Here is a 50559-nt window from a genome sequence, read left to right on the forward strand (position 1 = left end):
AATTAATTATCTTCCACCATAATTAATTATTATTTATCTTTCTCCAAAATAATTATCCTTTTACAAATAATTATATTTTCCCAAAATATAATTATTTTACTTTTTCTCCCTTACCAAATATTCTTTCTCCAAAATAATTATCTTATCCTTAAATAATTATATTTCAACAAATATAATTATCTTTTCCATTAACATAATAATTGTATATATATTTCAACATATACATATAATTATTAAATCTCCAACAAACTTTTCACCCGATAATTTAATTAAATAACATCCATAATTATTTAATTAAATTCAACTTCAACAACACTAAAAATCCACAACTTTACTTAATCCTCTTAACCTACCATTTAAACAAAAACTTAACAAACACTACATGCTAAAACCTCTAATTAATTAAATATTCATCCAAGAAATATTTAATTAATTTCAATTCCCACCTAAATCAAATAATTCTCATTAAATGGATTCAAAATAACGCCCAATAAATTATCTTAATTTTTGGGGCGTTACATATATACTACTATTTTCATTCTTAGGTTAGCCACCTCATTGAAAATAGTGTGTGCATTGAGCATAGAATTTGTGTAAGTCTCAACCTTTATGTATTGATAGTGAAAAACCTTGTGCTTGTCGCTAAGACTTTTGGCTTGATAGCCATTGTAGAATTTGGGAGTAGTTCGATATTAATATTGTATTTAGGAGAGCCTAAATAGAGTGGATTTGAGGAGATTTTACTCTTAAAGGGAGCCTAAGTATATAGTATTGAGAGAATCTCATTCAAAGCTTGAAGAAACATATTATGGAATAGAGGAAGGTTTAAACTTAGGGAGAGCCTAAGTTGAAACATTGAAGAGAAAGTTACACGAGAGTCACTGAAGACGGAATCTATCAGATAGTACTTTCGTTGTAATTGCTAAACTCTTGATATAGTGAAATTTCATTCCATCAGTACACTATACCCCAGACGTCGGTGATTTTGTACCGAATTGGATTATTATTTTCGTGTTATTATTTTTCTGCTTGCTTTCGTAACTATCTACTTGTTGGATATAGTGTTGTGCGACATCGTGCTTGACATTGTGTCTTCTATCAGATCCACCTATTATTTTTTAAGAACTTTTAGAAACTACAAATTTAGTTATTCAAAGTTAAAAATTTTTAAAATTTACAAAATTAAGAAATGAAGTTCCCTTAAACACATAATTAAAATTTATATATGATAGAATAATTATTTTTCAAAATCAAGTTTGTCAATGACCTACTAGATATAAAGTTGAAAATTCAAAAACTCAAAGTTTAGAAATTTCTTAATTAAGTAGTTTAAACATTAAGATTAAATTTGTAGTTTAGCAATTTCTTAAATAGTTTTGAATTGAAATGACATTTTTCATGCTTTATCTAACTTCTTCTTTTACTTGGAATTTAGGTATATGTCCTTGGCATGTTAAGGACACCCACCCTAAAATTTTAGGGGTAAGGTTTTTACAACCCTAGAAAAGAACATCATCAGTACTAAAAAGGGAAAGAGGGTGACTCAATTATGTAATAAATAAAATTTACTCAAATGTCTCATTCTCTGCTCTCAAAAAGTCAACAAAAACAGGACAAAATTTTCTCAAATTGGAGGGTTTGGTTTAATTTGTTGATTTGTAAATTAAAATCTTGATATTTCCAACCTTTTGTCTAACATACAATTAATATTTCAACCTTTTTTTTTTTTTAATCTTATTTTGACTGTTGAAATAATTGAAAGTGTTATTAATATTATATTCCAATTTGTTGGATACACATTTTACCCAAAAAGGATTAAAAAAAAAAAAAAAAGCATTTTAGCAAGAAACTTGTTCGATGAAATAAATTTAAAATATTATGGAAATAACTAGAATTAGAATTTACAGCATCATTAAAACTAAACGACATATTCATTTATTAAGTAAGATAGAAATTTGAATTTGAATTTTGTCTTTCTTTTTTTTTTTTTTTTTTTTTTGAAATTGCAGGATTTGGATTTAATATGTAGAAGACCATGTAATTAGGTTGGCATATATAGTTATACAACCCAAATAAGAGCAAATGACAAATTCAATTAGGTAGAAAGTAAGTAAAGGCAGTAATAGTTTGTTTCATATTATATTATTAAGAAAAAGATATTCTATAAATTTTGCTTCAATTTTCTATTAACTGAAAGCATAGTTCCATTAACATCAACTTATAGATGTGAAATGATTATTGTTAAATTCAATTGTATATCCAATTAACTCTACTAAACTTTCATGACAAAACAACAACTTGCAATTACTTTTAATTGCCATATTTTAGTCTTTTACACTTTCATTAAATATCAATTTTAGCCTAGGATACATATATATGTGAATATGTTTTCCAACTTTATAATAAAAAAATGCTAATAGATAATAAAATATAATTTTTTTTTTAAAAAAAATCAACAATAAACTAGGAACAAATATTAAATTTAAGATTTAGTGAAAACATAAAAACTAAAATAAAATTGAACCAAATTGTTCAAATTTCGCCCAAAATTATGATATATCGATTTTTATATTTTGAAGTATGTTCAATCTTAGTCTCTATGTCTTCAACTATTCAATTTTAATCCAGACATACTTCTAATAAATCTTAAATTTAGTCTTTATGTCAGTTTATTGTTGATTTTATTAAAAGCTTCTTGGTACCTATTAACACTTCTACGCAAATTTTTGAAAACACTATTCACATATCACATTTATTTGCGTGAATTATTATTATTTAACAAACTTGGGTAAAACTAAACTTTGAGAAATTAAATTTTGTTTTATTGAAAATAGAGACTAAAATTTTGGATAGTTAAAATTATAGGGGGCATTTTCAGATATAGTAAAATAAATTAAAATATTTATAAAATATAGCAAATTTTTGAATTTTATCAATGATAGAAATTAATAGATTTCTATCGCCGTCTATCAACATCACTCGTATAAGCATTAGTATCTATAAATATTTATTATTGATAAAATCTAAAAATTTGTTGTAGTTTGTAAATAGTTTGTTAAAAATTTTCAAAGTGGGAAGAACGAACAAAACTGCTATTATTAAAAAAAAAAAAAAAAACCCTAAAACTCTATCCTACTTAGATTATTTGAATAAGTGTATTGATTTTGAGACGTGATAATCAAATTAAGGAGGTAGAAACCCAAAAATATGTAAAAGAATACATATCTCTACAAGTATTTAGTGTATAATAGAAACAATTTCTTTCAAATTATAACTACATTTCATACATCATAATACAAAATTAAGGGTGATTATTTCATTCCTTATCGTAATCATTCATGACAAGTAGGTTATAAATATTTTATAAATGTCACTTTTGTATGGCTTTCATTTTAATATCTTATATTTAAAAGAGGTTGTTTGCGCTCTACATATATTTTCCAAAATATATTAAAAAACTATCTATATATTTTTATTAGATTATGAATTTAGTTTTTATATTTTTAAAGTTTATATCTATTTAATTAGATTCACTAAAAAAATATGGCTTATGATGTCGATGGTAAAAAATGAACTTAGATGTTTGAGATTGATTTTTAAAATACAGATTTTTAATATCAGTTTTAAACCAACATCAAAGAGGAAGGATTTAAAACCGACATTAAAGATACCTTTTCTTTTTTTTGTAAAATTAATACTTCCTTTTTCTTCTTCAAAATTTCCTTTCTCAACCTACCCTCCCCGCTTTTCTCATTCACTCTCTCGTTGGTGTTCAACCAATCCTCCTCATCGTGCGTCATAGCCCTCTCTTCATCACAAAACCCACAAACTCAATCTGTTCTCGTCCGAAAAACACAAACCCTCCAGCAACCCACTCCATCTGGCGTCTCGCGTCCATGTCTAAATCAACATGCCTCCATTTGCATCTGGTAGAAGCTATGTCAACGTTGATGCCGTCGGAGCTGTTAAAACTAATGTTAAAAAGCTGCTTTTGGGTTTACATCTAAAGTCGTTGTTTGCATCCGACTTTATCCAATCTTTTATCCCTTTGAATTTGGGTCTTCCACGACCAGATCTAGTTTGTTCACCGTCAGATCTGGTTCTTCCTTCGCCAGATCGGTTCATTTCCACTGCTTAAATAAGTCATTCATCAGTAGATTATGTACATGTAATCGGTCGTTATAGATCTCAAGACGACATTTGTTTGGATTGGTTAAACTAATTCTTGGAGAACTATAATTTTTCACTATTTGTTGATCTGTTGGTGTTTTGATTTATTGTGACTGAAATGAAATGAAATGTGTTTGATTGTTCACTACGAAAAATTTTGCTAGGATTACTTCATATGAGATTGGTAAGTGTGTAATTTTGAAATTGTTCATATGGGGAGGGAGTAATTGGTTTTAGTTTTGGAAATGTGTTTATGATATTGGAGGTTGATAGTTTGACATACTTTTGAAATTATTTCTCCGGATGTGACTCGTAATAATGTCCACTACCCTCTTTACACATGTTGCTCATGTCTCTATGATCATACTAGCTAAAATAATGTTCAACTTCCCTTCCTCTTTTTGAGTTCCTCCATTGCACATAATTCTGAAATACAGAACAAGTTTGATATAAGAAATACATACAATATACATTCAAAAGCACCAAAATAGAACAAGGATAAAAAGAAAAGGCATAAAAAATACATTCAAAATTTTAATATACATACAACACAACAGAAAAACCATCAGAACAACCTTCAATATAACAACAGAACAGAACAACCATTTTCCAAAACAGAATTGACTATAACACAACAACATATGATTCAAATATTTTCAATGTTACTCAATAGCTTGCTAAAAATGACAGCAGTTAATAATAGATTGTTACATCAGAAATCTTAAAATTGTTACACTAAAAATCTTAAGCTAATAATAGATTATAAGGATGTTGGTTTATACTACAAACTAAATTTAGAGTTCCTAATCACATATTGTGGTGGGATGTGTGTTTGAAAAGGGGTGGACATTTCATTTCGAGGCGATCTAGACAAATGTAACATGAAATGATTGTAACTTGAAATATGAAATCTCACTAGATGAATAAATGCAAAAATGGAAGAACGACGGCGAGGCGGAAATGACCGTAACTTGAAATATGTAAAAATGGTTTGAAACTTACACTTTATGGAAGAACGGCGACGAGTGAGATGGTATAGTGGCGAAGGAGACGGCGGTAGCGAGGGCAAGACACAGCGGGGAACTCTTCTTCTCATTTTTCTCCTCTTCGAAATTTCATTTTTGTCTTTTAGAGAACTAAAATGAAATATATAAGGAAACTCCCGATGCCATTAGCGATGCATTGGGAATAGTTAAAAACAGTCCCAAAGAATCACTAATAGCGTCAGAAACAGGTAAACCATTCCCGATGGCATGCATAAAACGTCGAGGATCTTGTTCTGACACATAATTAATGTTCGAGTTAGTCCTGATGAATCGTTAACAGCATCAGGAGCCCGTAAACCATTCCCGACACCATGCATGGAGGATCGAGGATTTTGCTCTAACACATAATTAATGTTCGAGTTTATCCCGACGTCGATAACCATATTCCTATTTTTGACGCTGGTCGATAACCGTCAGGAATTGCTTCAGGTTTTCTGACGTGTCGTGTCCCGACATATGGAACATGACGTTAGAAAAAATAGTTTGTCCCAACGTTCCGTCTTCCGATGTCGTTTTGTGCGTCGGAACCCCCCCCCCCCCCCCCCCAAATTTCTTGTAGTGTTTGGTTGATGAATGTATGTGTGTGTATTGTTGGAATCTACAATGTCGGTTTATAATTGACATCAAAGCAAAAATTGACATTAAAAAGCTTTAATAACACATTCATAGATGTCGGTTAAGAACAGACACAATACCTCTATAATTTGGCGTCTTTAACGTGGGTTTTAAACTGACATCAAAGCATAACCGACATTAAAAGACTTTAATAACATCGGTTACCAATTGATATTGTACCTCTATAATATCGATTTCAAACCGACGTTAAAGCCCAATTTTATTCGAGTGATTGTATTCAACAAAGTCTTTAAATTTTGAAAAAAAAAAGCCTAATAACAAGTTTAGAAACTTCCAATTTTTGTGTTTAATTGACCAAAGGTTTCAATTTTATGTTAAGTGAATTAAAAAAGAAGTATAAAACACAATCGAGAATGTATTTGCTCATTTTAGGCCAGAAAGATTTTGATACAAAATTGGGAGTTAAACAACTTACTACTCTTTAAACCAAATATATACAAAAACGAGAAATATATACAAATTTTAAAAAATCAATTACTAAACTTGTGATTCGACCCATGCCTATAGACAATTTTCTTTTATCAATAATTAATAGTTAAAAGAAAACGTGTCGTATTTTCTTTGACAATTTGTGTCAAATGAAAAATTGATCCCTAGGTCTAGTACATTGCCATTATAGATGATGCAGTTATGTACATTGAACACTAGAAATGAATGTATTAGATGAAAATTTTTAATGTTGGATAAAGTAGATGGAAATTTTATTTCTAAAAATAGAGGCTAGAATTTTTGAGACTATTTAAGTCACTGGACCAGATATTATTATTATTTTTATTTAATTACTTAAGATAACTTTAAAAACTAACAAATAGGATGGAGATTTACCCTTTCCTTTTTATTCCAAGAATAAAAAAACTTATTGGTGACCATCAGATTTCCATGACTATAGAAAAACAAATAAATATTAGGTTGTAATTTAGTCATTTACTTGAAGTTTAGCAATTGTTTTAAATGTGATAACTAATTATCCAAATAGGTGAGCGTGGAAATTCCATCATATAAACCCTATACTCCTCAAGATTTTTATCATTTTATATTTTCCAGATAATTACGAGAGTGGGAGATGAAGGGTTCATTATCACTACCCAAATTTATTATTCCAATATAATTGAAATCTATCCTAAATAACCAAATAATACATGTCATATCCTAAAATCAAAAAAAGTAATTAACAAGGTGAGATATGATTTATACAAGCCTTCTTCATACTAATTGGGATTAATAATCTTATAACTTAGAATGAAAAGAGAGTGATCTATTTATGTGAAAGTGAGGTCAACTTAGTAGTAGTTGACACTAATAAAAAAGAGATACATGCACTCTTAAAATAAAACATAGTATTGTTTCCTAATAAACACTTATTTTCTAGGGAAATTTTACTCACATTACGTGAAGATGTCAGAATACGAAGGATTTACGACATATGATCTTCTTTCTACTAATATAGACACTGTTTATGATGATAGGACTAGGTGAAATAACTAGGATCTTTGGATTTGGATTATTGTTCGGAGTTGATCTTCCAAAAAAGTTGGAAAATGTGGTAGTCATTACGAGACAGGTTTAGGAGGGCATAAACAAATTGCTATTATAGATAGTGTTAGCAAATTTTGACGTTTCAATTGAAAAGCATCTTTTAAGATAGCAAAAGTTATGGGTACGTATGGATTCAAGTGGCAAAAATGTGGCAGAGATTCAATTTTCCCTTAATCGTCTTATTTTGTTGGTTGACACTCTCCTGAAAATTGAACACTAACGCTTCTTGATAGGTTAAAATTCTTTCCAAGACACAATGAGGTCAAAATACTCTTGAAGCAAGATCTAATCAGGATAGTTTTCATGGAATTACTTTTTTCTTACATTGAGCATGTTGTAGTAGAATCCGACAGGTCTAGAAGTCGTCAACCTTCTTACCAAGGCCCCTCTTTTCTTCATTGATTGGGTGAAGTTTTTTGTGACCAATTTGGGTAATGTCTCATTTTTCCATGTACAACATAGTCGCAATGTTCTGCCCCACACTTGGGGTCTAAGAAGAGAAGAATAAGTTTCTTCTCTTTTCCAAAGAACTTACCCTAAAGCATGAGTGGTTTGTTATACTTAATTCTTGTGTCTGTTGATGTAATTTTGTAGGTGTTTGTTGCAAATGATAATAAATGAGTTAGCACCCTTGGGATTTCGATCCACCTCATCCCCACCGTTCACATATACGAACCACATTTTATTTCATACTTTAAATGTATCCTAATTTAGAATTTAAAAATTAAATAAAAACACATGTCCATAAATACATGAATGATAATTGATATTCAAGCAATAGCTAGTTATAAATAAAATACATTATAATCAATTGTTTAAATCAATTTCAAATTTCAGTTTTTTTAAAACATAAAATATTTACGCTATATAGAGGAATTTTAAAAACGAAAAAAATCCACAAACCCACAATATAAAATACCTAAAATATCCCAATTAACACGCAAGTAATCATTTTCTAACGATCGTATACTAGTACATTTTAAACGAATGATCTATGATCGTATAGTTCATTTTAAACGATGGGAAAAGGTTTTCAAATTTAAACAATCAGATAATAAACTCTAAACAATGGTGAGAAAGCTTCGGACATAACAATCATATAATATAATCTAAATGATCATTGAATCCATACACACGATTGTTTACCATAACTATACGGTCATTTAAGATATATTACAAAGATATACGATCACGTAGTAAAATAATATACTTTACACCATTGTGTTGACCATGGTAAACAATTGTGTTAATCATAATAAACAATCGTGTTGATCATGGTAAACGATCGATAGTCCAATGTAAATGATCATTAAAAACTTCAAATTTAATGATCGAGTTGACTATGCTAACGTTGATCATGGTAAATGGATCGTGTTTATCATGATAAGCGATAATTAATGTTGGTTATGGTAAGTGATCGTATAGTATATGTAAATGATCGTTAAAATCTTCAAATCTAATTATCGTGTTGACCGGTAAACGATTATGTTGATTATTTAAAATAATATTTAAATGATTTTGATATTCTCGAATATGAGGAAGATGAAGAAGAATATTGAAACAATCGTGAAATAACTTCAAAACATCTTGCCAAAAAGGATGAAGATGAAAAAAAGATTTTTTTTTTCTAATTTTATTATTTCATGTCTTTTATTTGTTTTCCCCCCTTTTCAAATATTTTATTTTAAAACTAATTTATATCTATCTAAACTATTTCTGATAAATTTAAATTGAATGAATTTCTAAAAAAACGAATTTAATTAAATTTATAAAAAAATCAAAACAAAATCAAATTAGACGGTTTAATATTAAATTAAATAATTTTGAATTCTTAAATAACCTAAAAAAATATATAACAAATATTTTAAAAAGTATTTAAACTTTAAAAAAATTCAATTTAACGACAGATTTGATTTAAAATTTATTTCAATTAAACTTTGAATTTAAAAGTTTTATGAAATTGTGCTATTTTCCAAAATGTAGTTTTTTCTCTTTCTTCTTCCTTATTTTTATATCTTTAGTAATTCATTATAATTTTTATTTTAAAAGAAAAAACAATAATTTATTCAATCGTAACGATTACTTTAAAAAAGTTAAAAATTTCAAGTCGCATTTAAAGAAATTAAGGCAAATTCTTTTACGAAAACTATGACAATTTATTAAATTAAATTTATGAAATTCGTGTACTAGATTTAGAATATGAATTTAAAAGAAATTATTTTCATGTAACGATTACTTAAAAAAGATTTGACAAATTGTTTTACAAAAACTATGATGATTTCGTAAATTAAAAACATAAAATTTGTGTATTGGAGTCATAATACAAATTTAAAAAAATTAATAATTTATTCACATGTAACAATTACGTAAATAAAGTCGAAAATGGATGTCGTTAAATTGTTTTACGAAAATAAGATATTTTGAAAAATTAAATATACGAAATTTGTGCATTGGATTTAGAATACAATTTTTTTTTAAAATTAGTAATTTATTCGCACGTAATGATCATGAAAAAATGTTAAAAATGAACATCACATTTAAAGAAATTACTGAAATTATTTTACGAAAATAAGACAGTTTAGTAAATTAAATATATAAAACTTGTGTATTGAATTTAAAATACAAATTTTAAAAAAAATGTGTAAAAAATAAATTTCATAACAATACCTACATCTTATCATATCCACGTATAACCCTATCCACATAACTCTTTCCCCAAAATACATCTTATCATAATACTATCGTAATAATACCTACCTCTAACCCTTTCTCCAAATACATTCTATCATAACAATGATCTTTCATAATCCAATCATTCCTCCAAACGGCTCTAAAATTTTGTTTTAAATATATATATCTATATATATATAATTTTGATAAAGAAAGTTCCAAACTGAATCAATGGAGTAAAATGATGAGATGCCCATAAATAATAAAACTTCAACAATAATTTTAGATTTTGTAGAAAAATTGAATTATAATTAGGAAACAAGTCAAATATGCAAATTACCATTTTATTTAACCAAACGATTACTTGAAAAGAATAAGTAGGCACTGAGTTCTGAAAGTATAAGTGAAATATGAAGAAAACAGTAAACTAAAAAAAAAAAAAGAAGAAAAAGAAATAATTTTAAATAAAACGATAAGCATATTTGGACAACAGTGGGGTGGCATATTGTGATTGGCCTCAAGTTGATAAAAGTAAGGCCAGTTGTGTACCGGAAAAAAGTTTTATTGTCTTTTTTCCTCTTTTTAGGAAATGCGAAATAAATTTAATAAACACATAATTGTTGCATTTTTCTTTTTTTCCCATAACGCGTATCGATCTATCTTTCATGCAACTGTGTAAGGCTAAGTGCCAATCACAGAAACCCAAGTTATTATAAGTCAAAATAAATACGGAGAAAACGGGGAAATTATAATAATCAGAACCAAAATTCAATCAATGGAAGGAAAAAAAGAAAAAAAAAGTCTGAATGTAATGCTTATTCTATCTTTGAGCTTTCAAAGTTCTCAAGGGTTTTTCTTTTTAATTTTTTTTTTATTTTTTCACATGATCAAAATTGTTATATTTTCTAAAAAATTATTTTAACTCCTTTTTTTCTTATTGAATTTCTATTTTACTTCAACCATTGAAGGATGAGTACATTTATTCGTTACACTGTCTTCAATTAATTGTTTGTTAATCATTTAATATTTTGAAATAAATAACTTATCAAAGAAACATACATCAATCAAACCATCAATAATTCACAATCAAACTAACGAATCATTCCTTAAAAAGAATTAAATGCGAATAGTTTAACAAAAATATCCAAAAATGAAATTAAAAAAAAAAAAGAATAAAACCCAAAATCTGTAAATTTAAAATTTTTTAAAATTTGAAGGCAACCTTAGTAATTTGAAGAGAGTTAAACTATTTAACAGTTATAGAAAAAAAAATCTATCATCGCTATTTATTATTAATATTCTTTGTAAATAATTTGACATTTTTACTAACGTTTGAAAATTTTGAAATACAAAAAATTCCCAACTTAAGCAATGAATGTTAATTGAAATAAAAACAATTAAATGTACCTAAAGGAGGGAAGCTGTCCCGTCCTTCAATTCAACATTTCTCAGCGCTCTTCTCACACTTAAATAACAATGAAAATTAATGGGGAAAATAAAAATAAAAATAAAGTGAAATGAAATGAAAAATAGTAACCCAGAGAAACATGGGGGAGAGTGGCAGTTGAGAAGAAGAAAAGGGAAGGGACGAGGAAGTGGGGACAAGCTGACTTATTTAAACCTTCATCTTCATGAAGCTCAACAAAACACACACACTCTCTCTCTCTCTCTCTCTCTCTCTATCTCTCTCTCTCTTGGGACACTTGAACCAGAGAGATTTTGAGATAGATAGACCCCAATCTCAATTTTATTTATCATTCCCCAGTTTCTAAATCTTTGGTGGTGGGGATTGGAATACAAATTACAAACACACACACACAAACTCAAGGTAAAAACTCTGTCCATCTCTCTGGACCTTTTAGTCTATTCTGTTCTAGAAATTTTCGTTTCATTTCTTCCTTGAAATGACTTTCTATTCTATTTTTCTTCTTTATTTTTCTTCCACAAACAGATCTCACTCTATGGACGCCTCACCATTCTTTTCTCTTCTTTTACTATTATTAGATTCTGATGTGTCTTCATTTTTTACCATTTTCTTGTTTTTCAACTCACTTCTATCTTCCTTTTTAACATTTTCGATTCTGGGGGGAAATTATTACAGTTGTTTTTTCTCTCGTCCATGTTTTCTGCTTTTGCTCCATTTCAGAAAATACTTGGCTGATTTTGCTTCACACCCTCTACTTCTCTAACAATAAAAGAAAATTATCATCTTCATTTTCACATTGGTGAATCAGAGGAGGGAAACATCTCATTATCAAAACGGTGATTCTTGAATTTGATTTGGGTTTTAATTTCTCTCATCGATACTTGGATTCAAGGGGTGGGTTTTCCCTTTTTCTTTTTGTTCACTGTGTGTGTTTGTGTGTTTGGAGGGGCCCAACATCATGTGTGAAAATTCCAATCAATGGGGGCAAAGGAAAGTGGAAATTGTCGGTTGTTGTTGTCGGATGTTAAATTTTACAGCTGCACTTCATATGCTTTTATGTTCATCATTTGACAGTTTATCTCCACCTTTCTTTTTTTATTTTCTACTCCTTTATCTGAATTCTCATCTTTTTTTCCCCCTAAATGTCTTAACTCAAATCTGAAGATTTTTTTTCAAGATCAAATTAATTGGATCTGTTGTTTCTCCATCTTACCAGATTGTAGCTTGTAGGGTAGGTTTTGTTTTCTGTTTTAGATTCACTAGATTTGTTACAAGCTTCCGTTTTCAAGTCACATTTTCATGTTTCAGACCTATAATCAATAGATGCAAACATTCATACATAAGAAATAATGAAAATGCATTATATCGACTGTGACTAATAATCTGTCCCCTTAGATTCCTTTTGCAGATTTTTGATAGGCAATCATGAAGTATAAAGATGGGAAGCCAGGATATAACCCAGATAAGAATGCAAGAGTTCTTCCTATGACAATTCTGTTGTTTGTGTTATGTGGATTCTCGTTCTATCTGGGTGGAATCTTTTGTTCTGAGAAAGAAGGACTCAATGTCAACACATCCTTGGATGTCGGAGACTCCGTTGCGTCACCAAGGGATACAGCCGTTTCCCCTCTTCAACTTAAACCGGTTACCTTCCAGGAATGCAGCAGTGATTACCAAGATTACACTCCTTGCACAGATCCAAGGGTATTTCCTATTTAGATTTTCTTAGTTAAGAGTATCTCATTTGTAAATCTACATATCTAATTTTCATTTTTTTAGTGTAGAAATGGAAGAAGTATGGTTTGCATCGGCTTACTTTCATGGAACGACATTGTCCGCCTGTGTTCGAAAGAAAGGAATGCTTAATTCCACCACCAGATGGGTATAAACCACCAATTAGATGGCCAAAAAGCAAGGATGAGTGTTGGTACAGGTAATATGTGGTTTCTTGTTTTTTTCTTTTGCAAAGAACCTCCTCTTCACTCATACGGATTTCAAACTTTCATCTATTCCAATTACTTTAGGAACGTGCCATATGATTGGATCAATAAGCAGAAATCTAATCAAAATTGGCTAAGGAAAGAAGGTGAAAAGTTCCTTTTTCCTGGTGGAGGAACTATGTTTCCTCATGGCGTTAGCGCATACGTTGATCTGATGACAGATCTAATTCCAGAAATGAAGGATGGAACTGTTCGAACAGCCATTGATACTGGATGTGGGGTGAGTCCTACTTTGAATTAATTCTTGTGCTTTCTACAAAAAGAAAACTATTCTAGTCACTAAGCCTACAATGCAATCTTTGCATTTTGAGGAAATTTTTGTTGTTTATTTCGAACAATTCCTAACTTTTCATAGTCACTTGATGGGATCATATTCTAAATTATATTGACGAACAAAAAAGTTTTTGATCAGTTCGATGAATCACATTCCAGGTCGCAAGCTGGGGAGGAGATTTGCTAGACCGTGGAATTTTAACGGTTTCTCTTGCACCAAGAGATAACCATGAAGCTCAAGTCCAATTTGCATTGGAACGTGGAATTCCAGCAATTCTTGGTATCATTTCCACCCAACGCCTTCCTTTCCCATCAAGCTCCTTTGATATGGCTCACTGCTCAAGATGCCTTATCCCATGGACAGAATTTGGTAAATAGCTATTTTTCAAAGACTAATTCATGTTAATTTCTTTTAAGAACGAATGTGTTACTACTTTACTCAATTGAGTTAGTTACTTGATTGTTTGTTGTGTTTTTAGTTTATGTTTATGTTTTTTGTTTTGCTAAGATTTGTGATCATCGTTCTTTTTCTTTTTTTTTTTTTCAGGTGGAATATACTTGCTAGAAATCAACCGAATCCTCCGTCCTGGGGGTTTCTGGGTTCTATCTGGTCCCCCTGTCAACTATGAAAATCGTTGGAGAGGATGGAATACGACTGTGGAAGAACAAAGATCAGACTATGAAAAATTGCAGGAACTCCTAACTTCGATGTGCTTCACCCTTTACAACAAAAAGGATGATATTGCTGTTTGGCAGAAATCTTCTGATCCAAATTGCTTCAACAAGATCGCTGTTGATGCTTACCCGCCTAAGTGCGACGACAGCCTTGAACCAGATTCAGCATGGTACAGTCCATTGCGCAGTTGTGTCGTTGCTCCCAACCCAAAACTGAAGAGGACAAGTTTGATGGCCGTCCCTAAATGGCCAGATCGTTTGCACACCTCACCGGAACGTGTTTCAGATGTTTATGGTGGGAGTACTGGCACTTTCAAGCACGATGATAGCAAATGGAAGGTCCGAGCAAAACACTACAAGAAATTGCTTCCTGCAATTGGGACTGAAAAGATCAGAAATGTTATGGACATGAATACAGTTTATGGAGGTTTTGCTGCAGCCATTATTGATGATCCTTTGTGGGTTATGAATGTGGTTTCTTCCTACGCTGCCAATACTCTTCCTGTGGTCTATGATCGTGGTCTTATTGGAACTTACCATGACTGGTAAAATAAAAAAACCGTTTCTTGTCCTTTATTACTTCTTTTGGTTGGTCTTCATACACATACACTTATGGAGAAACTTTTCGTAACTCGTAATGGTTAATTTGGCAGGTGTGAAGCATTTTCAACATATCCTCGAACTTATGATTTGCTCCATCTTGATGGGCTTTTCACCGCAGAAGGCCATAGGTAATAAAGGATGATGTGCTATGAAAGTTTTTGTTCTTTATTTTTTATTTTTAAAAGTAATGGATGATTGGAAAACCATTAAAAGGAGTTTCATCTGACCATTCTGCATTCCTTGCAGATGTGAGATGAAGTATGTGCTTTTGGAGATGGATCGAATCCTGCGTCCAAATGGGTACGCGATAATTCGAGAGTCAAGCTACTACGCAGATGCAGTAGCCTCAATGGCTAAAGGGATGAGATGGGGATGTCGTAAGGAAGAAACCGAATACAGTACCGAAAAAGAGAAGATATTGATTTGCCAGAAGAAGCTTTGGTACTCTTCTAACCGGAAATCAAGATGACAGACAGGAGAAAAATAAGCTGGCCAGCCAAATCCAGGTACTTATACTTTCAGAATCAAAGCGAAGCAAGTTCGATAGAAGCACAAAGTGATTAGTTTACTTTTACAAAATACTGGGGAAACTACAATATTTCTCCTCGAATATCTTCGACGATTAAAGAATTGGGTGTCAAATAGTTTGGTTATATTTATTTTACAGGGCCTCTTTCATATAGATATATTCTTTTGCAAGGGAGCAAATTGTATGTCAAATTTTCAACTTTTTTTCTGTATCTTTTTCTGTTCAATACTACTTTTTGTCGTCTACATTGAAGTAATTGATGGGTTGTTGAGATATCAAGGTATGGGCTAGAAGGTTTCAAACCACAAGTCCCATTCTTGTGATTTGTCTTTTGATATTCGTTTTGTTTACAATTTTGTCACTCTGAAGAGCAAAAGAGAACTAAATAGATTCAATACGAACCATCTAATATTTCTTAATATCTGGAAATTTCTTCGATACGAACCATCTAATATCTCTTGATATCTGAACATTCCAATTAGAATTCAAGCTTTAAGATTCAAAAAAGGAGAAAAAAAAATCAAACTAGTTGGTTTAATTTTGGTCGGGTAAAGTACATCCAGAAGCGCAGCACCAATATGCTCATACCCATAATTTTATTTAACTTCAGTGAAGATACAAGTGGTAGGATGGTAGCGAAAAAGGGAGAGAAGGAAGCTCGAAAAATACAAAGATAGAAGAAATCATACGGATGAATGCTAGGACTAGAGTCAGTAAAACATTATTCTTGTAAGTAGGTCATTGCAGCTAAATATTCAGCTCAAGTGTTAAGGCTATGAACTAGTAAATGCTGTTTGTCATTCATGAGCTAGGAAGTAATTAGCTAGAAAACCAAATCACGTGACAATATGCCCCACAACAACTCAATCATTTTCAACTCCTTTGGAACTAAACTAGAAAATGCCCTATTGTCAGAGCTAGTTACGGAAGAAAGGGATTTTCTGTGGACTAAATAAGATAAGAAGGCAAGCAGATGAGATGGAATTAATCCCCTACCCCCCAAAGGGAGAAGAAAAAAATGAAAAAAAAAACCCAATTTTTGACCGATTAATTCAAATATCAGGAATGAAGGATATATAGATATCCGAGGCAGGCTCTAATCTAAGAAGTTAATACGCTTTCACTAGTTCTATCAATACTCTACTCGCATGAGTTTTGTAAATAAGCAATTGAAGCCATTTTTAAGAATTTTATTTTGGAAATGAGGGACAGTAGGATTTTTGTATGATTAACGTTGACAAAATTTATGTGCCAATTGAACGAAAACTATATTAAATGATTCAGTTCAGCATCCATATGCATGCTAGAGTTGATAGTATAAATCTTCAAGTTATAAAAAGACAGACATTTGATAAGGTAATACTTGTGAGTACCCAATGTAAAAATGAATATTGCTAGATATTTGACTTGAATATTACATCTAGTTAGAGTGCACTAAACTTACTTGAGTACAGATATTCTTGAGAACCAAATGATATCATGTACAGTTATTGCTCTGAAAGATTAAAGCGGAAGGGAAAAAAAAGAGAGGTTAGTTGCACTAATAGGAGAAGATGAATATTATTAGTTTTTATTTGACTAAAAACTGTAACAAGCATTAATAGAATTCTTGGATTTAAAGACTGTTCAATCACTTGGCTAATGCTACCATATAATTTTAAGACACGTATTTCCTTCTGAACAAGTATTTCAAAGATATCAGGACCATAGATTTATATCGGTTAATTTTTATAACCGTAAATTTTAACTGGTGAACAGAAAAGGAATGAGGAAAGAAACCATCTTCATTTTTCATTTAGTGCCTGTTCAAATTTTGTGAGGTTGCAGTTCTAAACATCGTGTACTTTATTAGATTAATGGACTCAGTACTCACAAAGTCCCCACGAAGCTGCTATCAATTGATAGTGAGGTTAGGTGGAGGTGATCCCGAAACGGCTACGAAGAGCATCAATTGATCTCTCAAACGACTGTGAAAGTTCCGTTATGAATGTTTTGCAAGCTGCTAATGAGAAAGTGTCACAACCAAGATTTCATATTTCATATAATAGCTTCAAAATTGAAATAATGAAAATAAGTAAATCACGGCAACTTCATTTCATTCTGAATACATGGTGTTTAAAAGGATTCTAAAAATATGTTGGACATTGCTAATAAAGTCTCGAGAAAAAGGATTTCAGAACCTTCTAATTATCCAAATCTATGATTTGTAATGAATTTTGTTTTGTAAAAATTAAAATTTATGTTCAGTGTTCCAACTTATAGTTCTAAATAGCAGTTGACAAGGCTTTTAAATATAAAAGGATATACGTTCCATGTATCTATTCTAAAATAAACTCTAAAATTGAATCATACAAAAGGTTTTAGTAACAAAGAAAACACTAAAAATAATATATTTGACACCATTTCATAAATCAACAACGATATGGATATCTCCAATATCTCAGAAATACCTATAGAAGTCATTAAAAATCTCTAACTTGTATATTAAGTGAATTTAAACGGTTTTTTATAAATTATTTTAATGGTCGGAATATTTGTTGCTATTTGATAAATTATCAGTATATCCATAAACATATCCATTTGATATCAATGTCACGTCGATGCAAACAACAAATCATGGTGGATTGATCTAATAGTTAGAAAAAGAAGACATAATCTCAATAACTAACTAAAGAGGTCATGGTTTAATCATGGTGAACATCTACCTAGAAATTAATTTTCTAAGAGTTATCTTAACATTCAAATGTCAAACAAATTAAGAAAAGCCATGCAGAACCAGTATCATCTACACTGATCAACATTTTCTTGGAGAAATTCGTAGTTAACCAATGCCGTTGCAAGATTGACTAACCTCGAGATGCACTCTCTTCTTCATGTGCCAAAAACTCTTCATATGAAGCCTAATAATAGGCAATGAAACCGAGTAAGTTTTTTTGGCCAAAAAAAGAAAAATTAATAATAATAATCACGTAAACAGTTTTGCAAGTTCGATTTCTCATTGAGGCACCTTCATAGCTTCCTGACTTTCATGAATTCTTTGAGCCATCTTCTTATACTCCTTCTCTGCTTCATCCATCATTTTTTGGCAGGTTTGACTTTGAATCTGTTAAATTAATTGACATGAGATCCCAAGATCATTTTCTTATTCATCCTTACCGTTACAAATCGAGAACATAAAGAAACCAAGAAAATGCTTCGATTTAAGATAAATTTTCAGTAATAGCGACAAATACTTAATCTTATATCCTAGTTTGTCCATACGAAGTCGATCAGTACACAGACAAACCTGTCTGTCACATGTTTATAAAGATCAATGAAAATTCTTCATGTTGAGCTACTTTACATAGATAACCTAAGCCTTAAGTTTTCCATATGTGCTCTAAATTATATTAATTAAATTCATGGAAACTATGAACTCAATTGACGTATCTATGAAGCCGATATTCACTAGTATAGACGTAGTTTTTCAATTAATTTCAAGTTTTATACTAAAATCATGAATGTAAATTTCCGGTGATTTGTTAACAAATTTCAATGGTCTGAACTAAACTAACTCCCTCTGATCAAGATCATGTTCATTGAACAGAGAGAGACCTCGAGTTAGGGATTATAATCAGCGGAAATCGCAAAGAAAAAGAAAGAAGAGAAAAAGAAAATACATGCAGCAACTCGCATTCATCGTCAAAATCATAAAAACAGAGAGATGGATACCTTAAATCGCTTCTGGAGGCGTGAGTTTGAGGAATCGAGGTCTTTAACGATTTGAGAGTGATAATGATCAATGTGGCGCTTGAGATCGAGGAGTTGTGAAGACGCAAAATCCTTGAGATCCGATATAGAACTCAAACTCGAAGCATTTCGAGGAGATGACTTGAAGAGACCAGCGGGAACTTTGTTCTTCGCAATGTTGGTGTTCTCTGGTGAAGAAAATTTGCATCCAATGCTGTTCCTTTTTCTGTTGAAGATCGCTGACTTTGGAGAATCGGTGGCTGGGGGAGGCGTTAACGGCGGCGTTTCCAAAAGCTCGGCCGCTGAAGACCGGCGAGTTCCGCCCCTTTTCTTTCCCATCTTCTTCGCTCAAATACAGTCCGTGCGCTCAAAATCGTTAATGGCTAATTTTGCGGGAATATTTCGTTGCATTTCCCTCGCTTTTCTTTATTTCATTATTTTTATTAATTAAGATTTCCAAAATGATATCAAATACCGAGAATCCAAGTCGACAATAAATCGAACCTAATAAAAGTTGATTTTCGGTTATTGGTATGGATGTCCAGTTTCTCCCAGGGACTGAACCTGCACGAACTAGTCCCTAAAGGGGCGGGAATTCTTCAATTAGCCTGATTTTACAAATTTTACATTTTTGTTATCATAATTTAACTCAAATAGCCTCATTTTACATAATGGGCCTAAATTACTTACAATAAAGTATTTGATGGGCTACTATTTTACACAAAAATCTGGTCCAAATAATTACATTATCCATATTTAATTATTTACGAAAAAGAATCAAAATGGCAACTGATACGTTAATGTCATATATTTAGGAATTTTTGAAACACAAAAAGAAAAAAGAACAACGACATTACACTCTCCTTCACGCGTTGGAAATTATCTGCAACTGATCGTTAGGATCTTCGAAATCTCCTTCATCCCTTCATCAGCGTTCTTCCATTCCGATGAGTGTTTAGCCGCATTCTTCCATTCCGGTGAGTTTTTTTTCTAATTTTATTGTGAACTAAAGGGGGTATATATGGAATCTATTTCATGCGCAGTGATAGACCGTCAAAACGTGTTTAAGGTTCTAAAAAACTCATCCTTCAACAGAAATTAAAGGTTCGGCAGTCTCCATTGCAACACTCTGTTCAGAAGAGTTTTACAGTTCAAGTAAGTTAATTTTATCCGATTGTAAAGTGGAAAGAAAGGGGGGGGGGTACGCGAAGTGATAGATCGTCAATGTGTAAAACATATCTTTAGTAATGCAAGTTGTAGATTCTATATTGTATATTAAACCTGTATTTTGAAGTCTGTACATATATTTAAGTAATGCATGTTCTAAAAATTTGTTGTTATACCGAAAATCTGAATTTTATATTGTTGCATAATCTGTAGGACAAGGTTGAAAAACAATGGTTAGAAGAAGCGAAAGATGCCTTGGACCAAGGCTAAACAAGATTAAATCTAACAAGGATAATCATAGAAGATAATACAGAGTATACTTTATAGTTACTAAATTAAAATTCTATATTGTATATATAGTCAAACAAATGTTTAAAATGTGTATATATCATAGGAGGACATAAGAAATGAAGAACCACTTGAATACGAACTAATACAAACAATTTATCCTGATGATGATGAAGAAAAATTACAAGGGCCGACAGGTAACATAGATTGTGTTGTACAATGATCAAAATTTTATGAGAACATATATTGTTTTTGAAACTCCAGAAACCAAAATGCTCAAAAAGAAGGAACGAAATCAAAAGAAAAAAGTAAGTATATGCTATATGTATTGTTGCATATATATTGCATATATTACATATGATGATTGCATATATTAGGGGTCGTTTGAGAAAAGGATTGGGTTATGTGGGTTAGGGTTATGATAAACCTAGTGTTATGATAAACCTAAGATTATGATAAGATGTGTTTGGGGGAAAGGTTATGGAGGAAGTGCTATGGTCAGATGTGTTTAGGAGAAGGGTTATGAAGGAAGTGTTATGATAATGTTATGATAAAAAGTGTTTGGGAGAAGGATTATATGGGTAGGGTTATGATAGTATTATAATAAGATGTGTTTGGGGGAAGAGTTATGTAAGTAGTGTTATGAAATTTGTTTTTTTTTTAATATATATATATATATTTAATTCATATTATAAATCCAATACACAAATTTCATATATTAACTTACCAAATTGTCATAGTTTTTGTAGAACAATTTGCCTTAATATCTTTAAATACGACGTTCATTTTTAACATTTTTCAAGTAAACGTTACGTGCAAATAATTATTTTGTTTTTAAAATTCATATTCTAAATCCAATACACGAATTTCGTATATTTAATTTACCAAATCGTCCTAATTTTTGTAAAACAATTTGCCTTAATTTATTTAACTACAATGTTCATTTTCAACATTTTTTAAGTATACGTTACGTTTCAATAAATTGATTTTTATGAATATGACACGCACGCAACCCGTAAACATGTAAATAAGTGCAAATAACAATTGGAAATACGAAGTATTGGAAACGAAAAATAACAATCAACGCTTTTACCAACTATAGTTTTGTTTTCTAGTGAAAATTACAATAAATCTAGTTTTAGGTTTCTCTTCAATTTATTTTAGCGTACTTTTAAAATATTAAATTTAATTTTTATTTTTTTAATGGCGATTTATATACTTTCAAAATATTTATTTCAGTCATTTTGCAACAATTATCAGGTAAAAAATTTATGATCCTACTGCCTCTATAACAAAATATTTGTTATGTTAATTTAACCAAGCTTAATTTAATAACCAAAATAACATTATGAAAAATATAGACAAACCGTCTCTAAATAATAGGATTGTTGAAATTACCACTAATTGTTAATTTAATCAAATAGTCCTTATAATTTTTTAATTGTTGTAATAAATTTATGGTAGTTTGTTAAAATGTTACTATTTTTTTATTGAATTGACATTCCTTAGATATTTAAGCTAATTAACAAAATACATTGAGGTTGAGATTGATATTAAAATTTTAATTTCACGAGAAATTAAAATTTTAATAATGTAATTGTACCAAATTCATAACTTAAAAATAAGCTATGATTTTAAAATAAAAAGATTAAAATTAACAAAATTCATAAATATAAAAATTATAAATGAGAAAAAAATGGATTAAGGAAGAGATGAAGAAGAGTTAAGGAAAAGTTGAAGAAGGGTTAAGAAGTGTTGAAGAATGGTTAAGAAGTGTTGAAGAAAGGTTGAGGAAGGGTTAAGGGGCTAAAACTAGGGTTACATAACTCTTCTCCCAAACGAGGGTTGGATTACATAACCCTAACCCCCATAACCCAACCCTTCCCCCAAACGGCCCCTTACATATGATGTATATATGTACTGATTTATATATTGATGATGATTCCTGTAATTATAATTGTTTGTTTGTAGAATAATGAAGAAGAAACATCGCATGATGTACAAGTAAACTTCTCATCAGAGTTTGATGAGGTATATTTATGATTTGTACATATTTTAAAATTGTATATTATATTCAGTTTTATGTATAAATAGAAACTAACGTTAATTATGTTCGATGATGTGCAGGACAATGTACTAATAGCGAAAAGAAAATTGTTCGAAAGTGTGTTCAAGGGGAAAGGAAAGGAATTTGCTGCTGGAAATGTACGTATATATGAAATGTAGGTATGTAGATAACTACCGTTATAATACTATAAGGTTGTTATTGTTTATATGAAACGTAGGTCTCTAAGAAGAGAAAATTTAAGATAGATGTGAAAGCAAGGGAACAGAAGAAGATCAAGAAAAATGATAAGAAAGAAGAGGTAAAAAAAAAAAACAAATATGAAGAAAGGATCAACAAAATAAAAAAAAAAGTATTAAAATTTATGTATAATATTGCAGTAGATTAAAGTGTATTTAGTTATCACTAACAAATTATGTTATTAATATTGATACAGAAATTGACTGAGATAAAAAGGGGACAAAAAACAGCGGACCTAAAGGAAGATTATGAGGTATTCATAGCTATGCTGAAATATACTTTAGGTATTGTTATATACTAGTATGTATTAAATATACACATAACGATCTTGCCCTTTATATTATGTGTGCAGGGTGCACCATTGATCCTTAAAAGAAGTCAGTGGTCTAGAGTGTAAAAATTGAACATATATGCATGATTAGATGTAATTAAGAATATTAAACAAAAATTAAATAGTAGGGAATCAAAAGTGTTTAAAAAAATAACTTTTGGTAGTTTTCTAGACATCAAATTCTCCAAATTCCAAAGCCAACTACTATACCACATAATCAGACATCAATGTACATTGATAAAGGACGATGAGTTGTGGTTTAATTTTGAAGGAACTATTGCAAAATTTGGCATTAGGGAATTTGAAGCTATAACCGATTTGAATTGTGGTCCATTGCCGACCGTAGATATTTCGAAGGTCAAGAACAAATTTCTTTCAAAGTACTTCAAGAATGAAGATCCTATATCGAGGTCTAGGGTCTCTTTTTTATTTAATGAATCAAAAAAATTGAAGGAGGAAGATAGAATTAAGATGACAAAAATATACTTCTTAGAGAATTTCCTCCTTGGAAAATAGTTCACAACCGAATATGATTTGGAACACATCAAATTAATTGATAATATCATCAGGTATTTGCCATTGACGATGATCACCTAAAGGATTTATTACTGCTCTATATATTGAACTTAAAGTGTTATTCAAGTAAAGGGGGGAGACATGACTTAATTTATAAATGTTTCATGGTGAAAACAGCACATGCATGCGCATAAGGTATTTCCAATATATCCCACATCCTACAACTACAAACCTTCATAGGTAAGTAAATAACATATTGGGATGTTCCATATATGATCTGATATTTCATGTTATTAACCGAATTAACTTACAATGGAAAAATATAATAGTCATATATAATGTATACATGAGATATGAAGATATATATTAAGCATAAGTAAGAATTGTTAAAATGACCATACCTTCATTGATCGCCTAAGTTCAATCTGTTCCCTTTAATATACCTTCAATAGTTTTCGTAAAATCAGTCACTTGATAATCAACTTCATTTCTTCGTTCAAAAAACCATATTTGCAACATCATTTGCAAAACCTTAAGCATTGAACATATTGGTAACTCCCTAGCCTTCAACATAGCAGAATTCAAACTCTCAGTTATATTAGTGGTCATGACATTATATCTTCTACGTGGTGAGTAGGCAAAGACCACTTAGCAAAACCAATGGATTGAAGCTCCTCACATATACTAGGGGTAGAAGATTCCAACGCATTTCGTGTTCAAAGTCTACAATATTAAATGTCTTTCCACATGCATGAAATACGGTATTCACTATTCTCTTATACTTCAACTTGACGTTCTAAGTAAATGAACAAGGTAGATGCAATGTAAAATGTTGGAAAATACAACCTTTATAGTTGTGCATATACTTTGATGCCTATCAGGTCCTATGACAACCTCATTTCGTCCACTTATAATTTTCTTCAACTGGTTGCAAAACCAGGTCCATGAGGAATCATTCTCAGAATCCACAACACAAAAGACTAGTGGAAAGATCTGATCATTGGCATCAGGTGTTGAAGCAGATAACAAAATATCACCGTACTTATTCTTCAGACTAGTTCCATCAATAGAAATGATTGGACGACAATGTTGCTAACCAGAAATGGAAGCAGATAATGCCATGAAGAAGTAAAGAAATCTAGCATCGACATCAACTTTGTATTCAACAACAGAACCTATAAACATAAAAAAAAATAAAAACATATAGAAATGAGGCAAAATGTATATTAATATACCTATGTATATTGTTAATATACCTAGGTTGTTGAGTTTCAATATGTATGCAAATCTGGGTAACATCTTGTAGGAGTCCTCAGGAGATCCGCGAATATCATCCAACGCAACCTCACGAGCACATCATGCTTTTTGGTAAGATATACTTAAACCATGTTCAACACGAATGAAATGAACTATATCTTTGGGAGTTGACAATTCAGAACCAGATAAAGAAATTTTGTTCTTAAATAGGTCCTTGATTACAGTAAATGTGGCTTGTCTTTGATCAGTTAATGGCACATCTACTAAACATGTATGTTCTGAATCAAACCTAGTAGGAACCCATAATGATCTATCCTCATGAATACAACAAGAAGCACGCAAGGACCATTTGCAGTTTTCAATAGCGCATTGCAAAATCATAACTTCCTTGTTCGATTTTGCGGTAACGTACTAAAAATTATCTCTAAGAGCAATGGCTTGTACACACTTTTTGAACAAAGATTTGGTTGAGAATTGGGTATATATCACAAAATCTTAACTAACCGGATATATGTGAAGGTGGATGGATTCATCAAGAAATGACAGTGAAGCTCTATAATATAACCTTAAGTTATTGGCGGTTGAGGATTTTCGACGGAAGAAGATTGTAAACCGGCTGTGTAGAAATTTTTGGGCGTGTGAAAGATAGGGTACGACTGTGTAGAAATTGAACAACGATTTGAAGTATAAAACAACCAGCAACTTTGAAGATAGAGTACGGAGGAGGAAAAAATGGGAAAGATTATATAAAGATATACTTTTTAAATAATATTTCCATATTAAAACATATATTATTAAGGAAATTAAATGAAGACAAAATGGGAAACGTTTTTTATTTATTCAATTATTGCATATTAATTAAAAATGTAAATAAGGAAATTCTAACGTATACAATTATGATAACAATAATGTAATTAAGGAAAATATTATTTATTAAAAACGAAAATTATATATATTAAATGATAATGATAAGGATAAAATAGTCCTAAAAAAAGTGATTTCCTATTTATGTAAAAAATATATAATTTAGGATCTTTCTGAAATTTCGTAGTCAAATTAGACATTTCCTCTAAATTTTTCTATAAAAAAATTCCCGTAACCTAAATGAGATGGAAAATATATTGAGCTGACAAGAACAATTGCAAAATAGGAGGTTTACTTTTAATAAATAGCAAATTTATTTTTAAATTTACAAAATTGCAAAATAGAAAATTTTAAAGAAAAATTTGGGGGAGCAATGTCTTAAATGCCCCTATAATTAAATATTGCTTTGTACTCATAATAGAATATTCTACTTTCCTCCAAAACAAGAAGAAAAAAAACTCCATCAAATTACATTCAAATCTCTACAAGTTATAACATCTGATTCAATTTGTGCAAACCATAATTTCATATTGTCCATTATTTGAAATTGGAAACAAGGGTCTTCCCTTATTTTGCATTTGAAAACTCTAACATCTCCTTCTTCACGTTTGGCATCTCCCTTTCAAATCTCCTTCCAAAAATATGCATCTCCTTCTAAAAATACACATCTCCTTCGTCCCGTCAATCTCCGTTCACATCTTCGTTCGCTTCCCTTCGTTCAAATCATCGGTGAGTGTTTGTTTCACTTCTCCTTCATATTTGGTGATTATTTCGAAAACACGCATCTCCTTCACTTAAAAAATACGCATCTCCTTCATCTGGTCAATCTCCATTCGCTTATTCACTTCAATCTTCAACGTTCGTTTCTCCTTCGCTTTTTTTCTCCGTTTCTTCTATTTGTCAAAGTTTCTTCAAATCTTCACTTTGATTTCGTCCGTTCTGCCATTCTTTGCTTTATGGTTCGAATTTTCAAAGTTCCTTCAAATCTTCAAATTTTCAAAGTTTGTTCGTCACACTTTAATATCTGTTCGTTTGCTTCAGAAATCACCAAGTTTTTCAGTTCGTTCGCATACCTTCTTCTGCTGCAAAATCTTGATTGAGTTTTTTAAATTCTTCAATGTATTTTCTTCTTCAGATTTGTTCTTTGCATTATAGTTCTTCGCCAGTTGTGATGTCGGTGTTCTTCTATTTTGAAAATAGAGTACTATTTTTTTAACTCAAGTGTTATATTTATAGATACAGTTGAACGGATATTTTATATTTTATTTGTTTATTTAATTATTTTTTTAGATTATATAAATAATATAGGAACAAATATGTCCTTTATTTTAGGAAGAATAAGCAGGATTTGTTGTGTACCAATGTATATTGTTTTTATAAATTGTAGAGAATATAAAGATGAAAAAGGAGAAGGGAGAAGTCATAACGAAAACAAGTAACCGGTTAAAAGCCAAAAGGAAATCTGAAGAAAAGAAACAAAAAGAGTTTGAAGAAAATGTATGTGTTTTCCCTTTTGTTGTACTTGAATTATGTATTGTATAAATTGATTATAACTTTGACAAACAGAGAAAGAAAGTAAGCACATGGTTAATTTGATAAAGTGTTGATTATTTTCTGTATTGGCTATAAATTTTCGTTTTATAACATAGGTGAAGGCTATTAAAAAGAAACAAAGGGCAAGAGAAGATCGAAGGAGGAAGAGAAAAGCACCAATGAAATGGAAAAAATCTGAGGTATATGTTGTATGGTACTGCCGTCTATGTGAAGTATGATAATTACATAGTATTTGTGATTTTTGTTATATGTGATTCATTTAATTACACTATATTTATGTATTGTGAATGTAACTCATGTTCTGAATGTGAAGTATGGTATTGTGAATGTAACTCATGTTCTGTACTTGTGTATTGCGAATGTAACTCATTTGTGAATTACACTATATGTTTTGAATTCTCATGTATATAGTGCATTTAATTACACTGTATTTGTGTATTGTGAATGTAACTCATGTTCTGAATGTGGAGTATGGTATTATGAATGTAACTCATGTTCTGTTTTGAATGTAACTCATGTTTTGTTTTGAATGTAACTCATATTATATATTATGTATTGTGAATGTAACTCATTTGTGAATTATACTGTATGTTTTGAATTCATTCTCATATATATGATTCATTTAATTACAGTGTATTTAGGTATTGATTCGGGAGTTTTATGCAGTTTGTATGTTGAGTGTATTCAATTCTATGAATTGTCTGAGATTCATTTATGGTAATTACAGTGTATTTCTCTAAATATGGCATCAAACAATGACAACTAGGTGAGAGAAAAACTTAGAGATGATAATTAAATAGACTTCCTTTACCTGGTAAAGAAAATATTGTAAATCAAACAGTACAGAGAAGAGAAAAACGTCTCACATGTTTATCCATGAAACTCTGTTTGACAAACATGTTTTCCTTCAAATCTTTCGATATGTTCTCTTCAGATGCAGAACCACTGCTATTTGAGCAAGTCGTGTCATTCTCACTTGCTTTTGACACTCTTTTACATGCATTTAACCCTGTTTTTTTACCAAGCGGCCCTAAGATGGTTTGATATGGTGATTCAATCCATTCTTTGAATTTATAGAGCCCATCTTCCTCCGGAAATGCATTCATAACCTTAACGACATTAACAATGCCAATCCCACTGTATCATAGAATTGAAAAATTTATAATGACAGTAGAGTTTTGCATCCTTGCAAATGATAAATTCTTATCAATATAGCATGCTCATTCATGTTTAAATTACCTAACCCCTTCTGTCTAATCACTTCCAAGTAATAGTGTCATTCAAATTCACTTGTCCCGGTTCGAAACAAGCTCGTTTTTAATGTCTTGAAAGTCAAAGTACAATGGGCAAATTGTTCGGCAACAAGCTATATGAAAATTTCGAAAATATACAAGAATGATTCTTTTAAATGAATGGGAAAAAGAAAAGGAAAAACTGATATGGTTCAGATTGCTCTTCTTGGCGTATATATATAATTATATTCCTTTTGTTATCAATTTAAATTGGGGTGCTTTTTGGTGGAATTTTGACTTGTTCTGTATTTGTGTAATATATTATTAAATTACAAAGATTTGATTTTCAGCTTTATCATAGAGTATGACAAATGTATCTTAAATTATTGTCCAGTATATTTTTAAATTTGCAACATTATTTAAAATGTGTGAGAATAATTAACTGAAGAGATATATGCTAAAATATTATTAAATTGCAAAGATTTGATTTTTAGCTTTACCATAGCATATGACAGATGTATTTTAAATTGTTGTTTCATAAATTATACAAAATTATTTTAGGGTTTCAAACATTATATTTGGCATAATCTTAGGAATTCAAATTCAATTAAAACCAAAGTGTAATTTTAGGGTGGGATATATAATAAATACTATCTTTGGCATAATTTCAGGGATTCAAAGCAACAATCTAAAATTAAGGTGTAAAATTTGGATTTAAAAATAATTTAAAAATTTTGAATTATCTAGAGAAAACCATGACCTATGGAGTAAAATTAGGGTGGGATACATATCAAAATTATATTTGGCATAATTGTAAAGATTCAAACTAACAATCTAGAATTAATATGTAGAATTTGTATTTAAAAATAGTGTTAAAATTTTGAATTAAAATTAATAGTTTAGGATGGAAAATAATGTTAAAAATAATGTTAAAATATAAAATATGTATTATGTATTATTCATTTCTATTTTTTTATGAATAATCTGAAGAATAAAAATGCTAAATAGTTAAATTTATCTTTGGAGTTAAATAACAATATATATATATATATGTTCATTGGAGGGTCATTCATATATTATCTATATATATATATATATATATATATATATATATATATATATATGTTTTTTATAAATAATTTGAAAATTAAAAAATGCTAAAAATTAAAGGATTATCCATTATCTTTGAAATAATTTTAGGAATTCAAATTAAGAATTTTAAATTAATGTATTTATTTATGTTTTTTCATAAATAATTTGAAAAATAAAAAATGCTAAAATCAAGGATTATCCATTATCTTTGGCATAATTTTAGGGATTCAAAGTAACAATCTAAAATTCAGTTGTAAAATTTGGATTTAAAATTAGTGTTACAAATTTGAATTAAAACTAACGGTTAAAATAGTGTGGAAAATAATGTTAAATATAATGTTAGAATATCAAATATGTATTATGTATTATTTATGTATATTTTCTCATAAATAATTCGAAATAGTTGAATTTATCTTTGAAGTTATCTTTGAAAAAATTTTAGATCATTTTAATTCAAATTGACGATTTTAGGGGATGATGTAGATTGAAATTGTTATTAAAAATTTGTAATATATATTATTTAATATATTTTTATAAATAATATGAAATATACAAATTCATTAATTACTTGATTTTGTATCCTAATAATTAGGGGATGTTGAAACTAAAGTCATATCTTTAGGAATTGTTAGTTCAATCTTCTGCATTGACATAATATTTTTTGATTTAGTTAAGATTTATCATAAGTCAATGTGTTTACAAATACACTGTATTCGTGATATATGATATTTTGTTTGATTTTTTGATCTCCACAAATACATTATATTTGTAAGTGAGCAATTGCCCTTTGTGGAGGCAAAAAAATTGAAAAAATTCATCTAGCAGGTAATTTTGCCATAAATCAAAATAATTTTGAGATTTGTTAATTTTTTTTTTCTATCCAGGATTTTGCTATTTTCACGGTTTTCTCAAATGTATTTCCCCGCCCAATCCCATGTAGAGGTGTTAAAAAAATTATTAATCCGATTAACCTAGATTATCCAACCCAAACCGTAAGGGTTGGGTTAAGAAATTGGAGGAAAAAAAATTGAGTTGGGTTGTACAAGTATGGGGTCGGGTTGACCCGACCCAACTCAATTTATATATACATATATATAAACCTAAAACCTTTTTAAATGAACATTGTATACTTAAAATTTGAATGTATAACATATATATGTGTGTATATATACACACACATACGTCACCTTGCATTTTGAATAACAATTTGTTCACTTTGCATATTGAAAAACATTATGAAAATTTGTCTAAATAAATTATGGAGATTAAAAAAAAAATCAACCCGCCAATCAAACATAGATTTTTTGGGTTGGGTTGACCATTGCATATTGAACCGATAGGTTCATTTTTTGCCAACCCAGATACTTTGGGTTAGTTCTTAATTTTCCTACAATTTAGTCCAACCCGACTTATGTTCATCCCTAATCTCGTTCCCATCTCCACCTCGATTATACTTTATTTATTTAGTATAGTTATCAAATTTCAAGTTTGATTATTTATTGACTAAGATAATGAATTAACGAATATGTTTAAATTCAATATTTAAAGAAAAATTGCACCAAATAGCACAATTTAGAAAATAAATAAAATGTATAGCACAAGGAAACAATATCTGCAAAAACGAATTTGATCGAATATTGAACAAGCACTAGAAATATGACCTATGATGTCGGTTGAAAAAAATGAAAATGGATGTTTAATGTATGTTTTTAAAATGTGGATGTTTAATGTCGGTTTTAAATCGACATTAAAGCTGCCATTTATTTCTTTTTTTGCAAAACTAATCATATGCTGACTCTCCTCACTTTCTCATTCTTCTTCTATCTCATCTCATCTCACCCTAAACTCCTCAAACCCTCTATTCTCAATTATTCACTCTTCCATCGTCGAAGCGCATTCACGTCATTGTATTATCCTTCATGCCCACTACTGCTGAAGATCTGTCGAACCTAGTCGTGCCACCATCGGTGCGCCATCTCATATTGTCTCGCCTAGATCAGGCCCAGATCGTCCTTCGTGCCCATCACTACTGAAGATCATCCTCCGTCTTCTTATCTGTCGATGTATTTCACAGTCGTCCATTTTTTTAGCATTTCTTTGTTGCTCCGTCGTGTTTCTTTCGCAAATCTATCTTCGTCTTCTTCTCTTTCGACGTCTGAAAGTTCGTAGATAGTTAGATCTAGTGTAGATCTACACGCTAATTGTGGTTTCTTGTCGATTTGATCTCTGGTGGCAGATTTCAATTATTTATTCTAATTCAGACCAGCTCAACATCATCTGATTTCTTATCTTCTTCGTCCATGTTCTAACTGCAATTCTTGGTTTTTTTATGGTCGTAGATCTTGGGATTTTTCTAATCAATTAGGATTTGAATGTGCTTGCACAGATAAATAGTGACATATACATAAATAGATCTAAACATTTTAAAGCCCTTTTAGTGTTAGGTTGTTTGTTTTGGTTGCCTTATTCTCATTTTGATTAACTGCAGGAAAATATACCCATTCATGAGGTTTTTCAAAATATGAGATGTAGCAAAGAGGATCTTAGTGAGGTTGCTAAGGAAAGGCTGAAGAGTTTTTGCCACAATTAGCTTAAGGAAAAGAAGGTAATGCTTCACTTACTAGTAGCATTGTGGTTAACTCTATTAATTTGGTATGAATTTTTTTATTGTATTGTTGTAGAAAAGAAAAGTTTTGAAGTTTTTGGGTTTCATTTGGCAAGATTTTGTCGGTATCATCACCCTACTTATCATTAACTCTACAATTAGTTTTATTGAGGAAAACATTGCAGGAAACGTTGCAGCTGCTCTCATGGCTCATCTTGCTCTCAAAGCCAAGCTATTAGAGATGAATTATTGTGTGTTACATTTTTGCTAGAAACTGTACCTTATTGGCTTAATTTCATCTGCCTTTGAGATGCTTAAAGTTTTTAGTGGAACCACAAATTTTAGGTGATATGTACTTTCATTTATGTGTGTTGACTTTTGATTTTATATGGAAGGTTCTTAGAGATGGAAGGTGGAGCGAGGAAGATGCTTCCATTTTAGTTCCTAGGGACGTAATTAGTGTTAAACTTAGGGACACTATTCCAGCCAATGCTTGTCTTCTGGAGATTTTAACCTGATTTCTCACATACCACCCCATTACTCTGCACTCCTCATATTGTAACCGTCATGTAAGATCGTTTACCCTCTTACTTCTTACACGATTGGCTAACTTCTTACACGACAGTTTTTTATGGATCGTTTACCCTCTTACAGTCCCTAACTATTCCCACAATCCTAACGGCCCCTAATTGTCTTTGATTTGCCTCAACCTCTTTCTTCGTACAATTTTTCTTAACCTCTCTTAGTGCCTCAACTCTATGCTATTTGCGCTTCCTTTAAGGTCACTTTCTTCCCTTTTTCCTTTTGTATTTCTTTGTCAATGGACGAATAAACTAACCAAAAAGTAGCCAGTCCTCCTCTGAGTGTGGCCCCCTTTTGTCACAGAATCCAATGTCTTTTTTATTGATTTCTTTCTATTCTTACTATCATCCTCATATCTCTATCACGTCTTCAGTACTTTGCTTATGTGGTTGTTTTGGTTGCATTCCTCTACTTCTTTTAGACACTGAGGGTTTTTTTTCTGTTTTGCTGGTAGTTGTGTATCTTCCTTTGGTGGTCATGTAGTTTTTTCCTCTCTCTCTAAAGTGGTTAGGGCTTTAGAGTGAGGAAGTTTCTAGTGGTGGTGGTGAAGAAGAAGTTTTTAGTTTGTGAAGATGTTCGGGTTTCGAAGTCGAATGAAGCTTGGAAGGTGAGTGATTGTGTCAGTTTTATGTGTTATGCAATATGTTGAAGCTTACGTAAATTTATTTGATTTAACAAGTTCTTTCTAGGGGTTTTGATGATGTATCTATTTAACAAGTTCTTTCGGGAACTACAGTGGAAACTAACGCGACTTGTAAAGTATTATCACGCTACAAAAGAAGAAGACAAGAGCAAAATACATTAGAATTGAGGAATGATGTTGATCGGTATTTATCTGACCCTTATGTAGAGTTAAATGATCAGTTTGATGTTCTGACTTAGTGGACATTAAACGAGGTTAAATATTGAATTCTATCAAAAATTGCTTAAGATATTTTTTTCGTTTTGATGTCTACTGTGGCTTTTGAATCTGCATTTAGTATTGGAGGAAGGATTTTGGACTCTTTTAGGAGTCCCTTATCACTTAAAACAGTGGAAGCTTTGATTTGTACACAAAATTAGGTTCGTGGCAAAACAACCTGATTAAATCTTTCTCCAAAGCTTGAAGAAATGGAGATTTATGAAAATATTGAGAACGGTAAGTGTTGTCTCTGATGGAAAACAGTAGACATGCGCAGCAGATAAATAACGAATCTATTTTACTCTAATTGCATCTAAACTAATTTACAGATTAACATGCGCATCAACTACCCTAATTAAACGAACTTATGGTTAATCGAAAATGTACCTTTGAAGCTTTTCGAAATCTCAATATCTCCTCACGAACATGAACCAGGGACCATCGCTAGTGTTGACTTGCTATTCTTCAGACTTAGAACCAGGTTGTGGAACCCGTTCAGTGAAGGAAATAAAAAGAGAGGGATGGAAATTAGTTGGAAGAATTTTAAGGTTTGAGATTTAGGAGAGAAAAAAACTTTAGGTTAATTAAAAAAACAACAAATTACCAAAATTTTTTGCTAAATTTGAATAGAAGCCTATTTATAACCTAATTACATATAAATTTACATGTAACTAGTTAGCCAAATCTCAACAACTATCCCACTATGGTTAATGAAACTTAGTGTGCTAGTTGTTTACATCTCATGTAACCACCTATTCCACTAAGTATTAGTGGGATTATCCAACAAAATGTTGGAATTTCCCATTAAGTTTAGTCCAAGGGCAAGATAGTCATTTGACCATTTAAGTCAAAGTCAAACTTTGACTTTTTCAATTCAAAAGTCAACATTACCATTTTGTCCATCTTCATTAGTTTCGACCTCCCGAGCATGAATCTGCATTCATTTTTTTAAAATTCAAATCAAATTTGAATATATAGTCGGTCATAGTTTGACTTTTCAAATTCAAAAGTCAACATTTTGACTTTTTTCAACTTTGTCCATTTCCATCAATTTCGAGCTTTCGAATACGAACCTGTATTCATATTTTTAATATTTAAATCACATTTAAACATAAGACTCTATAACTGATGGCTATATCACATATACTTGTCGATTTCTCTCCCTTTATCTAATTCGAACAATTTGAATCATTCCAACATATTGTTATAAGTTAATTCCATATGAACTAACAGAGGAACCTAATAGACCTATAGATCATGGACTCCAATGATCCAAGATTAACTGCCTAAACGATTTTAGACCGAGCTAATCAACATTCGTTAACTATAGGGTCATTTTACTAAAGTCCCTTAGTTGAACTCCTCTCATTATAAATATATTTGTGTCTATCTAATATAACCATGATCAGCAAGCTAATCTTTCACAGTTTGTTCGTAACCTCGACTAGATCAAAATACCATTTTATCCCCGAGATTACATCTTGCTCCTAAGTCTCACTAATCCAATATTGAACAATTGGTTTAAGGTCTAACCTATAAACCAAATCCCTCTCAAGCCAATGTACCTAGTTTAAGTGTAACGCCCCGAATTTTCGAAGTAAACTTTTATCGTTTTGTGTAAATTTTTCGGAAATTTAAAATTTTGGAGTAAGTTCTCAGTTTCCTTCGAAGAGGGTAGAAAAAGAGATTTAGGGATATGAATTTATTTAAATTAATATTTTGTAAATTAATATATAATAATATAATATTAATTATATTATTATTATTACTATTTATTATAATTATTATAATTTAACATTAATATTATTATTATTATTTAATATTAATGTTATTATTATTTGTTATTATTATTATTATTATTATTTATTATAATTATTATAATTTAACATTAATATTATTATTACATCATATTATTATTATTATTATAATATAATAACATTATTATTTAATATATAAATATATATATATATATATAATAATAATAATATATTTTTTTAAAACAACCCTAAAGCGCGCCCTCCATTCCATTTCTTCTTCTTCAACGTCTTCCACACGCGAGGCCGCCGCTGCCGTCCCCAAGCCTTCTCTCTTCCGCACCCGCCGGTCGCCATCCATTCTCTCCGTCTCCCTCTCTCTGTGGTGGTACCGTTTCCGTCTCCGTCGTCGGCAATCTCACCACTCCAGCTTCCGTCCACCGCGGCCCATCCATTTCCGAACTCCCTCTCGATCTCACGCACCCGAACGCCGCCATGTGTCCTTCATCCCACCGTGTCCGCCGACGCCCAGTCGCTCTCCGCCGCGTTGAAGCGGAGCCGGTCGTCAGACTCCTCCAAGCCGCGAAGCGTTCCCGTCGTCGAACGCCGAAGACCGTCGTTCGTGGTTGCCCCGGTTTCAAGCTGACCCGACCCGAGACCCGCTTCCAGTCCGACCCGCGATTCAAGCTGCAAATTCGAGTTGAGCCGAAGACTGAGTCGAGCCTCGAGCCGAGCCACAAGCCGAGTCAAGCTGAAGACCGAGCTGAGCCACGAGCCGAGTCAAGCCGAAGACCGAGCCAAGCCACGAGCCGAGCCGCGAGCCGAGTCAAGTCGAGTTGAGCCGTGAGCCGAGCCGCGAGCCACAAGCCGAGCCGAGCCGAGCCGTAAGCCGAGTTGAGCCAAGCCGCGAGCCGAGCCGCAAGTCGAGTTGAAGCGAGCCGAGGCCGAGCCGAGCCGAGCCGAGGGTGAGCCAAGTCGAGCCGAGCCCCTAAGCCATATTTTCCTCCCTCCACTTCGGGTCACGGTGAGTCTTCGGTAAGGATCATTTTGGTAAATTACCCAATGTTGCTATAACCGTTTCGAGTTTGAATATTGGAGTAAGATTGGGTCCTATCTTTCGTTCCTTGAAGGTAATAGGGGTTTGACGCTCAAGTTCACGGTCCCACGGCAAGTTAATTTGGAGATAGCTTTCCTTTCCTCGGGTAAGTCAACGAATGTTGCTTAGGACCATTTAAAAATGACTTCTACTAGTATCCTCATTTAAAACCCTTGTGTTTTCGTTTAGGTGGATCCGTTGAGTGTGGGCTCGATCGGGGGCATAACCAAGTATCAGGTAAGGGTTTTCCTACTAATGGACCTCGGATCGAGGCTGGAAACGTAGTAATCCATAGGGGATTACACGTTAGTAACTGTACTGAATAAATGTATGTGTGTTTGACTTTTAAGTATCGTTGCTATACTCTTGTCTGATGTAAAGGTAACGCGACCGCTAGTTGTAGCTTGTGTGCCATCGGGTGTAAGGAGTTGTTTACGGATAGACCCCGATGCCGGATGTTCGATATAGTGTGGTTATGTTAATGGGCTACATTGTGGATTGGAATTGTATGTCGATGGACCTTAAAGTTTTACGGTTAGGTACGTGGTAGTCTTTGGTCTGGACATTGATCATGGAGTTTGGTCGTGGAAGGACGGTGAGTCCGATTTTGATTGATTAGTTGTCTGGATCTAGGGGTTATCACAATGGTGTGTGAATTGGAAACGCGTATAGCAACTGAGGATGTAGTTGTTTAAACCTATACTATCTGACTGGCGAAGCCTATAGCGAAATTGTAATATGAATGTTGTTGGGGTATGACTGTTGTAGACGGTTTAGTATGGACTGAGGGGTAACGGTTAGCTTCATCTATGGGGTAGTGTACCTTACGGATATGTGCATCCTTCGGGAGCACTAGACTAATATGTGCATCCTTCAGGAGCACTAGACTGATATGTACATCCTTCGGGAGCACCAGACTGATATGTGCATCCTTCGGGAGCATTAGACTGATAGGTGCATCCCTCGGGATCACTAGACTGATAGGTGTATCCTTCGGGATCCCGAGACTGATATGTGCGTTCTACGGAACCGGTAGGCTGTTATGTAGAGTACCCCTGAATAGGAAGTTAACTGTTGTTCCCTAACGGGCCCAGTAGTGGGTCCCTTACTGGGTATATTTATACTCACCCTTTTCTCTTCTTTAACTTTTCAGGTAAGGGTACAGCGAGGGGAGACCGACGAGAGGCAGGAAGGATGCGTGAAGGCCATATGGACGCGTCTGGTTTTCTTTATGCTTCCGCTGATGTATTTTGTTAGAATATTTGGTTTGTGATTTTGAGTTGATGACCTGAGTATTTTATTTGAAACTTTCGTGACTGTGATTTAAAATAGGGCCCGAAACCGTTTTTTTTGTAATATTTCTAACGTTTTAATGAATTATAACCGGTCCGTTATGAATTTTGTGTTTTGTGGTCGAGTCTTAGCACTGAGTAGTGACCTCAGCTTAGTCCGGAAAGTTGGGTCGTTACATTAAGGTCTAACCTAAAATGGGTGGGAGTGAATTTCATTTTGCACCCTATGTCCTTGGCCATTCACCCGGTCTTACCCCTGAAATGGGAGGCTTACTAGGCCAGCGCTGATGAGCTGCCCTCACCTATGCAGATCTAAGGATAATACCGTTTGAATAGAAATTCGTAGTTAGCTTAGGATTAAGATTAAGTTACCTAAATCATCAAAAATCAAAATAGTCAGTTTTATACAGTCAACAATGTTATAACTTAAAAGTGACTATTTCACGGTTCCAGTCTTATGTAAACTCTTTGCATAGGATGCCCCCACTTTCATGTCTCTACATGAACAATATTCAGGACCACATCGTTTGTACTAACTATAAAGCGGGCCGCATCCATAGTGTTCCCAGAATAAGTCGCTCAACCTTATTCATACAGTATAGACCGTTTGGGTTATATACTCGCACTTGATCCATGTTTATATCTGTACATAAAATTCAAGTCTACACTAAATAGTCTTGGAACCTTAGTTTATTGGATTAAAGATCATAATATTTGTTTTCACTAATAAGTACTCAATAACAATTTTATTGAATAGAGTGTAATTTTAAACTACAAATTACGAGTTTTATGACATAAATTTCAACAGTCTCCAACTTTTATTTTTATTGACATTGTATTCTTATATAGTTATATGACATTTTATAATTTTATTTTGTGTTTTTAGATAATATCAAGTCCTCTGTCACATCACAAATATGATCTATGGGTTGACAATTTTCATGATAAGTTGAATACTCATATTTTCTCAATTTCGTTTATTTTATATACTTAAACTATTTATTTGGTATGTTTTTTGAATTTTTAGGACAAATTTGAATGCTTGTGATGCTTATTGGATCTTTAGAAATTTATATTTGGCTTCTCAGCTTATGTTTAAGAACTTTCTTATTCCTTTATTATTAAAGTTGTACTTCATGAATATTTATGAGTATGTTTGAATTTATATATGTTTAAGAACTTTAAATTTAGGACAAATGTTTGGATTTGTGTATGTTTAAGAACTTTGAATTTATGTATGTTTGTAACTCTTGAAACTTTAAATTTATGTATGCTTATAACTCTTGAAACTTTGAGTTTATGTATGTTTAAAATTTGAATGTACAACAATTTTGATCTTTTTTAAAAAAAGGAAGAAATAATTTTAAAATTTACAAAAAATAGAATTTAGAAACAAAAAAAAAAAACCCGAACCCAACCCATATTTTACGGGTTGGATTGGGTTGAAAACTTAATTGCCAACCCAACAAACCCGAAAGTATAGATTAGTTTAAGAATGCCTCCCAATCCAACCCAACCCATTTACACTCCTATCTAAGTAAAGTTAGTTTGTTGCTTTATCTTGTTAACTGCAAGGAAATGGGACTTTATTAGGCTGCATTTTGCATTTTTTGATTAAGAATATATTTGTATTTGGTTACTGTATATTGAAAGTCCAGCTTTCAGATCCTACTTAAGGAATTAGGAATCCTATTCAAAATCCCAAACGAAGGAGCAAATCTAATATAACACTTTTTCTTTATGCTTTAGTTTTTTTTTTTTTTTTTTTTTTTTTTTTTGAAGTAGAATAGCTCGTTCTTATGTCCTTTCAAAAATATATCATGCGCTTGTGATTGTAATAATTCATGATGATGAGGAATATATATCAATTTCTCACGTATAACTTCTTTTGGTTATAGGCTTGTAGCATTTTCATTTTATCCTTCAAATTTTTTTACTATTAATTCTACAATGTTACATGTTAGATTATAATTGTTGGACAATTTATTAGCCAAGGTCATTTGTTCTAAAATGACATAAAGGTGTGACGTTGAAAACCTCTGAACATAGTTGAAAATTTAAAGTTGTGGCAAATAGTTGCAGCACTTTCTCCCCAAGTTAGTGTGCAGAATAATAGAGGGTTTGGTTCAACAAGGGGTCACTACATCACTCTATCTAGTCTTGTTGCCAACTTCTTTGCTCAAATTAAGTAACATGTTATTGTTTCATTATCTTGTCAATGTCTTTGAAGGAGATTTTGTGCCTCAAAATTAGATGTACAAAGGTAACCAACTATACCCATAAGTTATGCCCTTGTTAAGTGCTAATTGTTAGGTAATTAATAAGTTTATTTGCCTACAGAAACCATGATGTTCTTCATTGTGAAGTTGTTACTATATGTAGATGAAATACATTTCATCAAAACTTTATGAAATAAATTTCATTTTCTCTCTTTAACCATGATGCCTATAATTGTAACGACCCAACTTTCCGGACTAAGCTGAGGTCACTACCAAATACCAAAACTCGACCATTCAACGTAAAATTTAAAACGGACCAGTTACGATTCATTAAAAGCATTAGAAACATTACAAAAAGACAGTTTCGGGCCCTATTTTAAATTAAATCATAAAAAGTTTCAGACAAAAACTCAAGTCATCAGTTCCAAAAGCACAAGTCAAATATTCTGACAAATACATAGCGGAAGCGATAAGAAAACAGACGCGTCCATATGGCCTTCACGCGTCCTTCCTGCCTCTCGTCGGTCTGCCCCTCGCTGTGCCCTTACCTGAAAAGTTTAAAAAGAGAAAAGGGTGAGTATAAACATACCCAGTAAGGGACCCACTACTGGGCCCGTTAGGGGACAACAGTTAACTTCCTATTCGGGGGTACCCTACATAACAGTCTAGTGGTCCCGTAGGACGCACATATCAGTCTAGTGCTCCCGAAGGATGCACATCTCAATCTAGTGCTCCCGAAGGATGCACACATCAGTCTAGTGCTCCCGAAGGACGCACATATCAGTCTAGTGCTCCCGAAGGATGCACATATCAGTCTAGTGCTCCCGGAGGATGCACACATCAGTCTAGTGCTCCCGAAGGATGCACACATCAGTCTAGTGCTCCCGAAGGATGCACATATAAGTAAGGCACACTACCCCATAGATGAAGCTAACCGTTACCCCTCGGTCTATACCCAATCGTCTACCACAGTCATACCACAATCATCAATCATTTACATTTTCCCTAAGGGCTTTACTGGCCAGGTAGTATAAGCTTAAACCATTACGCCGTCAGTTGCTATACGCGTCAACTATTCGTATACCATTATGGAAGAGCCCCAAGTCTCAAACAGCTAAATAACCAACTTAACTCACTGTCCTTCCCCGTCTAATCCCATGATCAACATCCATCAATCTAAAATTTCAATCTACAATTAGCGGTTGCGGTTCAGTTACATCAGACAGAAACATAATAACAGTGCTTAACAGTCAACATAGATACACTTATCCAGTATAATCACTAACGTGTAATCCCCTGTGGATTACTACGTTTCCGGCCTCGACCCGAGGTCCGGTAGTAGGAAAACCCTTACCTGATACTCGGTTATGCCCCTCGATCGAATCCACGCTCAACAGCTCAACCTAAAACGAAAACACGAAGGTTTTAGTTGATGAATTTAGTAGAAGTCGTTTTAAAAAGGTCAGAAGCGACATCCGTTGACTTACCCAAGGAAAGGCAAACTACCTCCAAACAAGCCTACTGCGAGACCCGAGAACTCAAGCGTCAACTCTCTACTACCTTCAAGAGGGAAAAGTAGGGCCATATCTTATTCCAATATTCAAACTCTAATCGGATGTAGCAACATTAAGGAATTCATCGAAAACAATCCTTACCGAAGACTCACCGTGACCCGGAGCGGAGGAAGGAAGGCTTAGGTGGCTTGGTGAAACAAGGAGCTCGGCTCGGCTTGAAGGCGTTCGGCTCGGCTCGGCTCGGCTCGGCTCCACCTCGGCTCGGCTCGGCTTGGCCTCGGCTCGGCTCGGCTTGACTCGGCTTGGGGCTCGGCTCAACTCGGCTCGCGGCTCGGCTCACTCGGCTCGCGGCTCGGCTCACTCGGCTCGCGGCTCGGCTCACTCGGCTCGCGGCTCGGCTCACTCGGCTCGCGGCTCGGCTCACTCGGCTCGCGGCTCGGCTCACTCGGCTCGCGGCTCGGCTCGCGGTTCGCGGCTCGGCTGGATCTGCTGGTGGCTCGCGGCTCGGCTGGGTTTGCTTGTGGCTCGTGGCTCGGCTGCAAATGGGTCTCGGGTCGGGTCAGCTTGGAACCGGGTCGGGTTTTGCAGCGCAAAACGGGCAACACGAACGACGGCTCTCCGGCGTCCGACGACCGTGACGAACGGCAGCTGGGAGGCGTTCGACGACCGGCCTTGCTCCCACGCGGCGAACGATTGACGGAGGGTGCACGCCGGTGGCTGGCGTTGTGAACCCGAGAGGAGATCGAAACGGACGGGTCGCGGCGGCTGTTCGATTTCGGAAACGGAGACGACGACGACAACACCAGAGATGGAGACGGAGATGAAGTCAGAGACGGAAATGGATTGAGACAGAGACCAGGCGGCTACGCGAACGGACGAGAAAGAAGGAGAAGAGCTGGCGGCGGACGAGGTTGCGAACGAAGAAGAAGAAGAAGAAGAGAATCGGGGGGGGGGGGTGTGCGGCGCGCTTAGGGTTTCTTCTTTCTCTTCTTTTTTTTTAAAATATATATATATATATATAAATTAAATAATAATAATTATTATTAATAATAAAATATTAATATAATAATAATATATTAAATGAAATTAATTAAAGTTTATATTAAAATATTACTATTAAATAATTAATTATTAAATAATAATATTTGTATTTTAAATAAATAAGAAATAATAAATAAAATTATTAATATTAAAATAAAATGATAAATTACCTAATGATAATAATATAAATAAATATTATATTATTATTTTTATCGCTAAAAAAAAATCCTAAATTCCCGAAAAATTCACATAAAATACAAAAATTTTACCTCGATCTTCGGGGCGTTACATTCTTCCCTCCTTAGGGAACTTTCGTCCTCGAAAGTTTTATTTCTCGAACAGCTCGGGATAACGGGATCTCATGTCATCTTCTCGCTCCCATGTAGCCTCTTCCACCCGGTGATTCCGCCATAAGACTTTAACCAAAGGAATTTCTTTATTCCTCAACGTTTTCACCTCTCTAGCCAGCACCTCAACGGGTTGTTCGGTATAGCTCAAGTTTTCATCAATTTCCAGTGGCTCGTAATCCACTACATGGGATGGATTTGGCACGTACTTCCTCAACATGGAGACATGGAACACATCATGAACTGTCGAGAGTGATGGTGGCAACGCTAAACGATAAGCTACAAGGCCAATCCGCTCCAGAATCTCAAACGGCCCAACAAAACGGGGACTCAGCTTTCCCCTCCTTTCAAATCGTAAAACACCTCTCATAGGTGCTACTTTTAAGAACACCTTGTCCCCTACCTCAAATTCAAGATCCTTCCGCCTCACATCTGCATAACTCTTCTGTCTACTCTGAGCGGTATGCATACGTGATCTAATCTTCTGTATCGCTTCGTTGGTAGACTGAACTAACTCAGGACCCATCAATCTTTGCTCACCCACTTCACCCCAGCAAACCGGGGATCTACAACATTTGCCATACAAGGCCTCAAATGGTGCCATGCCGATGGTAGCCTGATAGCTGTTATTATAGGCAAATTCCATCAAATGTAAGTGGGAGTCCCAGCTACCTGGAAATTCCAATGCACACGCTCGCAACATATCCTCTAAAACCTGGTTCAGACGCTCAGTCTGACCGTCAGTCTGTGGATGGAAAGCCGTACTAAAGTCCAACCTCGTGCCCATAGCAGTCTGCAAACCCTTCCAGAATTTGGAAGTGAAACGGGCATCTCTATCAGAAACAATCGACGCTGGCACCCCATGCAACCTCACTATCTCGGACATGTACAACTGTGCCCACTTACTAGCAGTATAGGTGGATTTACCCGGAACAAAGTGTGCTGACTTGGTAAGCCTATCCACCACAACCCAAATCACTGTAAAACCCCTCAGAGTCCTCGGCAGTCCTGTAATAAAATCCATGGACACGTTCTCCCACTTCCATTCCGGTATACTCAAAGGTTGTAATAAACCCGCTGGTTTCTGCCTTGGTGCCTTAACCTGCTGACACACCAAGCATCTACTAACAAATTCTGCTACTTCCCTCTTCATGTTACGCCACCAATAAACCCGCTTCAGGTCCTGATACATCTTCGTACTACCTGGGTGCATGGAAAATGGGGAACTGTGAGCCTCAGATAATAATTCTGTCTTAACCGCACTATCTGACGGCACACAGAGGCGTCTCTCGAACAAAAGTCCACCATCAGAGGATAATGAGAACTCAACCGCTTGCCCTGCCTCTGCTAGGCCACGTTTCTCAACCAGATAAGGATCGTTACTCTGAGCATCAATGATCCTTTGCCTCAAAGTCGGCTGTACCGTCAACTGAGCTAACTGCATAGTAACTGCACCCACTGACACTGCAATCTCAGCCCACTCCAGATCCCGATGCAATGGGGCCTGTCGGGTAATAAGTGCTGCCGAATGTGATACCTTTCTACTAAGAGCATCAGCTACCACATTCGCCTTGCCTGGATGATACAGTATCTCACAATCGTAATCCTTCACTAACTCAAGCCACCTTCGCTGTCTCATATTCAATTCTTTCTGAGTAAAGAAGTATTTCAAGCTCTTATGATCCGTGAATATCTGTATCTTTTCACCATATAAGTAATGCCTCCATATTTTCAAAGCAAAAACCACTGCTGCCAACTCTAGATCATGTGTAGGGTAGTTCTGCTCATGACTCTTCAACTGACGAGACGCATAAGCAACCACCTTACCCTGCTGCATCAAAACACAACCCAAACCCTTCTTGGAAGCATCACTATAAATAACAAAACTGCCAGAACCATCAGGTACAGTAAGAACCGGTGCGGTAACTAGCTTCTGTTTAAGGTTCTGGAAACTGTCCTCACATGCCTTGCTCCAAACAAAAGGAGCTCCCTTCCTGGTCAACTGAGTGAGAGGAGTAGCTATACGAGAAAAGTTCTCCACAAACCGTCGATAATAACCTGCTAAACCCAGAAAGCTACGAACCTCACTGACAGTGGAAGGTCGGGTCCAACCGGTGACTGCCTCTATCTTAGCTGGATCCACAGAGACCCCAGCCTTAGAAACCACGTGACCCAGAAAGGACACCTGCTTCAGCCAAAACTCACATTTCGAGAACTTTGCATACAACTTATTATCCCGAAGTGTTTGCAAAACCATACGTAAGTGCTTCTCGTGTTCGGCCTCCGTCTTGGAGTATATCAAGATGTCGTCGATAAACACGATCACAAAAGTATCCAGGAACTCCCTAAACACTCTGTTCATCAAGTCCATAAACACTGCTGGAGCATTCGTCAAACCAAAAGACATCACAATAAACTCGTAGTGTCCGTATCTGGAACGAAATGCTGTCTTCGGTACATCCTCATCCTTAATCCTCAGCTGATGGTATCCCGACCGAAGACCAATCTTAGAGAACACTGTGGCTCCCTGTAACTGGTCGAATAGATCGTCAATCCTGGGCAAGGGATATCTGTTCTTTACGGTTACCTTGTTCAACTCCCTATAGTCAATGCATAGACGCATCGATCCGTCCTTCTTCTTAACAAATAAAACTGGCGCACCCCAAGGTGACACGCTCGGTCGAATGAATCCCTTATCAAGCAATTCTTGCAACTGCACCTTCAGTTCTTTCAGCTCTGCGGGGGCCATTCTGTAAGGGGCCCTGGATATAGAAACCGTGCCCGGCTCCAACTCTATGGCAAACTCAACCTCCCTGTGCGGAGGTAACCCTGGAAGTTCCTCAGGAAAGACATCCGGATAGTCCCTCACTACTGGTTCTGATGACAGGGATACATCGGCCTTTCTAGTATCCACCACGCTCGCTAAGATACCCCAAGTACCCTGACTGAGCAGTTTACTGGCCCTGATGGCTGAGATTACCTGAGGCAACGACCTTGACCCTTCTCCTTTAAATTTAAAACTGGCCCTCGAGAGAGGGTTAAACGTTACCTCCTTACGGGAACAATCTATGCTGGCGTGGTTAGCGGCTAACCAATCCATACCCAGAATTACATCAAAGTCGAGCATATCCAGAACTAACAGTGTTACCTCAATCACATGGCCTGCTATCTCAATCTGGCATGTTTTCACCTTTTCCTTCGACAACATACACTCCCCGGACGGAGTAGATACTGATAGAACATGTGGTAAGGGCTCTACCTCTAAGCGGGCATGCAACACAAATGTGGACGAGATAAAAGAATGCGACGAACCCGAATCAAACAAAACTAAGGCGTAATGCCCCAACACTGGGAGCGTACCTGTCACTACCGTGCCTGCCTTCTCAGCCTCAGTCTTGTTGGTAGCAAAGACTCTACCCTGATGTGGAGCGCCTGCTCCCTGATTCTGCGCGTTCCCCGTGAGTCTCAACGGGCATCAATCAGCTGTATGACCCTCTTGCCTGCACTTAAAGCAAGTCCTGGTCCCGAATAAGCAACGGCCCAGATGGTGCTTCCCACAAGTGGTACACAACGGCTTCCCTCTGGCCGCCTCCCCTGCCTCAAAAGGTTTCTGCTGGAAGCGGCGAAACTCACCACCTGATCTGAAATTCCGCTGTGGCACTGGAACAGGCTGCTGCTCAGCCTTCCTCTTCTGTCCCGATGTCAAACCTCTACCAGCGGTCTTAGACGAGTTAGCCCTCTCCTGTAAACTGAGATCCACTGCCAGGCGCAGTGCATCGGCATGAGTAGCGGGTCGGAAAGCTCGGACCAAACCCTGAATGTCCAGTCGGAGGCCTCTAACAAACTTATCAGCTCTGGCCGCCTCGGTCGCTATCATCTCGGGAGCGAAACGGGACAACATGTCAAACTCCACATCGTACTGCTCCACTGTCATGTCACCCTGCTCTAAGTTCAGGAACTCCTGCCGCTTGGCGTCTCTCAGACTAGCAGAGAAGAATTTCGCATAGAAACTCTCCTTAAACTGCTGCCACGTGATCTGACTCACATCACCACCTAGCATTCTCTCTGTAGTCTCCCACCATGCAGTACCTCTGTCAGTCAACATAAAAACAGCACACTGAACTTTCTGATCCACAGGGCATTTCATGTAACGGAATATGGTCTCCAAGGACGATAACCACATCTGAGCCCTGGTGGGGTCCTCCAAAGACCCATCGAACGTCGTGGGATTATACTTCCTGAAATCCCTCAGGTGCTTAGCCTCTGCTGACAACTGATCCGGCACAAACTGGGGCACAACTGGTACTGGGGCCGGAGCCGGAACAAGAGCTGGTGCTGGAGCTGGCGCTGGAGCTGGCGCCGGAGTTTGCGAGGCAGGCTTCTGCTGCTCCCGCATCTGCATAATCAAATCTCTAAACCTCTGCTCCATGGCGGCTAGGTCCGCATGAGTAACTGGCGCAGCCGGGTCAGGGGCTTGGGCTACAGGCTGCACCCCAGGTTGAACGCGTCCTGCTCCCCTTCCTCGGCCTCCTCGGCCACCCCTACGTGCACCTCTCCTTGGCGGCATTTCCCTAACAACCACCAACGATCCCTTTAGTCATAATGGTAATTGAATTTACAGTTTAACTTAGGTAAGGTAATGCATGTAGAGTTATACATATACTTTCATGGGAGCGTACCTGACGAGCGGCGAGGATCGTTTCAGCCATAAGGACACAAAACAAAGACTCACATTATAAGCCAGTCTACAGAACCTAAAACTTAGGCTCTGATACCAACTGTAACGACCCAACTTTCCGGACTAAGCTGAGGTCACTACCAAATACCAAAACTCGACCATTCAACGTAAAATTTAAAACGGACCAGTTACGATTCATTAAAAGCATTAGAAACATTACAAAAAGACAGTTTCGGGCCCTATTTTAAATTAAATCATAAAAAGTTTCAGACAAAAACTCAAGTCATCAGTTCCAAAAGCACAAGTCAAATATTCTGACAAATACATAGCGGAAGCGATAAGAAAACAGACGCGTCCATATGGCCTTCACGCGTCCTTCCTGCCTCTCGTCGGTCTGCCCCTCGCTGTGCCCTTACCTGAAAAGTTTAAAAAGAGAAAAGGGTGAGTATAAACATACCCAGTAAGGGACCCACTACTGGGCCCGTTAGGGGACAACAGTTAACTTCCTATTCGGGGGTACCCTACATAACAGTCTAGTGGTCCCGTAGGACGCACATATCAGTCTAGTGCTCCCGAAGGATGCACATCTCAATCTAGTGCTCCCGAAGGATGCACACATCAGTCTAGTGCTCCCGAAGGACGCACATATCAGTCTAGTGCTCCCGAAGGATGCACATATCAGTCTAGTGCTCCCGGAGGATGCACACATCAGTCTAGTGCTCCCGAAGGATGCACACATCAGTCTAGTGCTCCCGAAGGATGCACAAATAAGTAAGGCACACTACCCCATAGATGAAGCTAACCGTTACCCCTCGGTCTATACCCAATCGTCTACCACAGTCATACCACAATCATCAATCATTTACATTTTCCCTAAGGGCTTTACTGGCCAGGTAGTATAAGCTTAAACCATTACGCCGTCAGTTGCTATACGCGTCAACTATTCGTATACCATTATGGAAGAGCCCCAAGTCTCAAACAGCTAAATAACCAACTTAACTCACTGTCCTTCCCCGTCTAATCCCATGATCAACATCCATCAATCTAAAATTTCAATCTACAATTAGCGGTTGCGGTTCAGTTACATCAGACAGAAACATAATAACAGTGCTTAACAGTCAACATAGATACACTTATCCAGTATAATCACTAACGTGTAATCCCCTGTGGATTACTACGTTTCCGGCCTCGACCCGAGGTCCGGTAGTAGGAAAACCCTTACCTGATACTCGGTTATGCCCCTCGATCGAATCCACGCTCAACAGCTCAACCTAAAACGAAAACACGAAGGTTTTAGTTGATGAATTTAGTAGAAGTCGTTTTAAAAAGGTCAGAAGCGACATCCGTTGACTTACCCAAGGAAAGGCAAACTACCTCCAAACAAGCCTACTGCGAGACCCGAGAACTCAAGCGTCAACTCTCTACTACCTTCAAGAGGGAAAAGTAGGGCCATATCTTATTCCAATATTCAAACTCTAATCGGATGTAGCAACATTAAGGAATTCATCGAAAACAATCCTTACTGAAGACTCACCGTGACCCGGAGCGGAGGAAGGAAGGCTTAGGTGGCTTGGTGAAACAAGGAGCTCGGCTCGGCTTGAAGGCGTTCGGCTCGGCTCGGCTCGGCTCGGCTCTACCTCGGCTCGGCTCGGCTTGGCCTCGGCTCGGCTCGGCTTGACTCGGCTTGGGGCTCGGCTCAACTTGGCTTGCGGCTCGGCTCACTCGGCTCGCGGCTCGGCTCACTCGGCTCGCGGCTCGGCTCACTCGGCTCGCGGCTCGGCTTACTCGGCTCGCGGCTCGGCTCACTCGGCTCGCGGCTCGGCTCGCGGTTCGCGGCTCGGCTGGATCTGCTGGTGGCTCGCGGCTCGGCTGGGTTTGCTTGTGGCTCGTGGCTCGGCTGCAAATGGGTCTCGGGTCGGGTCAGCTTGGAACCGGGTCGGGTTTTGCAGCGCAAAACGGGCAACACGAACGACGGCTCTCCGGCGTCCGACGACCGTGACGAACGGCAGCTGGGAGGCGTTCGACGACCGGCCTTGCTCCCACGCGGCGAACGATTGACGGAGGGCGCACGCCGGTAGCTGGCGTTGTGAACCCGAGAGGAGATCGAAACGGACGGGTCGCGGCGGCTGTTCGATTTCGGAAACGGAGACGACGACGGCAACACCAGAGATGGAGACGGAGATGAAGTCAGAGACGGAAATGGATTGAGACAGAGACCAGGCGGCTACGCGAACGGACGAGAAAGAAGGAGAAGAGCTGGCGGCGGACGAGGTTGCGAACGAAGAAGAAGAAGAAGAAGAGAATCGGGGGGGGGGTGTGCGGCGCGCTTAGGGTTTCTTCTTTCTCTTCTTTTTTTTTTTAAATATATATATATATATATATATAAATTAAATAATAATAATAATAATTATTAATAATAAAATATTAATATAATAATAATATATTAAATGAAATTAATTAAATTTTATATTAAAATATTACTATTAAATAATTAATTATTAAATAATAATATTTGTATTTTAAATAAATAAGAAATAATAAATAAAATTATTAATATTAAAATAAAATGATAAATTACCTAATGATAATAATATAAATAAATATTATATTATTATTTTTATCGCTAAAAAA

The 50559-nt window shown here is 34.8% G+C and overlaps 2 protein-coding genes and 1 long non-coding RNA gene across 12 annotated transcripts; 2 read left to right on the plus strand and 1 right to left on the minus strand.

Annotated features, from left to right (window-relative positions):
* Window positions 1-11507: 11507 nt before the first annotated feature.
* Window positions 11508-15899, plus strand: LOC103499239 (probable methyltransferase PMT21). 8 transcript variants are annotated; one of them, XM_008462202.3, is made up of 8 exons: window positions 11508-11886; window positions 12880-13188; window positions 13269-13417; window positions 13509-13704; window positions 13917-14127; window positions 14305-14977; window positions 15086-15163; window positions 15282-15899. In XM_008462202.3, exons 2-8 carry the CDS (start codon window positions 12910-12912, stop codon window positions 15502-15504), a joined length of 1809 nt encoding a protein of 602 aa, XP_008460424.1. In that variant the 5' UTR covers window positions 11508-11886; window positions 12880-12909; the 3' UTR covers window positions 15505-15899. The 8 variants fall into 8 exon arrangements, with proteins under 8 accessions (XP_008460424.1, XP_008460426.1, XP_050939705.1 ...); XM_008462204.3 differs by having other exon boundaries at window positions 12893-13188; XM_051083748.1 differs by lacking the exon at window positions 11508-11886 and adding an exon at window positions 12060-12378.
* Window positions 15900-16813: 914 nt separating this feature from the next.
* On the minus strand, window positions 16814-19663 carry LOC103499240 (uncharacterized). Of its 2 annotated transcripts, XM_051083752.1 has the most exons (5): window positions 19276-19663; window positions 18572-18667; window positions 18416-18464; window positions 17438-17563; window positions 16814-17059 (listed from the first exon to the last, which is right to left on the minus strand). In XM_051083752.1, exons 1-4 carry the CDS (start codon window positions 19630-19632, stop codon window positions 17475-17477), a joined length of 591 nt encoding a protein of 196 aa, XP_050939709.1. In that variant the 5' UTR covers window positions 19633-19663; the 3' UTR covers window positions 16814-17059; window positions 17438-17474. The 2 variants fall into 2 exon arrangements, with proteins under 2 accessions (XP_050939709.1, XP_008460430.2); XM_008462208.2 differs by lacking the exon at window positions 16814-17059 and having other exon boundaries at window positions 17087-17563.
* An 11973-nt stretch (window positions 19664-31636) lies between these two features.
* On the plus strand, window positions 31637-33774 carry LOC127149040 (uncharacterized). Of its 2 annotated transcripts, XR_007820260.1 has the most exons (3): window positions 31674-31962; window positions 32388-32504; window positions 32690-33774. It is a non-coding gene; the product is annotated as an uncharacterized LOC127149040 (long non-coding RNA). The 2 variants fall into 2 exon arrangements; XR_007820259.1 differs by having other exon boundaries at window positions 31637-31962; window positions 32388-33774.
* Window positions 33775-50559: the final 16785 nt, after the last annotated feature.

Source organism: Cucumis melo, chromosome 4 (genome assembly GCF_025177605.1).
Source record: "Cucumis melo cultivar AY chromosome 4, USDA_Cmelo_AY_1.0, whole genome shotgun sequence".
NCBI lineage: Eukaryota > Viridiplantae > Streptophyta > Magnoliopsida > Cucurbitales > Cucurbitaceae > Cucumis > Cucumis melo.

Coding starts and splice junctions, on each gene's coding strand:
- LOC103499239 (XM_008462202.3), top strand. CDS start 12,910: ATGAAGTATAAAGATGGGAAGCCAGGATATAACCCAGATAAGAATGCA. Junction 13,418..13,508: donor AAGGATGAGTGTTGGTACAG/GTAATATGTGGT, acceptor CAATTACTTTAG/GAACGTGCCATATGATTGGA. Junction 15,164..15,281: donor TTCACCGCAGAAGGCCATAG/GTAATAAAGGAT, acceptor CATTCCTTGCAG/ATGTGAGATGAAGTATGTGC.
- LOC103499240 (XM_051083752.1), bottom strand. CDS start 19,632: ATGGGAAAGAAAAGGGGCGGAACTCGCCGGTCTTCAGCGGCCGAGCTT. Junction 18,668..19,275: donor GCCTCCAGAAGCGATTTAAG/GTATCCATCTCT, acceptor TTAATTTAACAG/ATTCAAAGTCAAACCTGCCA. Junction 17,564..18,415: donor AGAAGAGAGTGCATCTCGAG/GTTAGTCAATCT, acceptor TCTCATTAGCAG/CTTGCAAAACATTCATAACG.